This window comes from Rutidosis leptorrhynchoides, chromosome 1 (genome assembly GCF_046630445.1).
Source record: "Rutidosis leptorrhynchoides isolate AG116_Rl617_1_P2 chromosome 1, CSIRO_AGI_Rlap_v1, whole genome shotgun sequence".
NCBI lineage: Eukaryota > Viridiplantae > Streptophyta > Magnoliopsida > Asterales > Asteraceae > Rutidosis > Rutidosis leptorrhynchoides.
The window spans coordinates 154,426,377-154,498,465 of record NC_092333.1 but is presented as its reverse complement, the minus strand read 5'-3'; the positions used below and the strand labels follow the sequence as shown (position 1 = coordinate 154,498,465).

At 34.5% G+C, this 72,089-nt stretch overlaps 2 protein-coding genes across 2 annotated transcripts; both read right to left on the bottom strand.

Annotated features, from left to right (window-relative positions):
* Positions 1-25,846: 25,846 nt before the first annotated feature.
* LOC139866343 (adenylyl-sulfate kinase 3) lies at positions 25,847-28,943 on the bottom strand. Its single transcript, XM_071854563.1, has 7 exons — positions 28,571-28,943; positions 27,838-27,995; positions 27,315-27,464; positions 26,493-26,611; positions 26,317-26,401; positions 26,189-26,235; positions 25,847-26,090 (listed from the first exon to the last, which is right to left on the bottom strand). Exons 2-7 carry the CDS (start codon positions 27,959-27,961, stop codon positions 25,992-25,994), a joined length of 624 nt encoding a protein of 207 aa, XP_071710664.1. The 5' UTR covers positions 27,962-27,995; positions 28,571-28,943; the 3' UTR covers positions 25,847-25,991.
* Positions 28,944-29,566: 623 nt separating this feature from the next.
* On the bottom strand, positions 29,567-30,505 carry LOC139890358 (uncharacterized). The gene is made up of 2 exons (XM_071873249.1): positions 30,203-30,505; positions 29,567-30,103 (listed from the first exon to the last, which is right to left on the bottom strand). Exons 1-2 carry the CDS (start codon positions 30,503-30,505, stop codon positions 29,567-29,569), a joined length of 840 nt encoding a protein of 279 aa, XP_071729350.1.
* Positions 30,506-72,089: the final 41,584 nt, after the last annotated feature.

Below are 72,089 nucleotides of genomic sequence, written 5' to 3'. Positions count from 1 at the left end.
TTTAGAGTGCTTCAAAGCCATCTGCGAACTGATATGGCTTCTGTTTTTTTTTCCAGTTTTAATTACTTTCAAACACCTCCACTTGATTTATAATTCGGATTGGTATTCTGAAAACAACATTTAAATTGTGTTATAATTAGCTTTTGAGTTCTAGTCGATTTAAATTAATATGAGGAAGAAGAACAGTTGATTAAACGGGTTATAATATTTCGGTCTGGGTTTTAAAATGGATAATGGGCAGTAGCTCAATGGTATGGTGATGGTGCGGGTGAGCGAGAGGTCTCGAGTTCGAGCCTAGCGGGTAGCAACTATTTTTTTTAAAGGCCTTATGAGGTAGTCATTTATTATTATTATTATTATTATTATTATTATTATTATTATTATTATTATTATTATTATTATTATTATTATTATTATTATTATTATTATTATTATTAATTTTGTTATTAATATTATTGTTGTTATTAGTTATTGTTATTATTACTAGTATATTAGTTGTTAGTATTATTATTTTTACCAATAAAAGTAGTAATTACCCTTTTAGTACTAGTATCATAATTATAATCACAAGTAGGATTAATATTATTATTATACTACTACGAAAATAATAAGGATGACAATAAAATGATATGAACTCGTTGTGCTTTTGATTTAAGTATAATTATATACACTAAGAGATTAATAAATATGGTTGTGGCTAAAAGAATAAAAATAATAAATATATAGAAATGTTTATGGACATAAGTAAGGTTATAAAAATATTATGATTATGATCACAACCTCGATCATGAGCTTAATTGTGATAATAAGAAACGTAATTATAATTATAAGTATAAATGTAATTATGATGTAGGTATGGTTATTATAAACATTATATTATTATTACTATTATTATTATTATTATTATTATTATTATTATTATTATTATTATTATTATTATTATTATTATTATTATTATTATTAGTATTAGCATTATCACTAATATCATCAGTAGTAAAATTATTATAATTATTATTATTATCAGTATTAGTATAATTAGCAATACCATTATTACTAAAAGTAACATTATTTTCAAACGTGTCATTTTTGTTAAAACTAATGGAATCATTAAAAGAAACATCTTTACTATCGTTATTATTATTAAACTTATTATCATTATTATCATTCTTATAAAATTATTATTTTGTTATCACTAAAACTATCAATATTATCATAAAAAGATATTTTTTTATATAAAAATACACTACGTTACACTTTTATTACTAAAAAGATATTAGCTAAGCTATATAAATTAATAAATAAATATATATTAAACCTTAATATATAGTTTTTATTATTAATGATAATAATAGTTATATAAAACATATAAACTAAATATATTAAAGTTATCTAAATAACATATAGTATAACAAGTATATTATTAATAACAAAAATATATATATAATTGATCGATTACGATTACGTGTATTAATATATCCACAAATGATATAGGTTCGTGAATCCAAGGCCAACCCTATTTTGTTCAGTGTCGTCATATGTATTTTTACTACAAAATACATTAGGTGAGTTTCATTTGCCTTCTTACCCTTTATATTTTTGGGCTGAGAATGCATGCGCAATTTTTATAAATGTTTTACGAAATAGACACAAGTAATTGAAACTACATTTATATGGGTGAATGATCGAAGCCGAATATGCCCCTTTTGCTTGGTAACCTAAGAATTAGTAAACCGATCTACTAATTGACGCGAATCCTAAAGATAGATCTATTGGGCCTAACAAACCCCATCCAAAGTACCGGATGCTTTAGTACTTCGATGTTGTTTTTATCATGTCCGAAGGATTTCCCGGAATGATAGGGGATATTCTTATATGCATCTTGTTAATGTCGGTTACCAGGTGTTCAATCCATATGAATGATTTTTGTCTCTATGCATGGGACGTATTTTTATGAGAAATGGAAATATAAAATCTTGTGGTCTATTAAAATAATGGAAATGATTATTTATGTTAAACTAATGAACTCACCAACCTTTTGGTTGACACTTTAAAGCATGTTTATTCTCAGGTACGAAAGAAATCTTCCGCTGTGCATTTGCTCATTTTAGAAATATTACTTGGAGTCATTCATGGCATATTTCAAAAGACGTTGCATTTGAGTCATCGAGTTCATCAAGATTATTATTAAGTCAAATATAGTTGGATATATTATGAAATGGTATACATGCTGTCAACTTTCGTTGTAAAGAAAGATTGTCTTTTAAAATCGAATGCAATGTTTGTAAAATGTATCATATAGAGGTCATGAACCTCGTGATGAAATCAACTATTGTGAATAGTTTATAATCGATATGGACTTCGTCCAGATGGATTAGGACGGGTTATGAAAGTTGGTATCAGAGCGGTGGTCTTAGCGAACCAGGTCTTGCATTAGTGTGTCTAACTGATAGATGTTAGGATGCATTAGTGAGTCTGGACTTCGACCGTGTCTGCATGTCAAAAGTTTTGCTTATCATTTAGTGTCGGAAATCATCTGCTTATCATCCTTAGGAAATTACCTACTTATCATTCTTAGTCTACACACATCTTATTGCAATGATTGCATGAATAGTGTATAGACCAAATTCGCATCTTAGAGTATCTGCTAATTCATATCTTAGCATATCTGTTATTGTTACCTTTGCCTGACAGCTTCCGTAGACTCCTCCGTAACTTATGGGATTTTTAGTATTATATATGCGTATGTAAATTATGTATTGCAGGGTACTAATCTACATCTTATAATCTATTTCTTATCGAAAATACTTCATTTAATCGTACGAGATGAATCCCTCCACCAGTTCGAGTCTCTCAGATTTCGATAGCTATTCCGATAGTGATTCCGACAGCTATTTCGATATGGATATCCACCTGAGCTCTGAAAACAGTATAACCAGAATGGATCAACCAACCAGCCATCTTCAATTCATCCGATGGGTTCTAGTCGACTTAATCAATGGAGACGCGAAGAAGGCGATCCTTTTCACCAACCGAATTTACCTCTTGGCGATGAACCTGGAGCACTTACCAGCGAACCAGTCCGAAACACCCTTTCCACCCTCATTTCCCGAATACCTCACCACGAGTAAATTCTATCTAAAATTCTAAACCTTATTCATCCACTCGTTCCGACCGACAATCATCCCGAAATAATAGAAGAAGTCAACGAACTTCGCGCTCGAGTAATCAATTTGGAGAATATGGTGCAAAATTTACCAGCTTCGGCAACATCACCGGCACCAACAGTACCATCAATAACAGCACCAGTACCATCAACAATCCATGCCTCAACATCTACATTATTTATCTTCATTCAACATGGCGATTGTGTAATCTCAAATGTTTTAGAGATTATATATTCTTGTTCAAACGGTAAATCAAATGAGTTTAATATCATATTGACTCATTAAATTCATGATTACATCTGAAGAAAATATATATGTAAGTATATTTTCATAAAGATTGTAAATAAAAAAAATTTCTTCGTACAAACTGTTAATGGTGAAAATATTTTAACGGGTAGGTAATACCCGAGGAATATTTAGACTTCACATTAATAAGTTACACTGTACATTCTTCGAATCTGATTCAACAAGTCATTTACTATCCTACTTACATCTACCGATATACGAATCCATTCACCACAGAATAACAATTTTCATTCAATTTCATATTTGGATTTTGATTTATCAGAATCCAACAAGTGGCATAATGAAGAACACATTTGACGAAATAAAAATTTGATAGAAACAAACAAATTAACTACGAAAAATTTTGTTAAGAATTCACGCTAACAAAAATCTTAGCTAACCGTTCCTAGCTAACTGTTAATTCTTATTACATTTTAATTATCGCAATTTAATTCTCGCAATTTTATTTATTGTCATTTAATTTCTGTTATTTACTTTACGCACTTTATTTATCGTCATTTAATTCCTGCTATTTATTTTACGCACTTTAAATATCGGGACACGTATACAAGGTTTTGACATATCATATCGATGCATCTATATATATTATTTGGAATAACCATAGACACTCTATATGCAGTAATGATCGAGTTCTCTATACAGGGTTGAGGTTGATTCTACAATAATATATATAGTTTGAGTTGTGATCGAGTCTGAGACGTATACGGGTCACGACACGTAGTAATTAATTCGAATATAATATATTAAACTATATATGAATTACTGGACTGTTAACTGTGGACTATCGACTGTAGACTAATAGCATTGGACAATTAAAAAGAATTAAAATATTGATTATAACATATGAAACTAAACAATTCTTCAAGTTTGCCACTTGATTTCATCTTAAACCTCATTTGCATCCTAACGATTACAATCTGCGTTCAAACCTTTCATGATTCTTGAAAACACCTCAATCGAGAGGATGAACCAACCTCACTTCACCTACGGAAGAAAAGATTGATACATATAGTTATACACCTGAAAACACTCAGAACCTGAGTAAACGTTTAAACCGTATCTGTGCTAGCTCTTTTGGCATTGTTATTACAGAAAATAACATTGCAATTCTTTTTCAAAGTAGCGAATTTTGTCACAGCTCCATCAAGTCAACTTCGACTTTTCGTTCGAAACAACCTTATTATAACCTTGACATATATGCGTGCTCTTTTATTGTTACCGGGGAACCTTTCATATTCCACCATATTACCATCAGCGTTTAATCATCTATAAACACAATTCTCCTGAAAACCACCTCGAATTGATAACCGATGATTCAGATATCGTAGCACTAAATGCAGAGGAAACAGAAATACGGTAGATGGTCTAAACGGCCAAAAGTTTGATGATAAAGAAAGGAGTGTTAGGAACGCTCGATAGAAAATTTGGTACTGAAAAACAAATTGAGCGAACTATGAAGGAGACCAAGGACAAATACAGAGACCAAACTCTATATTCAAAGAATTCATGTAATTCTGGATCCAATGAAATCTTCAGCAAATATCTTGCTCCGAAGTCATGTTAAATCTTGTAGAAAAATTTTCTTCATCAACTTTCGAACTTAGAAATTCCAGAATATCATCATAAATATCTTTGATATTTCTGAGGATATTTTCATAAATATTCTTGTTCGATATTATTTATCTCTTCGCGTTATCTGTGTTACATCATAAAGGAAACTATTTTAGTTTCTAAATTCTGAAACCTTCGAGTTTAAATTATGAATGTTATTGAAGTAGTGTTGGAAATTGATGCATGAGTTAGTATAATATAATGACACTTGATCAACGTGATTATATTACAGTAAGTCATGCTGAGTTTCTAAATGGAATGTGATGATTCACAAATCATAACGTCATCATGTGCCATGTTACACGACTCTTACATTCTGTCTAATCTATAAACATATCAAGAACATATTTTTCTTGATAGTCCTATTTTTCCTTGAATTCTGGTAATTTGACAAGTCAAATTGTGCTATTACCGTTTCTTTCTTAGGACATTAACAATGTTCATTCTGAAACTTATATCTACGAATTCTGGACCATTACAAGAGATGCCCAATCGCAAGAAGAAGAAACGAAGGGACAAAGCTCCGAAATAGAAATTGGAGTATAAATCGCAGCAAATAGGGGGGAGTATTAACTTGGGATGACAATGATTATAGAAAACAGAAGCAAGGACTTCGAAGTATAAGGGAAGATATAAAGCTCGATAACAACACATAAACTACAAACCGTGTATATCAATGTTTACCGCAATATAAAGACACGGGAGAATTAAAAACACTATAACCCCAAGGGCGAAGTAGAAGAAAACAGATTCCTCCGGTGGAAGTTGGAAAAGGAGAATGATTGTTGTGATAGTAAGGATAAGGACAAGGATCAGAACTGGATTAAGCATTTTCAAAAATCTTTTGAATTTGGAATTGAGTATAAAAGTGGTGAAAACTAATGGAACGGAAAAGGTAAATTTATAATGGAAATATCAGACGTAGTAATCGGGACAGATCGTCGCATTTAATTAAAGAGATCATAATTTCCTTAAATCTCGAAGAATCAGATCTTATAGATTTCGAAGATCTTCTTTAATCCCTTGAATTCCGGAATTCAACCCTGGCTACGTCAAAAGCTAAGACGCATCTTATTTTTCTAAATTCAATCATGACTAGTCAAAAGATATGATGAAACATGTCTTTCTCATTTCACTATTTAGTGATAGCTTCACTCGTACTCTTCGAGTAATCGAATTATCTTATGTATATTACTCAACAGTAATAAAACTCTATTTATCAGCTCAAATTCTTCACGAAAACATTTTAATGTTAGCTATGACGACCACGATCAAATTTTGGGACGAAATTTCTTTAACGGGTAGGTACTGTGATGACCCGGGAATTTCCGACCAAATTTAAACTTAATCTTTATATGTTTCCGACACGATAAGCAAAGTCTGTAATGTTGAGTCTCGAAAACTTTGAAAATAGGTTCATATATTCAATTACCATTCGACCATTACCGACGATTCACGAACAATTAAGTTACAAATAAATATATATAGATACATAAATAAGTGTGTGTATATATATATATAAGTATATATATCTATATATATATAAATATAAACAAAAATATATATAATAGTTTGAATTAATAAAATACAATATAATTATTTGAACTGAAAATGTCAAAGTAATATATAGAATAATCAAACTGCTATTAAAATGAACATACATATATATATATATATATATATATATATATATATATATATATATATATATATATATATATATATATATTGTGTAAATATGATTTGTTATGAATAATTGATGATCATTTATATATTGAAATATATATATACAGAGGCGGAGCTAGTAGGGTAGCTTAGGGGTGTTGAGCATCCCCTAAGTGCAATCATATCTTTAATATTTAATTATTTGTTTATGTTGAATTTTTTGATGGGGAATGAAGATATCAAATTAGGGTTTTCAGTACTTACAGGTAAAAAATTGGGGAAGGGGTAGATAACTAATGAACTCGATGCATCTTTGAAAATGGTCATTGAACATGTATGACCCTTGAAGTTCTATTAATTTATGTTTTACCCCTTATACTTTGCACTACCTTTTTAATAAAGTGTTAAATTTAAAGTTAAATACGTAGTATCAAATATAGAATTAAAAATACATATTAAATATAAGAACTAACAGAACACTTAGGTATAAATACTCATTTCTCTGTTATTCTATGATGGCTATGACTATTTTTTTTTTCATTTTTATAGTAATGTTAAATGTTATGATGCTCAATAAGAAAATAGATTGACTTACAGCATAACTTTATCCAATTTTAAAAGACTTTAACAAAACTTATGTTTCGAAATCGGAGGATCATTGCAATCTCTATGAAATCTTAGACATTTTTCACATTATTTTGGTGAATCTCAATTTTTGTATAAGCCACCCCTAACTCGAAATCCTGGTTCCGCCCCTGTATATATATATATATATATATATATATATATATATATATATATATATATATGAAAGGTATAAATATTAAACTTTCAATAAAGGTTATATAATATGATCATTATATATTATGTAGTTAAACAACAAATAATAAATTAAAACATAATGGTTATATTATTATTAAGAGTACTTTCATTATTATTATTATTATATATTAATATTAATATTAGTAGTAGTAATATTATTACTTTCAATATAAAATATATAGGTAGGAATTTTAATACATGTGTATCATTATTATCAATATATATAATACATATATATGAAATTTTATACAATTGATTTGTCATATAATTACTATTGTTATTAGTATTATTAGTATCTTATTAGATATTATTGTTATTACCTATTATTAAGAAACATTATTATTATTATAAATTATCAATATTATCATTATAAAAATAATACAAATAGTTATTATTATCAATAATAATGTTATTCTCATCAGTTTTATTAGTATTATTATCATTGATATTTATTATTATTATTATTAATGTTAGTACTATTATTAATAATTATTAATATAATTATTAATTATTAATATAAATTATATATATATAAATTAATAATGAACCAATTCTGTTAGACATTGCTATCAATATTCCCTTTTGGTTTTCTCTGTATTTGTTTCCGTCTCCTCTAATTACATGTCGAAATCAATGACACAAAAACAAACAAAAGCAGTTGAAGAATTGATTGAGCTTTTTATTTTTTTTATTTTCTTTTGTACCTGCTGATTCCCTCTATCGAACTCAGTTACCATAAAACCATCGAATCCCTCTGTAGAAGATTGATAAAACCGTACCAATCAACTACAACAAGAACAAAATTTGGTTACCAATCATTCTCATATTTTTTTTTCTTTTTATTTCCCTTCTGCTTCAATTATTTCTATCCATTATATTTTTTTTCGAGTGAACAATTCAGGATATCAAGCAATCGAATTTTAACCTTCCACTACCATTATCATTTACACAACATTCATCTATGTGAATTTTTTTTCTAAAACTAAACCCAATTATAAACACCCAAACAGTCGGTACCTCTATTTCTATTTTATTTTTCAAAAATCACAAATTCGAAAGAAATTGCAAAAAGTATAAATGCCCATCTGTTAGGAATCCCATATACAAACTATCTGCAAATTCTTAAAACCCAATTTCCAATATCGTGTTCTAATTTTCGAGTCAAACATTTAAAATTAAAAGTCAAAGCTGCCTGTTCTTCGCGAAATTCGTTTTCATATTGATGTTTCAAATTCAATTAAGTATACAGAGAGTTTCTAAAAGGGTTTTGTAACAAATTTCATGAAGACATTAGTGTAGTGACCCGAACTTTTCCATGTTTATATATATTAATTGAGATTGATATTTACATGATTAAATATTTCCAACATGTTAAGCAATCAAACTTGTTAAGACTTGATTAATTGAAATAGGTTTCCTATAGACAATTGACCACCCAAGTTGACCGGTGATTCACGAACGTTAAAACTTGTAAAAACTATATGATAACATATATATGAATATATATATACAGTTAACATGATATTATGATAAGTAAACATATCATTAAGTATATTAACAATGAACTACATATGTAAAAAATAAGACTACTAACTTAATGATTTTTAAACGAGACATATATGTAACGATTATCGTTGTAAAGACATTTAATGTATATATATATATCATATTAAGAGATATTCATACATGATAATATCATGATAATATAATAATTTAAAATCTCATTTGATATTATAAACATTGGGTTAACAACATTTAACAAGATCGTTAACCTAAAGGTTTCAAAACAACACTTACATGTAACGACTAACGATGACTTAACGACTCAGTTAAAATGTATATACATGTAGTGTTTTAATATTTATTTATACACTTTTGAAAGACTTCCATACACCTATCAAAATACTTCTACTTAACAAAAATGCTTACAATTACATCCTCGTTCAGTTTCATCAACAATTCTACTCGTATGCACCCGTATTCGTAATCGTACAATACACAGCTTTTAGATGTATGTACTATTGGTATATACACTCCAATGATCAGCTCTTAGTAGCCCATGTGAGTCACCTAACATATGTGGGAACCATCATTTGGCAACTAGCATGAAATATCTCATAAAATTACAAAAATATGAGTAATCATTCATGACTTATTTACATGAAAACAAAATTACATATCCTTTATATCTAATCCATACACCAACGACCAAAAACACCTACAAACACTTTCATTCTTCAATTTTCTTCATCTAATTGATCTCTCTCAAGTTCTATCTTCAAGTTCTAAGTGTTCTTCATAAATTCTACAAGTTCTAGTTACATAAAATCAAGAATACTTTCAAGTTTGCTAGCTCACTTCCAATCTTGTAAGGTGATCATCCAACCTCAAGAAATCTTTGTTTCTTACAGTAGGTTATCATTCTAATACAAGGTAATAATCATATTCAAACTTTGGTTCAATTTCTATAACTATAACAATCTTATTTCAAGTGATGATCTTACTTGAACTTGTTTTCGTGTCATGATTCTGCTTCAAGAACTTCGAGCCATCCAAGGATCCGTTGAAGCTAGATCCATTTTTCTCTTTTCCAGTAGGTTTATCTAAGGAACTTAAGGTAGTAATAATGCTCATAACATCATTCGATTCATACATATAAAGCTATCTTATTCGAAGGTTTAAACTTGTAATCACTAGAACATAGTTTAGTTAATTCTAAACTTGTTCGCAAACAAAAGTTAATCCTTCTAAATTGACTTTTAAAATCAACTAAACACATGTTATATATCTATATGATATGCTAACTTAATGATTTAAAACCTGGAAACACGAAAAACACTGTAAAACCGAATTTACGCCGTCGTAGTAACACCGCAGGCTGTTTTGGGTTAGTTAATTAAAAACTATGATAAACTTTGATTTAAAAGTTGTTCTTCTGGGAAAATGATTTTTCTTATGAACATGAAACTATATCCAAAAATCATGGTTAAACTCAAAGTGTAAGTATATTTTCTAAAATGGTCATCTAGACGTCGTTCTTTCGACTAAAATGACTACCTTTACAAAAACGACTTGTAACTTATATTTATGACTATAAACCTATACTTTTTCTGTGTATATTCATAAAATAGAGTTCAATATGAAACCATAGCAATTTGATTCACTCAAAACGGATTTAAAATGAAGAAGTTATGGGTAAAACAAGATTGGATAATTTTTCTCATTTTAGCTACGTGAAAATTGGTAACAAATCTATTCCAACCATAACTTAATCAACTTGTATTGTATATTATGTAATCTTGAGATACCATAGATACGTATACAATGTTTCGACCTATCATGTCGACACATCTATATATATTTCGGAACAACCATAGACACTCTATATGTGAATGTTGGAGTTAGCTATACAGGGTTGAGGTTGATTCCAAAATATATATAGTTTGAGTTGTGATCAATACTGAGATATGTATACACTGGGTCGTGGATTGATTCAAGATAATATATATCGATTTATTTCTGTACATCTAACTGTGGACAACTAGTTGTAGGTTACTAACGAGGACAGCTGACTTAATAAACTTAAAACATCAAAATGTATTAAAAGTGTTGTAAATCTATTTTGAACATACTTTGATATATATGAACATATTTTTTATAGGTTCGTGAATCGACCAGTGGCCAAGTCTTACTTCCCGACGAAGTAAAAATCTGTAAAAGTGAGTTATAGTCCCACTTTTAAAATCTAATATTTTTGGGATGAGAATACATGCAGGTTTTTTAAATGATTTACAAAATAGACACAAGTACGTGAAACTACATTCTATGGTTGAATTATCGAAATCGAATATGCCCCTTTTTATTAAGTCTGGTAATCTAAGAATTAGGGAACAGACACCCTAATTGACGCGAATCCTAAAGATAGATCTATTGGGCCTAGCAAACCCCATCCAAAGTACCGGATGCTTTAGTACTTCGAAATTTATATCATATCCGAAGGGTATCCCGGAATGATGGGGATATTCTTATATATGCATCTTGTTAATGTCGATTACCAGGTGTTCACCATATAAATAATTTTTATCTCTATGTATGGGATGTATATTGAAATATGAAATCTTGTGGTCTATTATTATGATTTGATAATATATAGGTTAAACCTATAGCTCACCAACATTTTTGTTGACGTTTTAAGCATGTTTATTCTCAGGTGATTATTAAGAGCTTCCGCTGTCGCATACTTAAATAAGGACGAGATTTGGAGTCCATGCTTGTATGATATTGTGTAAAAACTGCATTCAAGAAACTTATTTTGTTGTAACATATTTGTATTGTAAACCATTATGTAATGGTCGTGTGTAAACAGGATATTTTAGATTATCATTATTTGATAATCTACGTAAAGCTTTTTAAACCTTTATTGATGAAATAAAGGTTATGGTTTGTTTTAAAATGAATGCAGTCTTTGAAAAATGTCTCATATAGAGGTCAAAACCTCGCAACGAAATCAATTAATATGGAACGTTTTTAATCAATAAGAACGGGACATTTCAGTTGGTATCCGAGCGTTGGTCTTAGAGAACCAGAATTTTGCATTAGTGTGTCTTATCGAGTTTGTTAGGATGCATTAGTGAGTCTGGACTTCGACCGTGTTTACTTGAAAAATGATTGCTTAACAAATTTTGTTGGAAACTATATATTTTTAACATGTGAATATTATGTGATATATTAATCTCTTAACGCATTTGATATTATGTGATAGATGTCTACCTCTAGAACAAGTCCCATTGGCTCACCTAATAATAATGAAGAGTCAAATGTAAATTGGAATGATTCATGGACTGATTCACAAGTTCCCGAAGAGGAACCGGAAGAAGAGTCGGAACCGGAAGAAGAATCGGAACCGGAAGAAGAATCGGAACCGGATGAAGAAATAGAACCGGTGGGGGAAATAATAAAACGGTTAAGTAAAAGAAAATCCTCAACCAACCGACCAAGGTTAATTATGGTCAATTGTGTTTCCGCCAAGAAAGCAAAATATTGGGAGGATTACTAATTCTCCGATGAATCGGATTCCGACGAGAATTCCGATGATGTTATAGAAATTACCCCAACTGAATTTAAAAAGGCAAAAGAAAATAATAAGGGAAAGGGCATAAAAATAGAGAAATCTAATTCCAACCCCGATGAACTTTATATGTATCGTCAACCCCCGAAGTCCTTAAGTTGTAACAATGACCCGGGAACCTCTAAACCACCAGGTTTTTCTAAACCAATGTGGAAAACGACGGCTCGTATTAGGGGAACATCATATATCCCTAGAAACTTGGCAAAACGAACCAAAACCGAAGAAGAAGAAACGAGCGAGTCGGAATAAGATAGTTGTATTCGTGTGGTGTAATATATGTAATATAGTGTGCTTATGCTTTATGATATATGTAAAAATTGCTTGTATTAATAAGTATTTTTTTTATGAATCTAACTCTTGTCTATTTTACAGTATAAAAACACAAAATGGATAGACAACCCAATATTTTAAGAGACCTACCCGGAGACATAATTGATGAAATCTTGTCTAGAGTCGGTCAGAATTCTTCGGCACAACTATTTAAGGCGAGATCAGTTTGTAAGACATTCGAAGAACGTTCCAAGAATGCCTTGGTTTATAAAAGGCTTTCGTTCGAAAGATGGGGGATATCACATTGGTAAATCCATAAGTTACGATGTGTTTACTTTGACGCATATATTGCGGGGAACCCAAATGCTATTTTACGCAATGGGTTAAGAAATTATTTTGACTCAATATATCCGAATATTGGACTTCGTGATTTAGAAAAAGCGGCTAACATGCAACATAAAGAAGCATGTTATGCTTACGGATTAGTAATGTTCGCTTCTCACCAAAGTGAGAACAAGAACATCGGGCTACAACTATTAAACAAAACATTCCCACAAGTGACGGAGTCGGTAATTGGGGTAAGAAATGAGATTTTTAGATTGTTACGGGACTGTTGGACATTACGTAACCCTCGTCCCTTTGACGACGTTACAACACGCTGTCTTATCAACGGCCATAACGGTTATGTTCCACAAGACCAAGGATGGGAAGTAGTCCTAGTAAAACCAGAATGCATGACTTGTTTCTGGACGTATGAATTACGTGTCTTTATTGCCTTTGCTGAACGACTTGTGTACTAGCTAGAATTATCTTCACAACCATCTTGTATCAAATTTATTGTGTGCTATATTTCATGCTATATGTAAAATAAGCGGTATTGTAAGTTTGTAAAATATTGTGTAAAAGTTTGAACGCGAAATATTATTATAATCAGTTTTTCATATAGAATTGTAGTAGTTGAATTGTATATTAGCTACTAAGTATGAACTTAACGGGTAGGTACTACCCGAATTTAAACTTCTAAAACGCTAATATGAAGAAAAAGCTTTTATAAATGAGTTCATATTATGCTACGAAATACTATTAACTACTCTTAATATTCTGTATGATTAACTTGTTCCATTTGACTATTTTGAAGGAAATGGCACCGACTACTCGACACACCGTGAATATGAATGAAGAGGAATTCCGTACTTTTCTAGCTTCAAACATAGCTGCAGTACAGACTGCGCTACATACCAACAATAACCTTGGATCTAGCAGTACAGGAAATCGTGTAGGATGCACCTACAAAGAATTCACTGCCTGCAAACCTTTGGAATTTGATGGAACCGAAGGACCGATCGGATTGAAACGGTGGACCGAGAAGGTGGAATCGGTGTTTGGCATAAGTAAGTGTACTGAAGAGGACAAAGTGAAGTACGCTGCGCATACCTTCACAGGTTCTGCGTTAACATGGTGGAATACCTATCTAGAACATGTGGGACAAGACGATGCGTACGCACTACCGTGGTCAGCATTCAAGCACTTGATGAACGAGAAGTACCGTCCCAGAACCGAGGTCAATAAGCTCAAGACAGAACTTAGAGGGTTACGAACCCAAGGATTTGATATTACCACGTACGTAAGACGATTCACAGAATTGTGCCTATTGTGTCCGGGAGCGTTCGAAGATGAGGAAGAGAAGATCGACGCGTTTGTGAAAGGATTACCGGAAAGAATCCAAGAAGATATAAGTTCACACGAGCCCGCCTCCATACAACAGGCATGTAGAATGGCTCACAAACTAGTGAACCAGATTGAAGAAAGAATTAAAGAACAGACTGCTGAAGAGGCCAATGTGAAGCAAGTCAAAAGAAAGTGGTAGGAAAACGGTGATAAGAATCACCAATACAACAACAACAGCAATTACAACAATAATCGCAACAATTATCCCAACAATCGCAACATCAATCACAACTACAACAAACGGCCCAACAACAACAACAACAACAACAACAACAACAACAACAACAACAACAACAACAACAACAACAACAGCAACTACAACAATCATCTCAACAACAATAATAACCGCAACAACAACAACAATCAGAAGCAGCTATGCCAAAGGTGTGAAAAGTATCACTCGGGGTTCTGCAACAACAACGCGGCGAAGTGTGAGGTCTACGGACCAGGGGTTAATAGAACGAAAGGAACAAATGGTGTCGGAACGAGTAATGGCGGAGCAAATAGCGTCAGAGCAAGTTATGCCAATGTAGTTTGTTATAAATGTGGAAAACCGGGCCACATTATTAGAAATTGCCCGAACCAGGAGAACACGAATGGACAAGGCCGCGGAAGAGTTTTCAATATTAATGCGGCAGAGGCACAGGAAGACCCGGAGCTTGTTACGGGTACGTTTCTTATTGACAATAAATCTGCTTACGTTTTATTTGATTCGGGTGCGGATAGAAGCTATATGAGTAGAGATTTTTGTGCTAAATTAAGTTGTCCATTGACGCCTTTGGATAGTAAATTTTTACTCGAATTAGCAAATGGTAAATTAATTTCAGCAGATAATATATGTCGGAATCGAGAAATTAAACTGGTTAGCGAAACATTTAAGATTGATTTGATACCAGTAGAGTTAGGGAGTTTTGATGTGATAATCGGTATGGACTGGTTGAAAGAAGTGAAAGCAGAGATCGTTTGATACAAAAATGCAATTCGCATTATACGAGAAAAAGGAAAACCCTTAATGGTGTACGGAGAAAAGGGCAACACGAAGCTACATCTTATTAGTAATTTGAAGGCACAAAAACTAATAAGAAAAGGTTACTATGCTGTTCTAGCACACGTCGAGAAAGTACAAACTGAAGAAAAGAGCATCAATAATGTTCCCGTTGCAAAAGAATTTCCCGATGTATTTCCGAAAGAATTACCGGGATTACCCCCACATCGATCCGTTGAATTTCAAATAGATCTTGTACCAGGAGCTGCACCAATAGCTCGTGCTCCTTACAGACTCGCACCCAGCGAGATGAAAGAACTGCAAAGCCAATTACAAGAACTTTTAGAGCGTGGTTTCATTCGACCAAGCACATCACCGTGGGGAGCTCCTGTTTTGTTTGTCAAGAAGAAAGATGGTACATTCAGGTTGTGTATCGACTACCGAGAGTTGAACAAACTTACCATCAAGAACCGCTACCCACTACCGAGAATCGATGACTTATTTGATCAACTACAAGGCTCGTCTGTTTATTCAAAGATTGACTTACGTTTCGGGTATCATCAAATGCAGGTGAAAGAAGATGATATTCCAAAGACTGCTTTCAGAACACGTTACGGTCATTACGAGTTTATGGTCATGCTATTTGGATTAACTAATGCACCAGCTGTGTTCATGGACCTTATGAACCGAGTGTGTGGACCATACCTTGACAAGTTTGTCATTGTTTTCATTGATGACATACTTATTTACTCAAAGAATGACCAAGAACACGGTGAACATTTGAGAAAGGTGTTATAAGTATTGAGGAAGGAAGAATTGTACGCTAAGTTTTCAAAGTGTGCATTTTGGTTGGAAGAAGTTCAATTCCTCGGTCACATAGTGAACAAAGAAGGTATTAAGGTGGATCCGGCAAAGATAGAAGCTGTTGAAAAGTGGGAAACCCCGAAAACTCTGAAACACATAAGCCAGTTTTTAGGACTAGCTGGTTACTACAGAAGGTTCATCCAAGACTTTTCCAGAATAGCAAAACCCTTGACTGCATTAACGCATAAAGGGAAGAAATTTGAATGGAATGATGAACAAGAGAAATCGTTTCAGTTATTGAAGAAAAAGCTAACTACGGCACCTATATTGTCATTGCCTGAAGGGAATGATGATTTTGTGATTTATTGTGATGCATCAAAGCAAGGTCTCGGTTGTGTATTAATGCAACGAACGAAGGTGATTGCTTATGCGTCTAGACAATTGAAGATTCACGAACAAAATTATACGACGCATGATTTGGAATTAGGCGCGGTTGTTTTTGCATTAAATACTTTGAGGCACTACTTATATGGGGTCAAAAGTATTATATATACCGACCACAAAAGTCTTCAACACATATTTAATCAGAAACAACTGAATATGAGGCAGCATAGGTGGATTGAATTGTTGAATGATTACCACTTTGAGATTCGTTACCACCCGGGGAAGGCAAATGTGGTAGCCGATGCCTTGAGCAGGAAGGACAGAGAACCCATTCGAGTAAAATCTATGAATATAATGATTCATAATAACCTTACTACTCAAATAAAGGAGGCGCAACAATGAGTTTTAAAAGAGGGAAATTTAAAGGATGAAATACCTAAAGGATCGGAGAAGCATCTTAATATTTGGGAAGACGGAACCCGGTATAGGGCTGAAAGGATTTAGGTACCAAAATTTGGAGATATGAGAGAAATGGTACTTAGAGAAGCTCATAAAACCAGATACTCAATACATCCTGGAACGGGGAAGATGTACAAGGATCTCAAGAAACATTTTTGGTGGCCGGGTATGAAAGCCGATATTGCTAAATACGTAGGAGAATGTTTGACGTGTTCTAAGGTCAAAGATGAGCATCAGAAACCATCAGGTCTACTTCAACAACCCGAAATCTCGGAATGGAAATGGGGAAACATTACCATGGATTTCATCACTAAATTGCCAAGGACTGCAAGTGGTTTTGATACTATTTGGGTAATAGTTGATCGTCTCACCAAATCAGCACACTTCCTATCAATAAGAGAAGATGACAAGATGGAGAAGTTAGCACGATTGTATTTGAAGGAAGTCGTCTCCAGACATGGAATACCAATCTCTATTATCTCTGATAGGGATGGCAGATTTATTTCAAGATTCTGGCAGACATTACAGCAAGCATTAGGAACTCGTCTAGACATGAGTACTGCCTATCATCCACAAACTGATGGGCAGAGCGAAAGGACGATACAAACTCTTGAAGACATGCTACGAGCATGTGTTATTGATTTCAGAAACAGTTGGGATCGACATCTACCGTTAGCAGAATTTTCCTACAACAACAGCTACCATTCAAGCATTGAGATGGCTCCATTTGAAGCACTTTATAGTAGAAGGTGCAGGTCTCCAATTTGTTGGAGTGAAGTGGGGGATAGACAGATTACGGGTTCAGAGATAATACAAGAAACTACTGAGAAGATCATCCAAATTCAACAACGGTTGAAAACCGCCTAAAGTTGACAAAAGAGCTACGCCGACATTAAAAGAAAAGATATAGAATTTGAAATTGGAGAGATGGTCATGCTTAAGGTTGCACCTTGGAAAGGTGTTGTTCGATTTGGTAAACGAGGGAAATTAAATCCAAGGTATATTGGACCATTCAAGATTATTGATCGTGTCGGACCAGTAGCTTACCTACTTGAGTTACCTGAACAACTCGCGGCTGTGCATAACACTTTCCACGTCTCGAATTTGAAGAAATGTTTTGCTAAAGCAGATCTCACTATTCTGTTAGATGAAATCCAAATCAACGAAAAACTTCAATTCATCGAAGAACCCGTCGAAATAATGGATCGTGAGGTTAAAAGACTTAAGCAAAACAACATACCAATTGTTAAGGTTTGATGGAATGCTCGTAGAGGACCTGAGTTCACCTGGGAGCGTGAAGATCAGATGAAGAAGAAATACCCGCATCTATTTCCAGAAGATTCATCAACACCTTCAACAGCTTAAAATTTCGGGACGAAATTTATTTAACGGGTAGGTACTGTAGTGACCCGAACTTTTCCATGTTTATATATATTAATTGAGATTGATATTTACATGATTAAATATTTCCAACATGTTAAGCAATCAAACTTGTTAAGACTTGATTAATTGAAATAGGTTTCATATAGACAATTGACCACCCAAGTTGACCGGTGATTCACGAACGTTAAAACTTGTAAAAACTATATGATGACATATATATGGATATATATATATATATATATATATATATATATATATATATATATATATATATATATATATATATATATATATATATATATATATATATAGTTAACATGATATTATGATAAGTAAACATATCATTAAGTATATTAACAATGAACTACATATGTAAAAAACAAGACTACTAACTTAATGATTTTTAAACGAGACAGACATATATGTAACGATTATCGTTGTAAAGACATTTAATGTATATATATCATATTAAGAGATATTCATACATGATAATATCATGATAATATAATAATTTAAAATCTCATTTGATATTATAAACATTGGGTTAACAACATTTAACAAGATCGTTAACCTAAAGGTTTCAAAACAACACTTACATGTAACGACTAACGATGACTTAACGACTCAGTTAAAATGTATATGCATGTAGTGTTTTAATATGTATTTATACACTTTTTAAAGACTTCCATACACTTATCAAAATATTTCTACTTAACAAAAATGCTTACAATTACATCCTCGTTCAGTTTCATCAACAATTCTACTCGTATGCACCCGTATTCGTACTCGTACAATACACAGCTTTTAGATGTATGTACTATTGGTATATACACTCCAATGATCAGCTCTTAGCAGCCCATGTGAGTCACCTAACACATGTGGGAACCATCATTTGGCAACTAGCATGAAATATCTCATAAAATTACAAAAATATGAGTAATCATTCATGACTTATTTACATGAAAACAAAATTACATATTCTTTATATCTAATCCATACCCCAACGACCAAAAACACCTACAAACACTTTCATTCTTCAATTTTCTTCATCTAATTGATCTCTCTCAAGTTCTATCTTCAAGTTCTAAGTGTTCTTCATAAATTCTACAAGTTCTAGTTACATAAAATCAAGAATACTTTCAAGTTTGCTAGCTCACTTCCAATCTTGTAAGGTGATCATCCAACCTCAAGAAATCTTTGTTTCTTACAGTAGGTTATCATTCTAATACAAGGTAATAATCATATTCAAACTTTGGTTCAATTTCTATAACTATAACAATCTTATTTCAAGTGATGATCTTACTTGAACTTGTTTTCGTGTCATGATTCTGCTTCAAGAACTTCGAGCCATCCAAGGATCCGTTGAAGCTAGATCCATTTTTCTCTTTTCTAGTAGGTTTATCCAAGGAACTTAAGGTAGTAATGATGTTCATAACATCATTCGATTCATACATATAAAGCTATCTTATTCGAAGGTTTAAACTTGTAATCACTAGAACATAGTTTAGTTAATTCTAAACTTGTTCGCAAACAAAAGTTAATCCTTCTAACTTGACTTTTAAAATCAACTAAACACATGTTCTATATCTATATGATATGCTAACTTAATGATTTAAAACCTGGAAACACGAAAAACACTGTAAAACCTAATTTACGCCGTCGTAGTAACACCGCGGGCTGTTTTGGGTTAGTTAATTAAAAACTATGATAAACTTTGATTTAAAAGTTGTTCTTCTGGGAAAATGATTTTTCTTATGAACATGAAACTATATCCAAAAATCATGGTTAAACTCAAAGTGTAAGTATGTTTTCTAAAATGGTCATCTAGACGTCGTTCTTTCGACTGAAATGACTACCTTTAAAAAAATGACTTGTAACTTATATTTCCGACTATAAACCTATACTTTTTCTGTTTAGATTCATAAAATAGAGTTCAATATGAAACCATAGCAATTTGATTCACTCAAAACGGATTTAAAATGAAGAAGTTATGGGTAAAACAAGATTGGATAATTTTTCTCATTTTAGCTACGTGAAAATTGGTAACAAATCTATTCCAACCATAACTTAATCAACTTGTATTGTATATTATGTAATCTTGAGATACCATAGACACGTATACAACCTATCATGTCGACACATCTATATATATTTCGGAACAACCATAGACACTCTATATGTGAATGTTGGAGTTAGCTATACAGGGTTGAGGTTGATTCCAAAATATATATAGTTTGAGTTGTGATCAATACTGAGATATGTATACACTGGGTCGTGGATTGATTCAAGATAATATATATCGATTTATTTCTGTACATCTAACTGTGGACAACTAGTTGTAGGTTACTAACGAGGACAGCTGACTTAATAAACTTAAAACATCAAAATGTATTAAAAGTGTTGTAAATATATTTTGAACATACTTTGATATATATGAACATATTTGTTATAGGTTCGTGAATCGACCAGTGGCCAAGTCTTACTTCTCGACGAAGTAAAAATCTGTGAAAGTGAGTTATAGTCCCACTTTTAAAATCTAATATTTTTGGGATGAGAATACATGCAGGTTTTTTTAAATGATTTACAAAATAGATAAAAGTACGTGAAACTACATTCTATGGTTGAATTATCGAAATCGAATATGCCCCTTTTTATTAAGTCTGGTAATCTAAGAATTAGGGAACAGACACCCTAATTGACGCGAATCCTAAAGATAGATCTATTGGGCCTAACAAACCCCATCCAAAGTACCGGATGCTTTAGTACTTCGAAATTTATATCATATCCGAAGGGTGTCCCGGAATGATGGGGATATTCTTATATATGCATCTTGTTAATGTCGATTATCAGGTGTTCACCATATGAATAATTTTTATCTCTATGTATGGGATGTATATTGAAATATGAAATCTTGTGGTCTATTATTATGATTTGATAATATATAGGTTAAACCTATAGCTCAACAACATTTTTGTTGACGTTTTAAGCATGTTTATTCTCAGATGATTATTAAGAGCTTCCGCTGTCGCATACTTAAATAAGGACGAGATTTGGAGTCCATGCTTGTATGATATTGTGTAAAAACTGCATTCAAGAAACTTATTTTGTTGTAACATATTTGTATTGTAAACCATTATGTAATGGTCGTGTGTAAACAGGATATTTTAGATTATCATTATTTGATAATCTACGTAAAGCTTTTTAAACCTTTATTGATGAAATAAAGGTTATGGTTTGTTTTAAAATGAATGCAGTTTTTGAAAAATGTCTCATATAGAGGTCAAAACCTCGCAACAAAATCAATTAATATGGAACATTTTTAATCAATAAGAACGGGACATTTCAATTAGGGTCTCAAAAGGAACCAATATCAAAAATCGATTTAGAGTGCTTCAAAGCCATCTGCGAACTGATATGGCTTCTGTTTTTTTTTCCGGTTTTAATTACTTTCAAACACCTCCACTTGATTTATGATTCGGATTGGTATTCTGAAAACAACATTTAATTTGTGTTATAATTAGCTTTTGAGTTCTAGTCGATTTAAATTAATATGAGGAAGAAGAACAGTTGATTAAACGGGTTATAATATTTCGGTCTGGGTTTTAAAATGGATAATGGGCAGCAGCTCAATGGTAGGGTGATGGTGCGGGTGAGCGAGAGGTCTCGAGTTCGAGCCTAGCGGGTAGCAACTATTTTTTTTAAAGGCCTTATGAGGTAGTCATTTATTATTATTATTATTATTATTATTATTATTATTATTATTATTATTATTATTATTATTATTATTATTATTATTATTATTAATTTTGTTGTTAATATTATTGTTGTTATTAGTTATTGTTATTATTACTAGTATATTAGTTGTTAGCATTATTATTTTTACCAATAAAAGTAGTAATTACCCTTTTAGTACTAGTATCATAATTATAATCACAAGTAGGATTAATATTATTATTATACTACTACGAAAATAATAAGGATGACAATAAAATGATATGAACTCGTTGTGCTTTTGATTTAAATATAATTATATACACTAAGAGATTAATAAATATGGTTGTGGTTAAAAGAATAAAAATAATAAATATATAGAAATGTTTATGGGCATAAGTAAGGTTATAAAAATATTATGATTATGATCACAACCTCGATCATGAGCTTAATGGTGATAATAAGAAACGTAATTATAATTATAAGTATAAATGTAATTATGATTTAGGTATGGTTATTATAAACATTATATTATTATTATTATTATTATTATTATTATTATTATTATTATTATTATTATTATTATTATTATTATTATTATTATTATTATCACTAATATCATCAGTAGTAAAATTATTATAATTATTATTATTATCAGTATTAGTATAATTAGCAATACCATTATATACCTATATCTAAAAGGTAAAGTGGAAATGAATAGTGCTATTTATTTTCCACTTTTCGCAAACTTAACCCCTTAACTTTCATTAAAATACAAATCGAACCCCCCACTTTATACGTATATTTTTTTCCAAATTTCACAAGCTTAACCCCCTAACTTTTATTAAAATACAAATCGAACCCCACTTTACTAACTTTTTTTTTTTACTAACATTCAATTTTCACAAACTTAACCCCCTAACTTTTATTAAAATACAAATCGAACCTCCACTTTATACGTAAAGTTTTTTCAAATTTCACAAACTTAACCCACTAACTTTTATTAAAATACAAATCGAACCCCCACTTTACTAACTTTTTTTTTTTAAATAAAACCCGAACGCTAAAAGAAGCAACTTTCACAAAAGGTACAACCCTTCAATGTTATGTCGAAAAAAATTCTTTTTTACAAAATAGATCAAGACTTTTTTTTAACTCGCATTCAAAACGGAGCCCCCGGCGCGAAGCGAGGGCTCCACAACTAGTTATTACTAAAAGTAACATTATTTTCAAACCTGTCGTTTTTGTTAAAACTAATGGAATCATTAAAAGAAACATCTTTACTATCGTTATTATTATTAAACTTATTATCATTATTATCATTCTTATAAAATTATTATTTTGTTATCACTAAAACTATCAATATTATCATAAAAAGATATTTTTCTATATAAAAATACACTACGTTAAACTTTTATTACTAAAAAGATATTAGCTAAGCTATATAAATTAATATATAAATATATATTAAACCTTAATATATAGTTTTTATTATTAATGATAAGTAATAGTTATATAAAACATATAAACTAAATATATTAAAGTTATCTAAATAACATATAGTATAACAAGTATATTATTAATAACAAAAATATATATATATAATTGATCGATTACGATTACGTGTATTAATATATCCACAAATGATATAGGTTCGTGAATCCAAGGCCAACCCTGTTTTGTTCAGTGTCGTCATATGTATTTTTACTACAAAATACATTAGGTGAGTTTCATTTGCCTTTTACCCTTTATATTTTTGGGCTGAGAATGCATGCGCAATTTTTATAAATGTTTTACGAAATAGACACAAGTAATTGAAACTACATTTATATGGGTGAATGATCGAAGCCGAATATGCCCCTTTTGCTTGGTAACATAAGAATTAGTAAACCGATCTACTAATTGACGCGAATCCTAAAGATAGATCTATTGGGCCTAACAAACCCCATCCAAAGTACCGGATGCTTTAGTACTTCGATATTGTTTTTATCATGTCCGAAGGATTTCCCGGAATGATAGGGGATATTCTTATATGCATCTTGTTAATGTCGGTTACCAGGTGTTCAATCCATATGAATGATTTTTGTCTCTATGCATGGGACGTATTTTTATGAGAAATGGAAATATAAAATCTTGTGGTCTATTAAAATGATGAAAATGATTATTTATGTTAAACTAATGAACTCACCAACCTTTTGGTTGACACTTTAAAGCATGTTTATTCTCAGGTACGAAAGAAATCTTCCGCTGTGCATTTGCTCATTTTAGAAATATTACTTGGAGTCATTCATGGCATATTTCAAAAGACGTTGCATTCGAGTCATCGAGTTCATCAAGATTATTATTAAGTCAAATATAGTTGGATATATTATGAAATGGTATACATGCCGTCAACTTTCGTTGTAAAGAAAGATTGTCTTTTAAAATCGAATGCAATGTTTGTAAAATGTATCATATAGAGGTCATGAACCTCGCGATGAAATCAACTATTGTGAATCGTTTATAATCGATATGGACTTCGTCCAGATGGATTAGGACGGGTTATGAAATTATAGGGTTTAGAAATTTAGGGTTTAGGGTTTAGATTTAGGATTTAGATTGAGTTTTTAACACGAACGGTTTAGAGTTTAGGGTTTGGGGTTTAGGGTTTGGTGTTTTGGGTTTATGGAATAAACCCAAAACACCAAATCCTAAACCCTAAACCCTAAACTCTAAATCGGGCTAAATTTTATTTCACAAAACATGAAAAAATAAAATAAAAAATAACGTTCATATTCTTCACGAACAATATTATCTTGAATGTTATTTTTGTCGATCGTTTTCCCGCCTAAATAATAACATTCATCACGAAGTGTCTCTTCTAAATGTTCATATTTTCGTGTGATCTTGATGCCGGAAAAAAAAATTCCAAAAAAAAACGAAATGTTTTTTTTTTTTTTGCTTCCGCGCTTCCCCCCGGTTGGTTACTTCCCCATTGATCCTGCCCCTATATATATATATATATATATATATATATATATATATATATATATATATATATATATATATATATATAGGAGAGGATCCAGTGAGAACTTTTTTAGTGCGAGAACTCTAGGAACTCTAAAATACACTGAAATTCGAACCGACACCGAGAAGCGGAACCGGTTCCGAAAAAACCGGACAAAAAAATCAAGTTTTTTTTTTGTCCGGATCCGGTTTGTGCACCTCTAGATTCGAGTTGAATTGTAGATAAGAAGCTTATGTAAATTATCGATAAAACCGAGTTCAAGTGACAAAATTTCGTAGCGAAATGGCAATTGAGTGTTCACATAGAATTGTTACATGCTTAGATAACCCATCTAGCCCGCCCATTTCGCCATCTCAACCTATTGAGCCTGATTTTTAGATATGGTAGATCCTAAAGACAAACATAGAATATGCATTCGGCTAATTTTGTACTGAACTCAATACTTGTACTCTACTTTCTACATGAAGTTCAGAGAATGAAATTCCATTCATTCATCTTAAAAAAAAAAAAAAAAAAAAGTTAGAGAGAGAAATCACAAGTTTTAAATGTTGATCACTGCTTTCAAGCATGAAGAAACCCATTTTGATCCAAGTAAGAAACTACTTGCAAAGCCATATCACATGGTGTCGGACAAATTCCATTCTTCTGTTCAATCTTGATCTGTAATAAAAACAAGCTGAGTCTGACTTATAGGTGATGTACGCACATACATAATATATATACGAGAAAACAGGGCTTGAAAATGATATATAATGTACCTCACAGTTCAGAGGCTCTTCATAAGGATCATCAAGTCCAGTAAAGCCTGCAGTGCCTTAAATGTTATATACTCTTTGTTAACAAAGAGTAACTGATTATTAGGGTTTATAAGAGGTAACGAATGGACCTTTGATCTTTCCAGCTCGTGCAAGCTTGTAAAGGCCTTTAGGATCTCTTCCTTCACAGACTTCAAGAGGCATGTTCATAAACACCTGCAAGTATATATCAATAAATTATGTTTCTTTTTTTTCGGACAAACGCAAACACGTTCAGAGAAAACGCGGACGCAAAAAGGAGCATTGCCTCAATAAAATTTGCATCTGTCAACATTGCACGGCATGCATCACGATCCTTTCTATAAGGAGATATCAGGCTGGCTATACAGATTAAGCCAGCATCTGCAAACAGCTTTGCCACTTCTCCTAATATGATTATAAACAACTTTTAGTCAGATTAACAACAGTCTTAATACAGAAAGAGCTTAATAAATATGAATCTAAAACTTAATTAATAGTAACCATGATAGAAAAGGAAGAAGTGAAAGCAGTCTTTATAATGCAGATCAGATAATAGTAACTGATTGTTTAGAATTTTCATACGGGCAACTAACAGTTTTTTAAGGTTTAATGGGGTGGTTACATACTTTGGAAGTGATTATGTGATAGTAAACAATTAAAAATCAGATAATCAGCAGCAAAAAAGCAAGCTTTAAAGATTTTAGTTGTGCTTTGCTGATTGAGGTCATAATGATTAGACGCTTTAGTGTTTGTCAAGCTCTGATTATTTAAAAAAATTACTCACAAGGATATTACTCATAAGGATGATATTAGAAGACATTGTTGTTAAAGCAATAAAAAAAAATATTTAGGATACTTTAAACTTTAAAGCCTCTCAGATTAGGTTGGATGAAAGGGTAAATCTGTAAACTTTATTAATTAGTATGAAAGTGATTATCCAAACTTAATTATCTTACCCCCAACTAACCAAAATCACTATTGGTTTATTCAAACTTTTAAAACTGGTTACTGAAGTCACACTAATCATTAGTTACAGAACACAAATCCAAACGAGTGGACAGTCTTGAAATTGGAATGAAACTGAATCATTTTGGAGGAAGATACATACCAACACGACGAATGTTTTCAGTTCTATCCTCGGGTGAAAACCCAAGATTTTTATTTAATCCGTGCCTAACATTGTCACCATCAAGAACGTAGGAGAGTTTTCCCCTGGAGTGTAGTTCTCTATTTAGTGAGCATGCAAGGGTACTTTTGCCTGCAAATACCATTAAAAATCTGTCAATAGATCATTTGTGACATCAAGAATGCACAACATGGGCATTACAGTAGCGATTTCAACCCATTTACATATAAGTAGGCTAGTTTTAGTTAATAAGCTGAATGATGTAACTAAGAACACTTGTCAAATGGTTGGCTTATATTATTGATGTTATACTTTTTGTAGCAACGTATAGCATAATTCATAAATTACTTTGTGCGTCAACCCAACCTGGCCCGTTTTGACAAGCGTTAATAAGTTACCTAATTTAAACCCTTACCCAACTGCTCGTTTTGAACAGAGGCAAACACAGCAAGTAGTACATCTGACTCACCCTGTAAAACAAAAAATTGAATGATTAAGTGCAAACCTGACCCACTGAGACCTGTGATCCATACAACGCACCCCTGTTGGTTAATCATTTTTTGCCGTTCAGCCTTACCAACTGCACAATCGTGCCAGAAAAGGTTTGCTGGGTTACCCATTGTAGACATCACATATCACTTTACAATTCTCCCTCTTTGAAACCTAAAATGCATTTGATAATAAATAATTAAATAATTCCTTTTATTACATTCTTAATTTGTGATCAACATCTAATTGCTACTGTACTATCAAAATTACGTTCATTGCTTTAATTATTATATGTATCCATCGACTTTTTCATGAGGTTAGCAGTATTTTAGCCAACTTGGCGACCAAAGGAAATTAGATACATACAATAGTAGATACATACAATATTCACTTTTCAAAATAAGATCATTTATTAGCATTTAGGATATAGGTTTAGGTGAAATTTAATATATCTGCAGATCCTTAAACTAAGAGCAAAAATGGTACCTCAACCATCTATATGAATGCTTTTAACAGAATACAAACATTTATGACACTAATAAGCAGTTTGATCAAGTTGCAATGTAATTACCTCACACATCAATTTTCAATCAGCTATTTACCTTCATTAACTCGATATACTATTAACAAAAATCTAGGGTTTAACAACAAAATAACCGTATAATGTTACAAAAGTCACTAGTTGAAAGCCAAATTGCTTATGCAAATTAGGAGAGAGAAACATAATTGAAAGGAATCAATAACAGTACCTGCGGAATGAATGACGTGATTATGAAGAACCGCAGAGTTTGAATGTGAAGTGGTGGTTGATTAAGTAGGTTTTTAATGCAATCGGTGAATGAATTTGGACGTTATTGCAGGTATTATTAATATTAATTTATGATTGAATTGAATTGAATTGAATTGGTTGCGAGTGCGGTGTTGCTTGGAATCCAAATGAGTGTGAATTCTGTTTTTGTTTACTACAATAGAGTACTAGGGAAATTTTGATACCTTCACTATTTTATGTTTATTGGTTTTTGCAGCTCATGCTCATGATTAAGCGTCCCGTTTCGTAATTTCCGCCCATGTACACATAGATTCATTTTTAAGTCATTAAACAGATTTTAACGGACGTTAATTGTATTGATAAACGGGTTAAGTTTTCTTATGTTGCGGGAAGATCAATATCAATAGATAGGGTTTTTGTAGCGCATGACTCCGTATAGTACTCATTAAAGTACGTGATATTTGTTGATAATTCAGTATTGAATGCTGAATCATTCAGCATTTGGCACGTTTTTTCTTTCCTCTGAATAACAATTGTTGATGAATAATTTAATATTCAGTGTTAAACAATTCGAAGCTGAAATTCATACTCGAGGTGATCACGGATACCCTACTATAATGTTTGAAGCCTTTGACTCGTATTATAATTGAATTTGGCATGGTTATTTTAGCGAGCTCAAACAACGACATAAATGTTTTAAACACTAGTGGCTTGTTCAACTAAATCCAGGACTAAACGCTCCCAACAGTTACACTTTTCTTCCATATTTTTTTAATTATTTTTTAATTTTTTCTAAACAATATTTATTTAAATAAAACTAAACTTTTATTAAAAATTAAAAACATTACACTAATTAAAATTAAAAATTATATTGAAATTTGAAGAATAAATTACATTAAAATTTAAAAAACTACTCTTCGCCTTGTTCTTGAACGTGGACTTCTTCTTCGTCATCGAAAATGTGTGAAGCTCCTGTCTATGCTTGATTGTTTGGATTAATTTTCGGATCATGTCGAATTCGATAATTATGTGAAAGATTATACACGTGTTTTATAAGCATATTTCGTAGTAGTCGATGAATGCCCACATCTCTCAATTTCGCGTCCAACCGCATATGCGCCTCGACTCTTTCTTGGAATGTTCCTCTCGCACGTCGAATCGGACGATAATTCTCCTCGAACCCACAAAATGCACGACCGTTGTCCTCGGTTATCATATTATTTAATATGATACATGTTAACATAATCCTTCTAATTTTGCGGATGTAATACGGTCTTGCTGGATGTTGAACAATGGTCCATCGACCTTGTAGTACTCCAAATTCTCGTTCAATATCTTTTCTTGCAGATGCTTGGTACTTTGAGAATTTTGCTTCTTTCGGGTCAATCGGATTTTTGAACGACTTCATTAATGTTGCCCATTCCGGATAAGGTTCATCCGCCAAATTATAACCCTTAGTAAACGTACACCCGTTAACTGTAAACATACATGGTGGAGCTTCACCGGCTAATAACTCGGTAAACAAATCAGATTGATTAAGTACGTTGATATCATTATTTGAACCCGCAGGTCCAAAATAAGTGTGTCAAAACCATCCATCGTACGAGGCTACCGCTTCAAGCATAATTGACGGGTAATCATGATCACCTTGTGTATAATGACCCTTCCACCATTGTGGACAATTTCTCCATCTCCAATGCATACAATCGAGAATTCTTAAAATCCCTGAAAAACCATGTATTTGAGCATGTTTAACGGTCAAACGTTGCAAATCTTGTGCAGTTGGTTTCTCAAATATTCGGTTAGCGTACAGATGAAAAACGCATTTGCAATAATTGTTTAAACAATCTGAAACAACCCAATCAGTATTCAACCGGATAATTTTTTTTTTTAATATAAACCAATAACGCGCCATTCAATAAATCGGAAGATGTAAACCATTACATAATCCCATTTAAACTTACAACGTTTTTAATGTTTACAAAAGGCACGAAGGCCATTAATCAATTGTAATACAAGTTCGACCCATAGATGATAGTTTTAAACCAAACGACACTCGAGCATGGTTTGGGGCTAAACTACCCAAAACACTAGATCAACTTTCAAAAGCTTCATCTAAAGCATCCCTGATAGTGCTCCAAATGAACATATATTTAGTAGCAATATCCTCCCAATATGTAAATTATTTAGTTGTAATTGTCCTATTGTAAGTTGTAATCGTTATTATTAAATAAGTGTGAAGATAAAAGGCGAAAACGACGATTTGAAGACGCAAATGACCAAAAAGCTCAAATGTACAAGATACAAATCCAAGTGGTTCAATTTATTGATGAGAAACGTCTAAAAATGACAAAAGTACAAGTTGCGGAACGCAAAGTACAAGATATTAAATTATACGAAAGGACGTTCAAAAATCCGGAACCGGGACCTGAGCCAACTATCAACGCCCGACGCAACGGACCAAAAATTATGAGTCTACTATGCACAAGAATATAATATAATATATATATAATTATATAAAATTATATATATTATATTATATAATTAAATATAACGTCGACAAGCTAGGAAACAAAGCAATTGGGCATGGCCAGACTGGCCATGCGATCGCATGAGATTAACACTGAGAACCCATGCGATCGCATGGGCCTCAGGATCAGACCACATCTATAAAAGGCAACGAGTTTTGGCCATAAAAAAAATATATATATACATAATAATAATAATACTCTGTAATATATAATAAATATATATATATATATATATATATATATATATATATATATATATATATATATATATATAGTATAGGTTAGTTTTATATTAGATTAGTTTGGGTTATGTAAAGGTTATTTTACGGGTTTTTGAAGTTGAAATTCTGTCCGTGTAATACTACGCGATAAATACTCAATGTAAGTTATGTTCTCCTTTTTAAATTAATGTCTCGTAACTAAGTTATTATTATGCTTATTTGAGCCGAAGTAATTATGATGTTGGGCTAAATATTAAAGATGGGGTTATTGGGCTTTGTACCATAATTGGGGTTTGGACAAAAGAACGACACTTGTGGAAATTAGACTATGGGTTATTAATGGGATTTATATTAACTAAATGATACCTCATTAAATTAATATAGAGATTTACAATTTGACGTAGATATAAATAACCACATACGCTCGATCGGACACGATGGGCGGGATATCTATAAATACTAATAATTGTTCATTTGACCGGACACGGGGATGGATTAATAGTCAATGGACTCATTAAAACAGGGGTAGATTACATTCAAGGGTAATTGGTGTAATTGTTAATAAAGTATTAAAATCTTGGATTACACACAGTCGATAACCTGGTGTATTCATTAAACAAAGTATTAAGACCTTGTTACAGTTCGAATCCCCAGTTAGTTGAAATATTTGACTTCGGGCATAAGGTTAAATTTGCCGAGCATTTTATAATTATGATCGATGAACTATTGTGGACAAAAACCAGATAGGTTTCAAATACATCCAGGACAAAGGACAATTAACCCATGGGCATAAAATTAAAATCAACACGTCAACCATCATGGTTACGGAAGTTTAAATAAGCATAATATATTTTATTTCATATTTCATTGTACTTTTATTTACTCGCTATTTTATTTAACGTCATTTATTTAAACGGTAAACCCCCTTTTATATATTATCAATATAATATATTTTGTACAAATATAATTGTTTAAAAATATAGTGTGCAATAAGCCCGCTCCCTGTGGAACGAACCGGACTTACTAAAAACTATACTACTCTACGATTAGGTACACTGCCTATAGTGTTGTAGCAAGGTTTAGGTATATCCCATTCTATAAATAAATAAATATCTTGTGTAAAATTGTATCGTATTTAATAGTATTTCCTGGTAAAATTTAATAGTATTTTATATACACCTCGCGAAACATCAAGTTTTTGGCGCCGCTGCCGGGGAACTCGGCGAAACGCTATATTTTTAATATATATTTGTATACATATATTTATATATCATTTTTAGAAAAACAATAAAAAAAAAAAAAAACCTGGAACCCAGACCCATGCGATCGCATGAGCCGGGTGTTGTAAAGCCATGCGATCGCATGGCCTGATCTGACACGCTAGAAACCCTATTTCAGCATTTATTACGGGGTATTATTTATTATTATTATTATTTAGGGTTATTTATAATAATATTTAGTTTTAGTTTTAATTTAATTTGTAATTTAAGTTTTAATTAGTTTTATAATTATAAAAAAATTAATACTTTTATAAAATATATAATATAAAAATAATATTTTTATAAAATTTATATTTTTATCATTTTAATTACAATTTGTATTTTTATAGTTTATTCGTAATATTTGTATTTTTATCGTTCGTAATTAGTTTTAAGACTAGTATTTTGCCGTAGCTTATTTTATATTTCTAGATTTTTAGGTTTTGCCGTAAAATCAATTAAGTGCCTTTTCTTTAGATTAAGATTTAGGTGCTTTAGAATTTTGCGACGCTGTTTATAAATTTTAGTACCTTTTAAGTTTCGACGTTTTTCTTCCTTATTTTTATTTTTCGACGTTTTTCGACGCGCTTCTTTTTCTTTCTTATTTCTCGACGATCTAGTTTTTAGGACATAGAATTTTCTATTTCTTCTCTAAAATTTCAAAAACGAAAAAATTATTTTAAGCGGTTAAATTGATAGACATCCAAATTTTCTGGTTCGTAGTAATAGTTGGATTTGTTAGTGGCTGAGTTGTGAGCTTCCGATTTAAAGGGTTCTGGCTCCCTGCTGCATCTATTGGCTATTCGAAACGTGGGCAAAATCAGAAAAGTCTATTAATTTGATAACTTATATAATTTTTATTTTTATAACTAATAGGATAATTAAGTAAATGCACCACATTGAAGCTAAAATTTGGAAAAAAAAAAGCGCATTATGGAAAATCTCGAGAATATTTTGGAAACTCTTTATGACATCCGAAATCAATTTAATCAACACTCTCAAACGGGTGTTGATGACAATTCGTTCGGTCAATCTTGGATCACGAATGACGAAACAATAACTGGTTGTGAAATCTGTGGAGATTATCATTCAACATGGGAATGTTATTATTATGTTCCTATGGAAAATTACGCACCCATGGAACCTGAATGGAATGATTATGAGGAATACAATTCAAATTGGGATTATTCCCAAGAATATTTCCAAACTCAACATGTAACAACCCAAACCATACCGCGTATAAAACCCCGTTAAATTTCATGACAAAATTTTTTTTTGCTGTTGGCTGAGTTGCGCGGCGCGCTAACAGGTTGCGCGGCGCGCAGAACCTGTCTGGCAGCCCGCTGTCCGGTTTTCCTTGAAATGTGAAAATGTTTGACCCGTTCCCGACGTTTTTAGCCAAAACGCTTTTAACCATGAATTCATACATATAAAACTAACACGTTTAATTAATAAAATTAAGTTTACGAAGCGGGTCCCACAACGACCCATTTTACCACCTTAAGTACCGAAATACAATATTTGACCAAAAGACTTTTAATACAGCAAAGCCGAGCATGGCGATTGGGGATACGCTACCCAATCCTAAATGATCCAAAAGCAAGTCACTAAAGCAACTATAAACGTCTTCTAGTCCTCGCGCTTACCCGAGCCACCATATCCGCATGCGATCTATAAAAAGAGTCAACAACGAGAGGGTAAGCTAATGCTTAGTGAATGATAACATACTACATACATATATATGTATAAAATGAATACGCCACACAAACAAATACCGCATACCGGGGCATCCAAGTATAAAGCATCTACACTAAGCATACCGTACGATCTAAGCAACGAGCTAAAGATACAACACAAATAAGAGTCCACCAACGACAAAGTGAACATCGCCAAATAGCTACACCCGGAGGGTTAGCTACAACACAACAACACATTAATATATAAACAATAATAATAATACACAAGGTTAACCCCTTAACCTCAAACACACGAACATTGGCCGAACAACCCGAGCCTTGTGAATTCGCACAACCCGAAATTCACTTCTCAACCATAAGATGACCGAACAACCCGAGTCATCATGAATCCGCACTACCCGAGATTCATTACCTCCAATAAGGTGACCGAACAACCCGAGTCACCATGAATCCGCACTATCCGAGATTCATTTCTCATTACTAAAGCCCACGGTCACGGGATTATAAAATTCACTACATCGGGGTCATCCACAACACAACCATATCAACCCTTCGCCATTAGGGTTATAACAACCAAATCACAACCAAGTGTGATAACGTGCACACAAACGTGTACTTCGCCAAAGGTGGTCAACCAAGACGCACAAACGTGCCAATTGGACTCATACACAAGTCCTTCAAATCCACCTATATGTGAAGTGAGCTCTATAACCGAGAATCACTTCACCCGACCCGCACCCATCCTACACATACATATGCATATAGGATATTATCACTCACCTTGAAGTCTTGAAGAAAGCTTCCAAGTAAACCGCAACTCGCCAATGGAAAATACCTATTCCATTATCACAAATACCACAACACAATTAGATTGGATTCACAAATTAACCCAATTCGTCACTTAGTGCCATTTCGACCCAAATGCACTTCCAAGCACAAACCGTACCCAAACCAACCAATAATCACTAACACAAGTGAGAATGGTCATAATATGCCAATTAAACCCGAACTCAAGTGTTAAACACGTGTCATACCCATTTTGACACTTAAACCCTAATTTTGACCCATAAAGGCCAAAATCTCATCCTTTACAAGTTTTGACACCAAAACACATTTAACTCGGTTCTATACTTCAACTTAATCCATTTTAAGTTTATAAACCTCATTAAATCGCCAATCGGGTCATAGTCACCACCAAACCCTAATTTGACCCAAAGTCAAAGTTAGTCAACCAAACAACCTCCAATGGGTTCCAATACTTCCATAATCGCTAACTAAAGTGATTAAACTAAATTTCAAGTTCTAAACATGGCCAATTTGTTCACCAACCCAAAATCCACCAACAATTAACAATAAACCCGATTACTAGCATCACTAAACCCATTTCATCACCTAAAAGGGTATTACAACAAATTAACTCAAAACCCTAACTTGAACACCAAATTAAATAAATGAAATTCGGAGTTTGAGCTTACCAATACTATCACCGCGTAGCCGAGAACGAAAGGAACAACTTTAAAACCCGAGACTTTGATCGATTCGAGCTTCTTCTTCCCCAAAACCTCAAATCTCTCTCTAGACCTCTCTCTCTCTCTAAGAATGGATGAGGATGATGAATGGATGTGAAATGATCCAAAGTTGGATCTAAACCAACTGATAATGCCCACAAATCCGGCCCCATGTGAAATTACCCAAATACCCTTCATTTAAAATAAATAAAACAAGATAGGTTCTGTCAGCGCGTTTGCGCGGCGCGCGGCCTCTTTGCGCGGCGCGCAGATTGACAGATTCAGCTCTTTTCCAATTTTAATATATATAAATATTCAACGAAGCCCGATCTCATATGCCTTTAATAAACAAGTATACAAAATAAATATTCGGGTCTTACAACTCTCCCCCACTTAAACTCGATCACGTCCTCGTGATCCTCATCATTTAACCAAACAGACCTCACCCTACGGTCCTCGACATAAGTCTCAATCCGACTTCCTAAGCAATTCTTTCCAACGAATCGCCTTCCACAACTAAATCATCACCCGCGACTTCTCAAGTCCACAATCCGAGCACTAAAACCATGCTCCTACCCTAACATCGGGAAAACTCAACTAATCTCGTACCGGGATGTCAATCCCTTAGCATACTAATACCGAGTACAACTCTAAAAGCAACCAAGTCTCAACCTAAGGTCAACAACCCGAAACGATGAAACCGAACCAAACGAATCCTTACGGATATCACCTAATCATTAAACATCCCTTGTAGTGCGCAATACGACCAATACGCAACTACCGTAACAATACAATCCAACGGTTAGAAACCGATAGCGCCCAAAACGGCTATGGGAACGCAAATCCCAAGGGGTACGAAATCATCTATCGTCACACCCGTAACAAACATGTGAGCGAAATACGGCTATCGCACCACTAATCATACCACATAGTCCTCACGACCCCACCATCGACGCATAAAACGACCGATAGTTCCCACAACATGGTCCTCACGACCCCACCATTGGTGTATCAAACAACCAATAGATTACAACTCAACATGGCCGAAACAACCCGAGCCAAAACACATATGGAGGATGGTCGAAACAACCCGAACCTTAGTGAATTCGCACAACCCGAAATCCACCAACCCAATCCATATATCTCACAACGAAATGACCGCACAACCCGAGTCATCGTGAATACGCGCAAACCGATATTCACTACCTCCGCCACATAGTATAACCGAGGATGGCCGTACAACCCGAGCCTTAGTGAATCCGAACCACCCGACATTCACTACCTCAAACTATGAGCCCAACCAACAGGGACAATCGTACTACCCGAAATATTGTGAATACGAACAACCCGATATTCACGTCCCACAACACAACTCTCTTGATGAAGTCAGCGGACCCCGAAGGTCATGCTCCACCAATCTCAATACCGGATGAAGTCAGCGGACCCGAAGATCATGCTTCACCGATCTCAACACCACGCTCATGACGAAGTTAGCGGACCCTAAAGATCATGCTCCATCAATCACGTACTCCCATGATGAAGTCAGCGGACCCTAAAGATCATGCTCCATCACGTAACCATACTATAATGAAGTCAGCGGACCCGAAAGTCATGCTTCATTAATCCACAATACTACGATGAAGTCAGCGGACCCCGAAGGTCATGCTTCATCAACCACATACCATAATCGAGCAAGAACCACCTATATCAAACATAGGTACCGAACAAGAATTCTCCAAAAGAGAACCCGACACACACCTTCCTTAACCGAAGGATTTCACCTTGCTCACCAAACACGTCCATTATCTCTCAACGAGATTTACCACATTACCACCTCGGTGGTAATTCCAATCTAAACCATAAGTACAATTTATCCGAAATCGTACTCTACCACAAATCGACCAAAACTAGGTCTCGACAAAGTGTCCGGATCTACCAAAAGCATCATCCGAAATATCACACTAAAACTTCCTCGTGCGGGAGTGCGACTCCCCCACTTGGAACCACGTTCCTATCTCACAACTCGTACAACCGTACAATGCTACCAAAGGTAGACTTTACCGACGATTGGGTACACACGACCCATCACTACACCTTGCTCCAACCTTGAGCATACAAAGGATTTCAATCAATCCTTAAACACTTCGAACGAAAAGTGTAGCACGATTACACAAACCATACCCTCGCAATTATCCAATTGCTTTAGTTTGTCAAGTTTCACTTAGTCACTCATGTACCTAAGGGTTTCTCCCAGGACCCTAAGTACAATGTAACCACAACACAATCGGAGTCGACACCACGCTAGTAGGTATAAAAGAGGCACCTAATGTCGCGTCATAAAGACTCCATTACCAACACACATCGAGATTTTAAACACTCGATCTCAAAGGTTCCAATCACCCGACGAACCCCATGGTTCATCACTTCAACACAGAAGCGAACACGCGCTTAACAATCGAACACCAAATCCATTTCCGTGGCTTGGTAGTAACATTTCCCAAATACTAAGGAATGCTTGGTTACACCAAGTCTTACGCCCTTCGTCCAACAACCAAACATGCAAATTACTATGCAATTAACAAGTCCGAACATATATGCCACGTAAATAAATATTCAAAGACATATTTATTAAAACGAAACATACCTCAACGTCTCCTTGCGGCATTCGCCGCCGCCAACTCGGGACAATCCGGCTTGCGATGTCCCTCTTTATGACAATAGTAGCACATTCCGTCATCACTTCTCGGCATTGTGCATTCCCACAACTTGTGACCCCTAACGCCACAATTGAAACACCTAGGCGCACGAGAATCCACCGCGCCCTTTACCACATTACTCGTACTCGCACTCGGACCCTTAGTCCTCTTACTCGGAGCACCATAAGAAATAACCCTTCTCTCACTTGAAGGTTCGGCCTTTTTCAATCGCGTATAAGACTCGAAACCTCTAGCCACCGCAAATAACTCCGCAAACGACTTCGCATAACCCCGGCTAATTTTGCTTTTCAAGTCATCGCTCAAAGTTCGATAGAAATCCTCCATCAACAAACGATCGTTCCCCAAATATTCCGGGCAAAAACGAGCCTTCGACATAAAAGTCGTCTTTAAAGTATTCAAGTCCATAGAACCCTGTTGCAAATTTCGCAACTCACAACGCAATTCCGATAAATCGGCTGAAGTTCGGAACTCCTCGAAGAATTCCTCCTTAAATTCGTCCCATGATAATGCCATAAACGTCTCACCACCGACAAGATCAATCTTGCCATCCAACCAATCCTTCGCCCTACCTCGCAACAAACTAGTAGCGAGTCTCGTCTTTTTCTCGGGTGGGCATTCCATAGTACGAAAACACCCTTCGACATCCGAAACCCAAGTCGTACTCACCAAAGGATCCGGTTTCCCATCATACATAGGGGGTTTAGTCCTCATGAAGCTCTTAAGACAACGCTCCATTTCACCCCTATTTTGGAATTCGGAATACTTCCCATCCATTTCTTCTCGAAACGCTCTCATTTGCTCCGCAACGGCGGCCGCAACTCTAGCGTTAAATTCCGTGTCGTTCATCTCGGTCTCGTTTCGCGTCGTCATTCTAAAGAATGCAAAACGATTAGTCCACGCACGTATGAAACGACACGCACAACACCACCCCATCTTGCTAAACACTCGTCGTACATCACTCGTTAGACACGATTTGCACCCGTAATAAGGTCTGCAAGTTCTTATTACGCACGCACGCCGCATCGACTCGTTAGTACAACGACCGCCTCGCTCGATGATAATAACCAAACACAAACAAAATTCTACGCGATAGAAGCACACGCGAGAATTACACCACAACACAAATAATATATTAATAATATCCGCATTACTAATATAAACGTTAGTCGACCTATAAACAAGGCACTAACTAAACCCGTTCCTGACCCGTAATCCTACAAGTCCCGCAACAAATTACGCGCACACAAAAGTCTAAGTCTAGGCACTTATCTCAAGTCACCTAAATCCCTTAGACCATGCTCTGATACCACTTGTAACAACCCAAACCATACCGCGTATAAAACCCCGTTAAATTTCATGACAAATTTTTTTTTTGCTGTTGGCTGAGTTGCGCGGCGCGCCAACAGGTTGCGCGGCGCGCAGAACCTGTCTGGCAGCCCGCTGTCCGGTTTTCCTTGAAATGTGAAAATGTTTGACCCGTTCCCGACGTTTTTAGCCAAAACGCTTTTAGCCATGAATTCATACATATAAAACTAACACGTTTAATTAATAAAATTAAGTTTACGAAGCGGGTCCCACAACGACCCATTTTACCACCTTAAGTACCGAAATACAATATTTGACCAAAAGACTTTTAATACAACAAAGCCGAGCATGGCGATTGGGGATACGCTACCCAATCCTAAATGATCCAAAAGCAAGTCACTAAAGCAACTATGCACGTCTTCTAGTCCTCGCGCTTACCCGAGCCACCATATCCGCATGCGATCTATAAAAAGAGTCAACAACGAGAGGGTAAGCTAATGCTTAGTGAATGATAACATACTACATACATATATATGTATAAAATGAATACGCCACACAAACAAATACCGCATACCGGGGCATCCAAGTATAAAGCATCTACACTAAGCATACCGTACGATCTAAGCAACGAGCTAAAGATACAGCACAAATAAGAGTCCACCAACGACAAAGTGAACATCGCCAAATTGCTACACCCGGAGGGTTAGCTACAACACAACAACACATTAATATATAAACAATAATAATAATACACAAGGTTAACCCCTTAACCTCAAACACACGAACATTGGCCGAACAACCCGAGCCTTGTGAATTCGCACAACCCGAAATTCACTTCTCAACCATAAGATGACCGAACAACCCGAGTCATCATGAATCCGCACTACCCGAGATTCATTACCTCCAATAAGGTGACCGAACAACCCGAGTCACCATGAATCCGCACTATCCGAGATTCATTTCTCATTACTAAAGCCCACGGTCACGGGATTATAAAATTCACTACATCGGGGTCATCCACAACACAACCATATCAACCCTTCGCCATTAGGGTTATAACAACCAAATCACAACCAAGTGTGATAACGTGCACACAAACGTATACTTCGCCAAAGGTGGTCAACCAAGACGCAAAAACGTGCCAATTGGACTCATACACAAGTCCTTCAAATCCACCTATATGTGAAGTGAGCTCTATAACCGAGAATCACTTCACCCGACCCGCACCCATCCTACACATACATATGCATATAGGATATTATCACTCACCTTGAAGTCTTGAAGAAAGCTTCCAAGTAAACCGCAACTCGCCAATGGAAAATACCTATTCCATTATCACAAATACCACAACACAATTAGATTGGATTCACAAATTAACCCAATTCGTCACTTAGTGCCATTTCGACCCAAATGCACTTCCAAGCACAAACCGTACCCAAACCAACCAATAATCACTAACACAAGTGAGAATGGTCATAATATGCCAATTAAACCCGAACTCAAGTGTTAAACACGTGTCATACCCATTTTGACACTTAAACCCTAATTTTGACCCATAAAGGCCAAAATCTCATCCTTTACAAGTTTTGACACCAAAACACATTTAACTCGGTTCTATACTTCAACTTAATCCATTTTAAGTTTATAAACCTCATTAAATCGCCAATCGGGTCATAGTCACCACCAAACCCTAATTTGACCCAAAGTCAAAGTTAGTCAACCAAACAACCTCCAATGGGTTCCAATACTTCCATAATCGCTAACTAAAGTGATTAAACTAAATTTCAAGTTCTAAACATGGCCAATTTGTTCACCAACCCAAAATCCACCAACAATTAACAATAAACCCGATTACTAGCATCACTAAACCCATTTCATCACCTAAAAGGGTATTACAACAAATTAACTCAAAACCCTAACTTGAACATCAAATTAAATAAATGAAATTCGGAGTTTGAGCTTACCAATACTATCACCGCGTAGCCGAGAATGAAAGGAACAACTTTAAAACCCGAGACTTTGATCGATTCGAGCTTCTTCTTCCCCAAAACCTCAAATCTCTCTCTAGACCTCTCTCTCTCTCTAAGAATGGATGAGGATGATGAATGGATGTGAAATGATCCAAAGTTGGATCTAAACCAACTGATAATGCCCACAAATCCGGCCCCATGTGAAATTACCCAAATACCCTTCATTTAAAATAAATAAAACAAGATAGGTTCTGTCAGCGCGTTTGCGCGGCGCGCGGCCTCTTTGCGCGGCGCGCAGATTGACAGATTCAGCTCTTTTCCAATTTTAATATATATAAATATTCAACGAAGCCCGATCTCATATGCCTTTAATAAACAAGTATACAAAATAAATATTCGGGTCTTACACAACAACCAGAAGACGAGGAAAATTATGTGTCTGAAAATTCTTTAGATTATATGAAAATCAAACTCGAAGAACTTGATGCTCAAAATGAACAAATGAGAAAGTTTGTAAATAGGCAAGCTGAAACTCTATCAGACTACACACCTGTTGATCTGAGGAGTCATGTACAAGAAAATCTCATATCATCGAATTTTGTTGAATTCGAGAGCTCCGAAATCACCAACTATCCCGATGATACTTTTTATTCAGCTTTACCAATTTCACAACATATCGACACATTAGCCTCTACCGACGAAATCATCGATCAATCAATGAATGAAGAAGAAGTAAGGGTGACAAATTTGTACTCTTGGGAAAACGATAACGTTGAAAATTTTACCCCCGAGACCAAAGTGGTGGAACCGATAAGTACCGTTAAAGAAGAAGAATCTACTTCGATCCCGGAATTCACTATTCCACAACCTTCCAACCCAATATTCTCAATAGACGAGTCATCTACTGAAGATGAACTACGGGCTGTAATAGATAATGACACCTTGGATTTCACCCAATTGGGTAATAGAGGTGAAACCTTTGATCCCGAGAATAAAAGGAAGAAAATGTTAGGAATTTTCCACCCTATAGTATGTATGTCGGTGTATATCGATCCATTTGACCAAGAACCAGAAAAGAGACATATCCATTTACTAAAAGCTACACTTAAAAAAGAATTAAGTAGTGACGATCGGGTGAGTCTAAACTTTAAACCCATTGATATATTATACACCACCCGAGATGTAAATAACTGGCTCACTATTTTAATTCGTGGAACTTATTCTACCGACTTTACATATCGTCAGCTAAGTGTGGGGAAGTCTAACCCCACTTAACGTTAAATTAGTGGTTCGATTTAGTGCATAACTCGTTAATAAACATGCATAATAAGTAAGGGTAAAAGACGCATTTTCAAATATTAACAAACAGCTCAGAAAATCAGCCGTTTTTGAAGGAGAAAAAAAACATGTGTGATAAAACAAGAAGGGATGAACGATGAGGCGCGCCATCTATCATTCGATGAGCTTTGTAATTACAAACTGGGTATTTTTAATCACTTTTCTACACTAATCACCCTCATGAATTTATAATTATAGTCTGATTTCATGCAAATGAGGGCATTGCATGATCTCAAGTGTGGGGAAGGGTTATAAATTCTCTCGGGTTTGCACTTAGTTTATTTTCTAAATTTTGTGAAAATTTTAAAAATTTTCAACTAAATGAATTCAAAATCATGTTTATACATATTTATGAACGATGAAAACTAGGTGTTAATACCGAAATTATCGTTACCTCGAAAAGGACATAAATTGAGAAACAACTAAAACGCTTGAATTTATTTATTAAGATATAAAAAGACGCATGAAAAAAAGCCAAGTGTGGGGAGAATGTACCAATTTATTCAATTAAAAACTATCTATCACATGTTTCTGTAAAGTTATTGCAGGTGCTTTTGTTTTGGACTAAATTGACAGTTTTACCCGATTTACTGTAATACATTTGAAAGAAAAGATGGATCTGCACGATGAATCAATTCCATCATTAAAAGGAAGTAAAGTCTTCCGAAAAAGAAACGCGCTTCTTGATTTAGGTCAGGAAGTTGTCGTCCAGACCAGCTGTAGGTTGACGAAAAATCTAGAAAAGTCGTCTCTAAAATCAGCAGGAAATCCACGGACCTCAGCATCAAACAGGGTCGCCAAGTGGTCAGATTTATCCTAACCATGAGAAGGATTTATCTCGTACAATGGGGGGGCACCGTGCAAATTAGCTTGATAAGACTAATGAATCAGACCCCCAGAAAGGATAATCTCCTTAAAGATTAAAAATCAGCTTTTAAGACTGATATTACTCTATCCTTGAGATTGACCTTAAAGATTGAGAATTCAAACTCATGGAATTCAATGACATCTAAACTCGAGCTTGAACGAGAAAATATTTTGATCAAAATTACAAACCGATTTGTTTTCTGAAAATCCATTTTTAATGCGTTCATTACCATTGAACGTAAAATCCTAGAAATTCACCTAGAATTCATTAGGTCACCTGAACCAATTCGGGTGTCAACTGTAAGAACGGTGGTTGCATAGCATGGTCGAAGACAGGACCTTGTGCCAGACCGAAAAAAATTATAGGGTGATCTTTACTATTGCTCCTACAAAGGATAGTAATTGCATCCGACACGTTTTAGACCATGAACAAATGCATGTAATTAGACATTGCCTCAACAGTTTCTTGTTCATCGCTTTCCTTTACAACCGGACGGTAGTTTGCCGAAAGGTAATATACGGGACAAGTATACTGGACGTGTTGCTTTCCCAATACAAGGTTAGCAAGTGGGTGACACTAAACCATAAGTTTTGAGCTAAAATTTTCAAATCTGAACCCCACAAAACCCACAAAAACATTTTGCAAACACCGGTGAAGGGGTATTCCGGAAAACTTATCTAGGGTAAAAGCTAGAATGAATTTTCAAAAGATCAAATGTTTTCATAAAGATCCAATTTCCTTAAGGATCTAAATTTTTATAGTCATGTGGGACTGTAAACCACATCGTTACTATCATTGTTTATACCGTCGTATCAAAATCACTAATGTATAAAGTGTGAAGAATAAAGAAGTGATTCGTGTGATTTAATTTCAAGTTTTGTATTGCTTGAGGACAAGCAACGTTCAAGTGTGGGGATATTTGATAGTGCTCCAAATGAACATATATTTAGTAGCAATATCCTCCCAATATGTAAATTATTTAGTTGTAATTGTCCTATTGTAAGTTGTAATCGTTATTATTAAATAAGTGCGAAGATAAAAGGCGAAAACGATGATTTGAAGACGCAAATGACCAATAAGCTCAAATGTACAAGATACAAATCCAAGTGGTTCAATTTATTGATGAGAAACGTCTAAAAATGACAAAAGTACAAGTTGCGGAACGCAAAGTACAAGATATTAAATTATACGAAAGGACGTTCAAAAATCCGGAACCGGGACCTGAGCCAACTATCAACGCCCGACGCAACGGACCAAAAATTATGAGTCTACTATGCACAAGAATATAATATAATATATATATAATTATATAAAATTATATATATTATATTATATAATTAAATATAACGTCGACAAGCTAGGAAACAAAGCAATTGGGCATGGCCAGACTGGCCATGCGATCGCATGAGATTAACACTGAGAACCCATGCGATCGCATGGGCCTCAGGATCAGACCACATCTATAAAAGGCAACGAGTTTTGGCCATAAAAAAAATATATATACATAATAATAATAATACTCTGTAATATATAATAAATATATATATATATATATATATATATATATATATATATATATATATATATATATATATATATATATAGTATAGGTTAGTTTTATATTAGATTAGTTTGGGTTATGTAAAGGTTATTTTACGGGTTTTTGAAGTTGAAATTCTGTCCGTGTAACACTACGCGATAAATACTCAATGTAAGTTATGTTCTCTTTTTTAAATTAATGTCTCGTAACTAAGTTATTATTATGCTTATTTGAGCCGAAGTAATTATGATGTTGGGCTAAATATTAAAGATGGGGTTATTGGGCTTTGTACCATAATTGGGGTTTGGACAAAAGAACGACACTTGTGGAAATTAGACTATGGGTTATTAATGGGATTTATATTAACTAAATGATACCTCATTAAATTAATATAGAGATTTACAATTTGACGTAGATATAAATAACCACATACGCTCGATCGGACACGATGGGCGGGATATCTATAAATACTAATAATTGTTCATTTGACCGGACACGGGGATGGATTAATAGTCAATGGACTCATTAAAACAGGGGTAGATTACATTCAAGGGTAATTGGTGTAATTGTTAACAAAGTATTAAAACCTTGGATTACACACAATCGATAACCTGGTGTATTCATTAAACAAAGTATTAAGACCTTGTTACAGTTCGAATCCCCAGTTAGTTGGAATATTTGACTTCGGGCATAAGGTTAAATTTGCCGAGCATTTTATAATTATGATCGATGAACTATTGTGGACAAAAACCAGATAGGTTTCAAATACATCCAGGACAAAGGACAATTAACCCATGGACATAAAATTAAAATCAACACGTCAACCATCATGGTTACGGAAGTTTAAATAAGCATAATATATTTTATTTCATATTTCATTGTACTTTTATTTACTCGCTATTTTATTTAACGTCATTTATTTATTGTCATTTATTTTTCGCTACTTTAATTATCGTCATTTATATTTTGCATTAGGTTTTAATTGTAACTTAAAATATAAAATCGACAAACCAGTCATTAAATGGTAAACCCCCTTTTATATATTATCAATATAATATATTTTGTACAAATATAATTGTTTAAAAATATAGTGTGCAATAAGCCCGCTCCCTGTGGAACGAACCGGACTTACTAAAAACTATACTACTCTACGATTAGGTACACTGCCTATAGTGTTGTAGCAAGGTTTAGGTATATCCCATTCTATAAATAAATAAATATCTTGTGTAAAATTGTATCGTATTTAATAGTATTTCCTGGTAAAATTTAATAGTATTTTATATACACCTCGCGAAACATCAATCCCCTATCAAAACAAAGCGGGAGGCCCCTAATCCAAACGAACACCCTTACCCTTGTCCACGCCGGAACCTAAAAGAGTAAACAATGAGAGGGTAAGAAAAACGCTTAGTGAATGCAATAATTATACACATACATATATAATATACCTAGTTACAAACACTTACTCACATACCGCATACATGCTAGCAATACAATTAGCATACCATCGCAAGTACAATCTAAAAGTCTCCAATACCTCAACTAGCACAATCAATTGCATATAAATTGACATAATACAATACGCTACAATACAACACACAACCATGGTTAACCATACTCGCGTCATGGTGCTACCGACTCTTTGGTTCACACCATACGCATCGGTTATGACGCTACCGGCTCTTTGGTTCACATCACAACCCGAGTCATACTCGCTATAAGTGCTACCGGCTCTTTGATTGACACTATAATAACTCGTGCCGTAGTGCTACCAGCTCTTTGGTTCACACTACAAAACACGTACTACGATGTTACCGGCTCTTTGGTTCACATCATAGCACAATCGCACATACTATGGCACTACCGGCTCTTTGGTTCATACCATAGTATACAAATAAATACATTATATACATACACATATAATTATTCCACTCACCTTATCGCCTTTGGTGAACTGGGAATCAAGCTCGCAACCTTCAATGATATGCACCTATCACATTATGCATTTAATTAACATACAACTCTAGTAGACTAACCACTAACACTTTTTCCTTAAGCATTTAATGCCCTAAAAGCATTAAATGATTCACATCCACCAAAACCGCCCATTAATGGTTATGACTCGTCATAAATCACTAAAAGCTAGTGATTAGGGTCTACTAACACCTATTAACACAATTTATGGGTATTTCATACCCATCTCACCCAACTAGGTCAACCATTACCCATTTGACCCATTTTAACATTTAGTTTTACAAGTTTTGGTCAAACTTATCCCATTAACAATCTTTCATCATTTTACAAATGTATTAGTGAATAACAACACAATTAACACTTACAATTCCCAATATTCGTGACCAAACCCTAGATTAACACCATTTGGGTTTTCCTTGCATCAATTAACCCAAATTCACCCATTAAGTCCCCAAATGGGTCTTACAAGTCCCAATTGACCAAACCGTAGCCATAAATTAACTAAAACTCAAAACATGGAGATAAGACTTACCAATACTATCAAGTCGTAGCTAGGAATGAGGAGAACAAATTTCCTATTTGCTCCAAAGATCGAATCACAAGTATTCACCTTCGAATCTCACTTTTAATCCAAATGGGTTTTATGTTTTGGAAGAGAAAATGGAAAGAAAAGAGAAAAGAAAATGAATTAAATGAGATAAATGGCTGATATTTAGCCACAAATCTGATCCACACGCGAAAAGAAGAAAATACCGTCGAACCACTCATTTTTAAATCAGAAAAACGAGTCAGCTCACCAGTAGGGTCGCGGCGCGACCCCCTATGCCGCGGCGCGGCATTTAACATAAAATTCGAGCTGTTTAATTTGGTTCCTGGTTCTTGATTCGCGTTATATGTCGCGGTGCGGAGGTGCACGCCGCGGCGCGACCCCACGCCCACTTTTGACCAGCTTTTGGTTTACAAACCCAAATATCATAACCCGACTCGTACACCCCATTTTAGCTTCGCATAAACACTTAAACTACACGTATACATTCATACGCGTTTATATATATATATATATATATACACACACACACACACACACACATATATATATGTCTTGTATATATACATATCAACTAACACTTTAAATCGTTTAATCACATGAGCAAACGAATTATAAACGTTCTAACGATCAAATACGTACCTTAAGACATGTAAGAAGAAAACAGGATGTTACAACTCTCCCACACTTGAATCGGAGCGCGTCCTCGCGATCCAAGCTGCATGACAAGCAGGAAGATACACCAATACAAACTCTTCGGGTTCCCATGTAAACTCGAAACCTTTACTACGACTCCATTGAACTTTAAAAGTTCTCACCTGTGATGACCCGAAAATTTCTGACCAAATTTAAAGTTAATCTTTGTATGATTAACATTTCCGACACGATAAGAAAAGTCTGTAAAACTGAATCTCAAAATTTTTGAACTACTTTCATATATTCAAATACCTTTCAGTTGTTCTTGACAATTCGCGAACAATTATATGTATATATATATAGTATAACTTGAAAATGTAACAATGTATTAATTGTTTGATACCGTACATTAAAATTATTGGTTTAAATATTTATTTGAATATATATGATAAGTTGGAATATTAATTGTATGAATAACTTGCGACGTATATTTTAAAACGTGTTTAAAAATATTGAGAATAGATATTAACTTGGTTATGAAACGTTTGATAAATACTATTATATTAATAAATAACGAGACAATGATTTATAGAAGAAAATGACCAAAACACTCGAAAGATTAAGATATACTTTGAGTGATATAGTTTATGGATAATTTAAGGCCATATTTTGACAAAGGTATGTGTCACGAAACGTAAAATGCAAGTTTTCTAAGTGTACGAAAATGCGTTCGAGAAACCGGTACTGGGACATAAGTCAAGTAACAACGTACGAGCCATCAGAACGAAAATTACAGGTCAACTATGCACATGAATTTAATATAATATATAATTAATTATATAAATTAAATATATTATATATATATATATTTAAATGATATGTCGACAAACAAGAAAACAAAAGTTTGTGAGCTGGATCAGGGGGCCATGCGATCGCATGGCCTTGATGCCCAAAAACCATGCGATCGCATGGGGTCTGAAATCTGGCCACATCTATTTAAACTCGAGCTGTTTCTGTTTCTGATGCAATTCTTTCTCAACCTCAATCGTTCTCTCTATATATATATTTATATTATTATTATTATTATTATTATTATTATTATTATTATTATTATTATTATTATTATTATTATTATTATTATTATTATTATTATTATTATTATTATTATTATTAAGATTAATATTATTATTATTAATCTTATTATTATTATTATTATTATTATTATTATTATTATTATTATTATTATTATTATTATTATTATTATTAAGATTAATATTATTATTAATCTTAATTAGTAGTATTAGTATTATAAATAAAATATTACGACGAGGTTATGAGCGTGTCACTTTCAAAATGGGTTTTCAAGCGGGATAGAGCTAAGGAAATTATGGGTAATGTTCGGGGGTATATTTATGAATCAAAACTAGTGTTTATCATCTCCGTTACGTCTACTTACTTTTCTAAAATATTGAATCACAATATTGATACGTAAGCATTTATATTTTATCTTTTATATACTAATAGTGTATCCATGTCTAGTGCTCGAGTATATATATTTATACAAGCATGTATGCTAAATTTTGTCGTTAAACAGTTTATAATGAATCACGAATTAAATACATATATTACCTGTAAAAGGTATATGATATACATGTTTTTAGAATGCTGGCGAAAAATCAATAACTTTTCATTTAGATATCGAATAGTTTCGATGAACGGATTAAAAGATATGATCAACTGAATTATAATTGACGTTAATTGGAATTGCTTTTGAATCTGCAATTAATATTTAAACAACTTGTTTGTAAGATTGATAAATTGAATTTTTAAATATTACCAACTGAGTAAATGAATCCTTATATAAGGTACGTCTCGTTTTGTTGAACTATTGTCAAAATTGACTTTTTGAAACGACTTTGGATAACTTTTGTATGTCGATCTCGAGCATTAGGATTGTGATACACTATGACCTGACCTAGCTTGATAAACATTTATTGACCAACATATGTTCTCTAGGTTGAGATCTACGGTTATTTGGTAATCCGAGTTTCGGTCACATTTTGGTGAACGACTTTATATGCTGCTAAAGTGAGTTTCATTTGCTCCCTTTTAAAATGCTTTTGAAATCTATATTTTTGGGCTGAGAATACATGCACTTTATTTTAAACGCAATGGATACAAGTACATACTAAATTCTACACCGAGTTTGAACCGAAAATCCCTTAGCTTTGGTAACTAGTAACTGCCGGTTATAAGAACTGGTAGGCGCGAGTAGTAGTATATGAATCCATAGGGCTTGATATCCCCATCCGAGCTAGAGCACTAGCCTTTTAACGGGCGTATGCTATTTGAGAAGCGTATACGTTGGTTTTTGTATATTATTAAGATGATTATACAAAGGGTATAAATTATATATACGTTAAGTTTAGTTACCAGGGTGCTCAATTTCGTAGAATATTTTGATAAACGTTTCTGGATGAAACAACTGAAATCTTGTGATCCATCTTTATGTACAGATTATGCAAAACATTAAAACTATGAACTCACCAACCTTTATGTTGACACTTGTTAGCATGTTTATTCTCAGGTTCCCTAGAAGTCTTCCGCTGTTTGCTTATATGTTAGACAAGCTATGTGCATGGAGTCATACATGGCATATTTTTCAAGGAAACGTTGCATTCACCAAATCATCACCATGTATCTTATTTTGACTGCATTATCAACGGAAGTATTATTGTAAATTATTATATTACGGTGATTGTCTATATGTAAAAATCATCAGATGTCGAAAACCTTTGATTTAAATATTCATTTATGGTGTGCCTTTTCAAAAGAATACAATGTTTACAAAACGTATCATATAGAGGTCAAATACCTCACAATGAAATCGATGAATGACGTGTTCGTCCATATGGATTTGGAGCGATCGTCACAGTTGGTATCATAGCGTTGGTCCTAGCGAACCAGGTCTTGCATGAATGTGTCTAACTGATAGTTGTTAAGATGCATTAGTAAGTCTAGACTTCGACCGTGTCTGCATGTTAAAAGTTTTGCTTATCATTTCTTGTCGGAAATTACATGCTTATCATTCTTAAGTCTAGACATGTTTTCCTGCATTTATTGCATAAATAGTGTATAGACAAAAATTCATATCTTAGCGTATCTGTTACTGTAAACTTTTCCTGATATCTTCCAAAAATTTCTCCGTGATTTATGGAATTTGGTATTATATATACATATGTAAATTATGTATTGAAGAATACCAAACTAAATTCTATAATCTAATTCATATAAAAAAAAATCATCTCCCTAATTATACAAGATGGATCCCGTATCTAGTTCAAATTCCTTAAACTCTGACAGCTATTCTGATATGGATATTCACCTGAATTCCGAAGACAGTGTTACCGGAATGGATCAACCAATTAGCCATCATCTATTCTGGATGAATTGGGGATGGGTTTGTAGCCTACTTAATTATTGGAGACAAGAAGAAGGCGATCCCTTCCAACCACCACATTGCCCTCTTGGCGAAGAACCTGAAGCACTTACCGGCGAACCTGTTCGTAATACCATTTTCTCTCTCATCTCCAGAATATCTCGTCATGATCATATACTCTCTCAAATTCTGGATCTTATTCATCCGCTCGTCCAAACCGCCAATCATCCCGGTGTAGTAGAAAGGTCAACGAGCTTCGCGCTCGGGTTGTGGATTTGGAGAATATGGTGCAAAGATTACAAGCACCAGCAGAATCTCCGGTATCAACAGTACCACCGACAACAACACAAACAGTACCATTACCACCACCAACAACATCCGCACCGCAAGCCTCAACATCACAATATGTACCTTGAACATCAACGTCATACGCATCGTAGTTATCAAGAAATACCAGCAACAATAACAGATGAAGTATTAACTTATTTCCCCTGAAGAAATTTTATGTATATTTAATATATATGAATTTTGAAATCAAAATAAATCTTTTCGTACTAAGCTATTACGTGTGAATCTTAACTAGTAGGTACTACTCGGTTAGTTCATAGTACTAATATGCGATGGTGTACATCCTTCCTTAACAACTTAACCATTGTTAACTACAATCTCTGTTTTAACTTAATGAATTCCATTTCATAATAAACCAAGTGTATTATTCAATTACATAATTGATTTTACATTTTCATTTTCGATGTACTCAAAACTTTCCAGAAAACATCATCTGTGCCTTGTAAGGTTCACAAATCTTCCACAAGCACCAACATCCTTCACTGAGAAATAAGAATAAATAATGAAGTATCGATTACATTAGCGAAATACTCCGCAAAGATTATGTAATCTTTAATGTTTTAGAGATTAATCATTTCTAAGTCAAGTCGAAAATCAAATGAGCTTAATATGATATTAACTCATTAAATCTGTATTAGATTTGAAAAAAAAATATACATACATATATTTTTATAAAGACGGTAATAAAAATTCTTTTGTACAAAGTATTAATTGTGAAATCTTTAACGGGTAGGTACTACTCGAGAAATATTTAAGTTCACAATTAATATGTTACACTTTACATTCTTCAATTTTGATTCAAAAATCATTAACTATACTCACTATCTTCACAATGATACACAATCATTTCATACAAATTCAATCACATATTATGATATCGACGGATCAGAATCCAAGCCATAACTCTGAACCGGTGACATCATTCTTAGATCTCTACATCTTTCAAAGCTATACTTTGACTTCAAAACTATGCAAGATCCTTTAGCATTGTTTTTACCAAAAATAACCTTGCAATTCCTTTTCAAAGTATCCAGTATTATCAACCATTCAACCAGTCAACGACGACCTTTCAGACTTGTAATTTGGCATATACGTTTTCGTTACTGGGGAACCTTTCATGTTCCACCGCATTAGCAGTAAATTTACCAACAACTTCATTGATCTTTGACCTTCCGAAAAATCCTTATACTCATTGAAACTGTATCATGTACTCATCCACATCTTGTAACAATAATTGCCATATCAACTACCAGGAATTAGCAATCAGTATTTCAAATATCGCAGCAATTCTACGTCAACAGTTATATATACATATAATGTCTATCTTCTAGACTTACATACTTCGAATGTGAAGTTTTTGAAAAACATCCCAAACTATGAACTAGTTCTCTGAAATTGGAACAATGCTGATGAAGCAGCAAAAACTGTAAACGACCTTAAAAGTCAAAAGTTTAATGATAAAGAATAGTATGGTGGTAAAGCTGAGAAAAAGAGAAGGTTTGGAACTGGAAAACGGATTGAGCAAAGTATGAAGGAGGCTGTGGATAAATCACAAAGACTGAACCTGCCTTCAAAGAATCTAAATGATTCAGTGTCTACTGAAATCCTTAGTAAATACCTTGCTGTTTACTCTAAAACCTTTGCGGACAATATTCTTCATCATCATCATTATCTTAAATATTCTAAGATATCATCATATCTTTTATTATAAATATCCTCGATATTTCTGAAGATACTTTCATAACCATTCTTATTTGAAATCATTCATCTCTTCGTGCTATCTGTGTTATAACATAAAAGAAACTATTTTAGTTTCTAACATCTGAAAAATTCGAAAAAATTTAATGTTTTGAAGTAGTGTTGGGAACTGAAGCATGAATTAGTATAATATAATGACACTTGATCAACGTGATTATATTACAATAAGTCATGCTGAGTTTCTAATGGAACGTGATAAGGGTTCACAGATTCCACCCTCATCATGTGCCATGTTACACGACTCTTACATTCTAATCTCTAAATATATCAAGAAAATATTTTTCTTGATGATTCGGTTTTTTCCAGATATTCTGGTAATTTGACAAATCAAGATCGTGCCATTACAATTTCTTTCTTAGAACGTTAGTATTGTTTATCCAAAATTTCATACCTACGAATTCTGAACCATTATTCGCTTGACTTAAAGTCGGGAAGAGAAAACGAAAGCATGAAGCTCCGAAATATAAAGGAGAATATAAGCCCGATAACAACCCCGAAATTTACAAACCGTGTATATTAATGCGTATATCAATATAAAGACACGGGAGAATGAAAAACACTATAACCCCAAGGTAACGGTAGAAGAAAGTACTTCCTCTGGTGGTTGATGAAAGAGAAGAATGACAGACATGAAAGTTAGGAGTATATCAAGAATCAGAACTGGATGAAGCATTTCACAATCTTTTGGAAGAATGAAATGAGGAAGAAGATGTAGGAGTGGTGAAAATAATGAAATGAAAGGAGTTAATTTATAAGCGAAATAACAGACAGAGCAATCAAGGCAGGTGACCTCATTTAATTAAAGAAGATCTTAATTTCCTTAAATTCCAAAGAATCAAATCCTATTTAGATGATAAAGACTTTCTATTCCTTAAATTCCGAAAATCAATCATTACTACGTCAAGAGATAAAGACGCATCTCTATTCTCTATTTCACTTTATTACGATAACTTCCCTCATACGCTTCAAGTAATCGGAGTGTTTTATCCATATTATTCAACGGTAATAAAATTCTATTTACCAACTCATATTCGTCATAAAAACATTTTTATTGTTAGCCATGACAACCTCACACAAATTTCGGGACGAATTTTCTTTAACGGGTAGGTACTGTGATGACCCGGAAATTTCTGACCAAATTTAAACTTAATCTTTGTATGATTAACATTTCCGACACGATAAGCAAAGTCTATAAAACTGAATCTCAAAATTTTTGAACTACTTTCATATATTCAAATACCTTTCGGTTGTTCTTGACAATTCGCGAACAATTATATGTATATATATATATATATATATATATATACTATAACTTGAAAATGTAATAATGTATTAATTGTTTGATACCGTACATTAAACTTATTGGTTTAAATATTTATTTGAATATATATGATAAGTTGGAATATTAATTGTATGAATAACTTGCGACGTATATTTTAAAACGTGTTTAAAAATATTGAGAATAGATATTAACTTGGTTATGAAACGTTTGATAAATACTATTATATTAATAAATAACGAGACAATGATTTACAGAAGAAAATGAAAAAAACACTCGAAAGATTAAGATATACTTTGAGTGATATAGTTTATGGATAATTTAAGGCTATATTTTGACAAAGGTACGTGTCACGAAACGTAAAATGCAAGTTTTCTAAGTGTACGAAAATGCGTTCGAGAAACCAGTACCGGGACATAAGTCAAGTAACAACGTATGAGCCATCGGAACGAAAATTACAGGTCAACTATGCACATGAATTTAATATAATATATAATTAATTATATAAATTAAATATATTATATATATATTTAAATAATATGTCGACAAACAAGAAAACAAAAGTTTGTGAGCTGGATCAGAGGGCCATGCGATCGCATGGCCTTGATGCCCAAAAACCATGCGATCGCATGGGGGTCTGAAATCTGGCCACATCTATTTAAACTCGAGCTGTTTCTGTTTCTGATGCAATTTTTCTCAACCTCAATCGTTCTCTATATATATATATATATATTTATATTATTATTATTATTATTATTATTATTATTATTATTATTATTATTATTATTATTATTATTATTATTATTATTATTATTATTATTATTATTATTATTATTAAGATTAATATTATTATTATTAATCTTATTATTATTATTATTATTTTTATTATTATTATTATTATTATTATTAAGATTAATATTATTATTAATCTTAATTAGTAGTATTAGTATTATATATAAAATATTACGACGAGGTTATGAGCGTGTCACTTTCAAAATGGGTTTTCAAGCGGGATAGAGCTAAGGAAATTATGGGTAATGTTCGGGGGTATATTTATGAATCAAACCTAGTGTTTATCATCTCCATTACGTCTACGTACTTTTTTGAAATATTGAATCACAATATTGATACGTAAGCATTTATATTTTATCTTTTATATACTAATAGTGTATCCATGTCTAGTGCTCGAGTATATATATTTATACAAGCTTGTATGCTAAATTTTGTCGTTAAACAGTTTATAATGAATCACGAATTAAATACATATATTACCGGTAAAAGGTATATGATATACATGTTTTTGGAAAGCTGGCGAAAAATCAATAACTTTTCATTTAGATATCGAATAGTTTCGATGAACGGATTAAAAGATATGATCAACTGAAATATAATTGACGTTAATTGGAATTGCTTTTGAATCTGCAATTAATATTTAAACAACTTGTTTGTAAGATTGATAAATTGGATTTTTGAATATTACCAACCGAGTAAATGAATCCTTATATAAGGTACGTCTCGTTTTGTTGAACTATTGTCAAAATTGACTTTTTGAAACGACTTTGGATAACTTTTGTATGTCGATCTCGAGCATTAGGATTGTGATACACTATGACCTGACCTAGCTTGATAAACATTTATTGACCAACATATGTTCTCTAGGTTGAGATCTACGGTTATTTGGTAATCCGAGTTTCGGTCACATTTTGGTGAACGACTTTATATGCTGCTAAAGTGAGTTTCATTTGCTCCCTTTTAAAATGCTTTTGAAATCTATATTTTTAGGCTGAGAATACATGCACTTTATTTTAAACGCAATGGATACAAGTACATACTAAATTCTACACCGAGTTTGAACCGAAAATCCCTTAGCTTTGGTAACTAGTAACTGCCGGTTATAAGAACTGGTGGGCGCGAGTAGTAGTATATGGATCCATAGGGCTTGATATCCCCGTCCGAGCTAGAGCACTAGCCTTTTAACGGAGGTATGCTATTTGAGAAGCGTACACGTTGGTTTACATGTATTATTAAGATGATTATACAAAGGGTATAAATTATATATACGTTAAGTTTAGTTACCAGGGTGCTCAATTTCGTAGAATATTTTGATAAACGTTTCTGGATGAAACAACTGAAATCTTGTGATCCATCTTTATGTACAGATTATGCAAAATATTAAAACTATGAACTCACCAACCTTTGTGTTGACACTTGTTAGCATGTTTATTCTCAGGTTCCCTAGAAGTCTTCCGCTGTTTGCTTATATGTTAGACAAGCTATGTGCATGGAGTCATACATGGCATATTTTTCAAGGAAACGTTGCATTCACCAAATCATCACCATGTATCTTATTTTGACTGCATTATCAACGGAAGTATTATTGTAAATTATTATATTACGGTGATTGTCTATATGTAGAAATCATCATATGTTGAAAACCTTTGATTTAAATATTCATTTATGGTGTGCCTATTCAAAAGAATGCAATGTTTACAAAACGTATCATATAGAGGTCAAATACCTCGCAATGAAATCGATGAATGACGTGTTCGTCCATATGGATTTGGAGCGATCGTCACATCACCTCTTTATTTCTCAACCTCTTTACCTTTTCATCGAGTATAGCAATCGGCTCCTCAACATATTCTAACTTGTTGTTTAGCTCAATTTTGTCTAATGGCACCCATGAAGAATCATCCGCAAGACACTTACGGAGATGGGAAACATGAAATGTATTATGGATCCCCGCAAGCTCTTCGGGTAACTCCAAATGATACGCGACTTCACCAACACGAGCTAAAACCTTAAAAGGACCAATAAACCGAGGAGCTAATTTTTCTCGTTTTAGAAACCGAATAACACCTTTCCATGGCGAAACTTTAAGCATCACCATGTCGCCTTCTTGGAATTCACTCGGTCGCCTTCGTTTGTTGGCATACGACTTTTGTCTACCTTGGGCCTTTTTCAAATGAGCCTGAATCATATCAATTTTGCTATTCGTCTCTAAAACCAAATCGGTACTCCCGATTTCTCTTTGTCCCACTTCACCCCAACATTAGTTCGACACCGACTCCCATAAAGCATCTCATACGGTGGCATTCCAATACTAGCATGATAGCTATTGTTGTATGAGAATTCCACCAAAGGTAAGTGCTCATCCTAACTACCACTGAAATCGATAATACACGCCCGTAACATATCCTCCAAAGTTTGATTCGTACGTTCGGTTTGACCGTCCGTTTGAGGATGGTACGCCGTGCTCAATCAATTGTGTACCCATATCTTCATGAAACTTTTCCCAAAATCGAGATGTGAAACGAGTATCTCGATCCGAAATAATAGATATAGGAACCCCATGCCTTGATATCACTTCCTTGATAAACAACTTAGCCAAAGTCTCTGACGATATCGCTTCCCGAATGGGAAGAAACAAGGCACTTTTCGTCAACCGATCAACTATCTCCCAAACCGAATAGAATTGGGTTTGTGCCGTCTTTGGTAACTTTGTAATGAAATCCATGGTAATGTGCTCTCATTTCCATTTCGGGATTTCTAATGGTTGTAACATACCATACAACTTTTGGTGTTCGGCTTTAACTTGCAAACACGTGACGCATTGTTCAACATACTTAACAACATCACGTTTCATGCCCGACCATCAATACTCTTTTCTCAAATCAAGGTACATTTTCGTCGCGTCCGGATGAATGGAATACTTTGACTTATGTGCTTCATCAAGTAGCACTTGTCAAAAATCTCCCATTCTAGGCACCCACACTCGTCCTTGAAAGGACAACAAACCGTGCGGGCCTAAGGTAATAGACTCCGTTTGCCCCACGATTCGTTCCTCATGTTTGTTGTTAACAAAAGTCTTAATTTGAATCTCACCAAGCTTTACAAGAAAATCGTTAGTAATAATCATGCGTAACAATCCTACTCAAATTGCCGGATGTTGACTCTTTCGACTTAACGCATCCGCGACCACATTCGCCTTACCCGGATGATAAAGTATTTAACAATCGTAGTCATTTACCACATCCATCCATCTACGTTGACGATAATTCAAATCTCGTTGATCAAAAAGATTATTTAAGCTCTTGTGATCCGAATAAATCGTACATTTGACACCGTACAAATAATGGTACCAAATTTTCAACGCATGAACAACCGCCGCCAACTCAAGATCATGAGTCGGATATCTCATTTTGTGTTCCTTTAATTGTCGAGAGGCTTAAGCGATGACCTTATCTCTTTGCATTAGAACACACCCGAGCCCATTTAATGAAGCATCACAAAAAACCGTCATGTCTTCTACACTTTCCGGTAACACTAATACCGGAGCTTGACACAACTACTCTTTTAACAATTGGAAAGCAATTTCTTGCTCGTTTTCCCAATTAAATCTCGCATTCTTTCTCGTCAATTTCGTCAATGGAGGAGCAATCTTAGAAAAGTCTTAGATAAACCGACGATAATAACCAGCCAATCCGAGAAAACTTCGGATTTCCGTAGGCGTAGTCGGTCGTCCCCAACTCTTTACCGTCTCAATATTTCCCGGATCCACTTGAATCCCCTCTTTATTAACAATATGACCAAGGAATTGAAATTCCCTTAGCCAAAATTCACATTTGGAGAGCTTAGCATACAACTTCTCCTTTCGCAATGTCTTCAACACACCTCACAAAGGATGTTCATGTTCCTTCATACTCTTCGAATAGACAAGTATGTCGTCAATGAACACAATTACCGACTTGTTCAACATAGGTTGGCACACTCGGTTCATAAGATCCATGAATGCCGCCGGTGCATTCGTAAGACCAAAAGGCATAACTACAAACTCAAAATGTCCGTAACACATTCGAAAGGCCGTTTTCTCAATATCTTCCTCACGGACCCGCATTTGGTGATAGCCGGACCGTAGGTCAATCTTAGAGAAATACGTTGCGCCTTGGAGTTGGTCAAATAAATCGTCAATCTGAGGCAATGGATAACGATTCTTTATCGTCACTTTATTCAACTCCTGATAATCGATGCACATCCGCATACTACCATCCTTCTTCTTCACGAATAAAACTGGAGCGCCCCATGGAGAAGCACTCGGTCGGATAAAACCTTTCTTAAGTAACTCTTGGGTTTGGTTTAACAATTCTTGCATTTCGGTTGGCTCTAAACGATAAGGAGTTTTAGCAATGGGAGTAGCACCTGGAACCAACTCAATGCGAAATTCAACTTGCCTTTCCGCTGGAACACCCAGCAACTCATCCGGAAAAACGTCTTCGAACTCATTAACCACCGAAATTTCACGAATGGATGGTGGCTCCTCACGAGTATCAACTACATGAGCAATAAAAGCCATACCACCACTACTAAGAAAACGACGTGTGCGTGCAATAGTGCATAATGGCACAAGTCTTCTCCGTTTCTCGCCATGAATAATTAACTCTCCCCCACTAGGGGTCTTCACACGGATAGACTTTTCATGGCATGCGATATCGGCTCTATAACGATCGAGCCAATCCATGCCAACAACAATATCGAATTCACCCAAAGTCATCGGGATAAGATCAATTTTAAACGTTTCGGTACCAAACAAAATATCACAATCATTACAAACGTCAACCCCTAGCACCGTCTTACCATCCGCTATTTCAACTTCTACCGGATGACTTAACTTAGCTAGTAGTTTATCAAGCTTAGACACAAAACGCGGAGACACAAACGATAAATTTGCACCGCTATCAAATAGAATCCTTGCCGGATTAGAGTTAACCATGAAAGTACCTGAGACAACTTCGTTGGATTGCTTGGCCTCATCATGGGTCATTAAGTAATTTTTTCCCCTCGCAGTCCCCGCCGCCTTTTCTAGCTTCTTAACTTGATCATTCCTCAAATTGGGACATTCCGTCCTTCGGTGACCCTCTTTATTACAATTGAAACAAACGATTTTGTTGGAAGATGAGTTCGTACAATCATGGGCCAAGTGCCCTTGTCGCGCACAATTGTAGCACGTGGGTCCAAAACTCTTAGAAGCCCCTTTTTCACACTTCCAACGCTTTCGGTCCCACTTCTACTCTTCTTGTTCGAGTGGCTAGTTGATGTGTAAAATCGCGTATATAAATTATGTTGGAAAATACCGGTTCAAAGATTAATACACACTAATGGGCAGTGTACCCGATCGTGCAATAGTATATAAGTTGGTAATTTCGAAATCGTTCCAAGGACAGTTTAAACGTGAGAACTAAGATTGCAACTAATAAAAATAAACTAAGTTAATCTATAAAAATTGAAAGAACGAGATAATTTGTTTTGTGGCTATTTAACGATTAGCCAAATCAAGGATAGATTAAAAGTAAAAGACAATATTTTTGGGTTTTTAAGTTTATAGAAAATAAATGCAGACTCAACGAAAAGTAAAGATATTTGAATTTAATAGATAAAAGAATGTTCGCCTAGATCTCCTATTCGCAGTGTCGGATGATTTGTTATTAAGCACTAGCTTAACTTATCAATACATGCAACTACAGAGTCAGTTTACCCAGAGTTCTCTTTTAGCAAACACGTCAAACTAGGATTTATTGGCTTAGGGTTCCCTTTCACCAAAGATCTCTTTCGTTCGTGACTTAGTAATTAACTAATTATAAGATTAAGATTCAATTGGTTACGCATTCGCTCCACACAATTCACCCCTATTTTGTTCAATCTATGTTATCCGGTTTACCCCCTTGGTCCAGTAAGCACCCAATTGGTTAAGACAAATCAATTGGAAATTAGTTCACTAAATTGAAACAGAGTTCCCTTTGTTCAAACAAGATCACTAATCAAGCCTAGTAACAATAAGCAAATCCCATAAGAATGGTTCATAATCAAAACTCATAACTATCATGCATTAATCAAATTAAACATTAAAGTATCATCCAAACACATACGAATATTCAATCTTGACAAACATTAAAGTGCTTAGCCAACAATCATGGCTAAAACCAAAATCACAAATAAATAATTAAAAGTATTCATTATGATGATAAGAATTAAACCTAATGAAAATTGTGTTCTTGAATGATAAACGGACCGAGACGCGTTTCCGGAATGATTGAGGTGTTAGAATGATCTTGGGATTCCCCAAAAATCACCCTTTTTCGTCAAAAAGCTGCTGGAATTCGTCTGAATGCAAGAATGATTAATTAGGGTAAAAATTAGGGCTTTAAATAGGTAAATTCTGAACCCGGCTGAAGGTGGAGCGGCGCTCCACATATTGAGCGGCGCTCCATTAGGCTAAAACTTGATCTGTTAAATTCCAAAACCCCTCGAAAATAATTTTCCTGCCTACTGGAGCGGCGCTCCACCTTTCTGAGCGGCGCTCCAGGCCCATTTTTGCTGAATCCGGACTGAAAACTCAATAAATTCATCCAAACTCGAATCGAACCAATCTCTTTCACCCGTTTCCATAGAAAATCACTAAAATCATCAAATAACTTCAAATTTCATCTTCTTGGTCTTAGAACTCGAACTTTCATAACACTTATCGAAATAACACCAAATCGTATCCAAAAGGACCAAAATGTGCCCGATATCGCTAAGAAAAATGCGTATTAAATATGCGATATCAAACAACCCCACACTAGAGTTTTGCTTGTCATCAAGCAATTAAACTCGAAAATAATCTTCTAACATAAAGTAACATCTTCAAAAGTATGTAGAACTAAACGAACAACCAACAAACCATCATCTAGCATGGGCACGATTTTGGAGTAAATATCACTCATACCTCCCACTTGCATTCCCCGAAATTAACTTCCCAATCCTCAAGCAATTAAATATGAACAAAGTAGCTAAATATAGTCTTGAATAGCGTACCAAATAAAATGAGGCAAAGAATCTCGAACCATAATGTAAGTCTTCAAAGGAACCGGGAATCAAGTGGGAGCCAAACATCAAAGATATGACAATCGAACGCATGTGCCAAAAAAAAATGCACGGGCTACCCCGCAATTGGTCAAGCCAATGCCTCCCACAGTACCTAACATCGTGAGATGTCAGTAAAAAAATAATGTACTTAGGAGGATACACATTACGTCCAGATATCATCGAAAATCATGAGGTGATCATCTAATCCGTTAAGTCAATCATAAAGATTGAAGTTCATCAACCTTAAAAGCTGATATCTTACCTTTCCGGAGGTTATCCAACTGGGGATCTGATCAATCACAGATTTGTGTATCCTGGTGCGCTCCCCATTTGACGAGACAGATCTCCCTCATCGAGATAAGTCTGACTACCAGTTTCCCTGTTTGATGTTGAGGCCTGGTAGATTTCCAGTCGATTTTAGCAATGACGTTTCAAGATTTTTCGTCACCCTACAACTGGTCTGGACTACGACTTCTGAAATAAATCAGCAAGTGTGTCGATTTGGAGACTTTACTCCTAGGGTTATATAAAGTGGTCGGGTGCAACATTGTCCTTGTTAGGAGAAACAATGAGGATCGCCCTATTAAAGTTTTCGATCTAGCACATGGCCCGGTTTTGACCACACGATACAATCGTCGTTCATACGGTTGACACTCGCCTTGGTGCAAATGACCTACGATTGAATTCTTAAAGAATTCGTAGGATTTCACATTCAATGGTAATGAACGTGGTTGGAATTAATTCCAAGTTGCCTACTTCCCACATGACAAGCTTTTCTGCTTGTTTTAAGAAAGGTAAGAAGTAGATACTACCCTTCCAATAAATCCCAAAAACCTTTGGGTGCCATAGCTTTTGGCTATGGGTTGTGTTGTCTAAGCAAACACAAGCACGTAGCTATTGTTCCTAAAAAGGACAACACTGGTGAAGCTCAAGGCTCCTCTTCCCACAGTATCACACCATTAGATGATGTAATAATAAAATGGTATAGTTTCAGAAGTCTGCTATACCAAGTAACCAAAAGTTTTTGATCTGGCACGTGATTCGGTCACAATCACGCTATGCAATCACCGCTCTCTCACGGTTTACACCCGTTTTGGTACAGGTGACCAACTATTGAGTTTCCAGAACTCGTAGGATTTCATGTCTAAAAAATGAACATGTGGAACAATTTTGGCTTCTTTGAAATCACGAAATACGCCATAAAATACCAAGCCAAATCAAAACCAATTTTCATAACCAAGGTTTTGGCCGAATTTTCAATTGTTTTTCTACTTTTTTTTTATTTTTAAACTAACTTTTCTGTATTTTTTTATTTTTATTTTAATTTTTTAATTTTTTTACGACCAAAACCCGTGAAACGTCAAGTCTTTTTTAGATCAAAACTAATATGATGATGATTCCATTAACAACCAACCCGAGAGATTTTACATCCCTCACCCCACACTTGAGATCAAGTAATGTCCCCATCACTTGAGATCAAAAATAGATTAAAATCGAAAGGGTTATGTGAGAAAGAAAATATAAAAACTTATCGAGCTTAACCACTGATCGCGGAATGCCAGTGACAGATGGCGTTGACCTGACTGCCAGCATAAGAACATTGTCCATTCCCGATCATCACACCAATATCATCAATCATGTAGTTTTGCTGAATTTAATGCCAGACTTGAAAAATCGTTTCACCAACAAACCTAAGAAAAGAAAAATAAAGAACTACATAACAGGACAAGGTGGCACCACCCGATGCCTAAATGCCTTACCCCCAAAATAAGTTTTCAAATTACATAAGCAGAATACATAATTATCCAAATATAGACCAACGAAAAGGAAATAGTTTTAAACAAATTACAACAAAAACATGCGCAACGACCCATCATTCCCTCGGCCACAAGTCTCTGAAAGGGTCCCAATCCACACCATAAGTGTCCAGGCAAGCCTGATACGGGTCATACGAGGGATCCGGCCTCGGGGGAGTAACGGCTGTATAATCAGGAATGGTAGTCTGCGTCGGAATGTAAGCTTCCGGAATCTGACGCATCTGTCTCTGAATTTGCCTCTGATGCATCTCCCACTGATTGTGAGCCCGAATCCCCCTCACATCATACTCGACCCTATCAACTCGCTCACCCAAACGACCAACCTCCATTCCGAACTGTCCCAACGCTGTGTTAATCGCACCATAACTATTCTGGTGCCAAACCCTCATATCCTCATTATGCCTGCGTTGCTCCTCCAGTATCCTCTGATTATGCTCAACCTGAGCATTATACGCTGACCGACTATCCCGATACACCAAATGCATCCCATCTACACTGTTAACCAGAGAATCCCAACTCTATTCATTAAGTGCCCACGTACCCGGTACGTTTGCACTCGAACTGCCTGCTTCATAAGTGGATCGACTACCACCACGCTCGCAACCACATCCAGCACCATCACCATCACCATCACCAGGTCATTGTTGTTCATCCTCCCATAAAACCCAACCTGTTGGACTTCTTCTGATAAATTCAGCTTTTGAGAAAGATAGAATATTAGTGGGCATCGCCTCAACCCCCAACATATTACACTTATTAGTCGGGACTGAAAATGCCCGAGCAAACCTAGTCACCAAATGCCCACCTAACAATGGGCGTTCTGTGCGTTTATCCGTTCCAATCTCTTGTAACCACACTCCTATCATACAAGGGACATCAATTCGCTCTCTCAATTTAATCTGCTGTAGAATCCAAAGATCCCTTCGCTGAACCTTATTCGCATTTCCTCTAGCCATGAACATATGAGCAATCATCTTGAAAATCATTCGATCCCCCGGAAGTCGAAACATTGACTGAAAACTTCTACTAGAACTAAAAGCACCCACGTCAACTTTCGCCACAGTCGGCCAATACTCACTCTCACTAAAGGCTTCTTGCCCGAACACTTTGCATTGAATCAAAAACCACTTTAAATCATTGTCATTCAACTTGGGATATGTAACGTCCTCCCAATAGGGTCTGGAAGGAACGTCACTATTATCAAAACATACCAACATATTATAATAAACGAGAACAATACTAAATGATGAATTTAACTTTAATGAGTACGCAGCGGAAAATGAAATGTCGTTACAATGACAGGAATAACAATATCATAAATGTTCACATGCAGAAGTAATAAATGCGATATCTCTTGATCCTATGTCCAAGTAGCATCACATAAGCAGTAAGTATAAGAGCTTGAATCAAACAGCACCTGAGACAAAACATGCTAAAGTGTCAACCAAAAAGGTTGAGTGAAGTTCATAGGTTTAACAAAAAGTTTGTCGTTGTTTTAGACCACAAGATTTAGTTTGTAAAGTTGATCTCCCACAGGATCAAAAAGTTATGCCAATGCGTGATATTTAGACTAAACGTTCAAGTTTGCCCCATGACAAGTTGTGTCTGTCCTTGTCGGTTTAATTTCATTATTAAGTAATACAATGACTTGGTCAAATGTATCGGGGACGTTACTCCCGATAGGCCTACCCCTAATAATTAAGCATGCCGCAGCAATTAAAAATATCACTGTAGGGACTTAGTCGGACATAGCCTGGTATAGCATAGTTTAACAGTTTGGTACTTGTGTCTAAAGTGTAAAATTAAAAACAGCATGTGTCTCACCCCAAGTAAAAGTAAGTAAATTTGCTAGCAATTAAAGAGGGGCTATGAATTCACCTTAGTAAGTAGAGAGAGTTATTCCTCGGAATAAAGAGTTGAACGAGTGAGCAGAAAAGTCAACCTATTGACATTTAAGAGTAGTTAAGTGTTTTGCCCATGTTTAAGTTTAAGTATGTGTTTGTTTTACTAAGTTTCTATTCCTAGTAAGTTACTATTTTTATAAAATTTCCATTTTTAGAAAGTTTCTTATTTTACTAAGTCTCTATGACTAGAATGTTTCTACTTTTATCAGTGTTTTCCATTTTAGGATACTTGCCGTATTAGATAAGCTTCCAATCACCCCTTTCCCTTCGAATGGCTAATTTAGATCTAGGGGCTTGAGCCATAGGACCCTTTAAATCGGAAATCCAAACCCTCTGCCTAGAATCTCATAGAAACCATTCGTCAAGAAAGTTCGAAGATCTATACATCTCTAATACATATCCCAAAATGTTTTTATGTTACAATATAAGTAGTATGTTATAGGTGCTAGTAATAGTAATAGTGTATACATGTTATTTATTTTATTTTTAATTGCATATAATTTATAACATTATTTACATGTTTCGGTAAAAATAATAACCGAAGTAAAAAGTAAAAAGTAAAAAGTAAAAAGTAAAAAGTAAAAAGTAAAAAGTAAAAAAAATAAAAAGTAAGAAAAGAATACTTACTAGTAGTAATTCTTCAAAGAGAGAATGAGAGAAATTTTGGTGTGAGTTTGAATGAGAAATGAGGGGTATTTATACTTGAAAAAATTAGGTAAAAAGAATAAAATAATTAAAAGAAAAAGAAATATTTTAATTCTTAATGAGATTTTAAAATTAAAAAGTATTAAATGTTAGGTCATGGGATAATGCACAAAATAAAATAATAAAAGTAGTTTTTCCATTACAATTTTTAATTAAAAAGTAATTTATTTATTTATTTATTTATTTATTTTTTTTCATTTATTTTAAGGATTTTTTTATATAAATAAACAAATTGATTTAATGCTTTTCCAAGAATATTTTATTTTATTTTATTTTTATTTTTTTTTTATTTAATTAATAAATACAAATTTTGCATAAAAATAATAAATAATTCGGTATTTTGTATTTTTAATAATAATTATGATTTTAATTATTAAACTATAGTTTTAGTAAGTTTGTAAATATTATTACATTTATATATAATTGGATTTATTATATAGTTAAATATATAATACATTAACTAAATAATAAAAGTGATAGAAAGTTTATATACTTAGTTAAATTATGTCAAATTATATAAATTAATAATATATTATTTATTTAAGCGTACAGTGTTGACTAAAAATTACTATTCGGTCAATATTTAATTGTATATAACAACCCTTAATACATATAGTCAGACATATAACCCTAGGATTAATTCAGTAATTTAGAAGTCGAAAAGTGAGGGTTGTTACAGTACCTCCCCGTTAATAAAAACTTCGTCCCGAAGTTTTAGGTAGACTTCTCAGATGCATCAGCGGTTGAGAAGAGATGAGGATATTTCTGTTTCATTTGGTCTTCACGTTCCCAGGTATACTCGGGGCCACGTTGTGAATTCTAACGGATCTTAACAATAGGTATGGTGCTTTGTTTTAAGCGTTTAGCAGATCAGTCCATGACTTCTACGGGTTCCTCTATGAAGTGCATTTTATCATCAATGCGAATGTCATCTAAAGGAATAACAAGAGTGTCATCAGCGAGACACTTTTTTAGATTCGAGACATGAAATACGTCGTGTACGCTGCTAAGTTCAGCAGGTAATTCTAATCGATAAGCCACGGGTCCGATTCTTTCAGTAATCTTGAAGGGTCCAACAAAACGCGGACTTAGTTTGCTTCGTTTACCAAAACGAACGACGCCTTTCCAAGGGGATACTTTCAACATGACTTTGTCACCAACTTAGAATTCCAAATCTTTTCGACCTTTATTAGCATAGCTCTTCTGTCGGCTACGGGCAGTTTCAATTCGTTTCTTAATCTGAACTATCTTTTCGGTTGTCTCGTGTATGATTTCAGGACCAGTTAACTGTCTGTCCTCTAATTCATCCCAGCACAGTGGGGATCTACATTTTTGTCCGTATAAGGCCTCAAAAGGTGCAGCCTTAATACTTGAGTGGTAACTATTATTGTAAGAGAATTCAACCAAAGGCAAATGTCTATCCCAGCCTTTGCCGAAGTCGATAACACAAGCGCGAAGCATATCTTCCAATGTTTGAATGGTTCGTTCACTTTGACCATCGGTTTGCGGATGATAAGCAGTACTCATGTCGAGTTGAGTTCCAAGAGCAGTTTGTAAGGATTTCCATAATCTGGAAGTGAATCTACTGTCGCGATCGGATATGATTGATATAGGAACACCATGACGAGAGACAATTTCTTTGATATACAGTTGTGACAATCTCTCCATCTTGTCGGTCTCCTTGATCGGTAAGAAATGAGCAGATTTAGTAAGACGATCTACTATGACCCATATTGTATCATTGCCACTAGAAGTCTTGGGCAATTTAGTAATAAAGTCCATAGCGATACATTCCCACTTCCACTGCGGAATATCGGGTTGTGTCAACAGACCAGAAGGCTTTTGATGTTCAGTCTTGACTTTCAAACAAGTGAGACACTTACTAACATAAGTAGCAATGTCGGCTTTCATATTAGGCCACCAGTAGAATTCCTTCACATCGTGGTACATCTTACTAGAACCCGGATGAATAGAATACCTAGTCTTATGCGCTTCATCCAAGACTAGTTCACGGAGATTACCGAAGCGAGGAACCCAAATTCTTTTGCCAAAGTACCGTGTACCATTAGCTTTCACTTGGAGTTGGTTCTCGAAACCGATAGGTCCTTCACCTTCGATAAGTGTTGGTTTAATAGCTTCCAGTTGAGCTTCGCAGATTCGTGATATAAGATTTGATTTGATTTTCAGGTTTTAGGCACGAACACGTTTAACATCGTCTTTTCGACTGAGGGCATCGGCAACTACGTTTGCCTTGCCAGGATGATATTCCATCTTACAGTCATAATCGTTCAATAACTCGAGCCATCGGCTTTGCCTCATATTCAGCTGTTTTTGATCAAAGATGTGTCGAAGACTTTTATGGTCAGTGTACACCGTAAACTGGGTACCATATAGATAATGTCTCCATATCTTTAGTGCAAATACCACGGCACCTAACTTAAGGTCATGTGTGGTATAGTTCTCCTCGTGTTTCTTCAACTGTCTAGATGCGTAGGCAACAACCTTTTCACGTTGCATTACAACACAACCAAATCCTTGCTTTGAGGCATCGCAGTAAACAACAAAATCGTCAGTACCTTCAGGTAAAGATAGAATCGGGGCTGTGGTCAACTTCTCTTTCAGAATCTTGAAAGCAGATTCCTGTTCTTCGGACCACTCAAACTTTTTCCCTTTTTGAGTTAGCTTCGTAAGAGGTTTGGCAAGAAAGGAAAAATCCTTTATGAATCTCCGATAATAACCGGCAAGTCCCAAAAATTGACGAATATGCTTCGCAGTCTTTGGTATCTCCCAGTTCTGGATAGCGGTAATCTTAGCTGGATCGACATGTATTCCATTACTATCAACAACGTGTCCGAGGAATTGTACGCTTTTGAGCCAAAACTCGCACTTAGAAAACTTAGCGTAGATTTGTTCCTTTCGTAAGAGTTCAAGAATTACACGCAGATGTTGCTCATGTTCCTTCTCACTCTTGGAGTAGATCAAAATGTCATCAATGAAAACAATGACAAATTTATCGAGATAAGGTTTGCAGACACGGTTCATGAGATCCATGAAAACGGCAGGAGCATTGGTCAAACCAAAAGGCATGACACGGAATTCATAGTGCCCATAACGAGTGCGAAAAGCAGTCTTAGGAATATCAGATTCCTTGACTCTAAGTTGGTGATATCCGGACCTCAAATCAATCTTTAAATAAACAATTGACCCTTGAAGTTGGTCGAATAGATCATCAATACGTGGCAACGGATAACGGTTCTTGATAGTAAGCTTGTTAAGTTCGCGATAATCAATGCACATCCTTAACGTACCATCCTTATTTTTAACAAATAGAATAGGAGCTCCCCATGGGGACGAGCTTGGACGAATGAAACCTTTATCCAATAGTTCTTGGAGCTGGTTGGAAAGTTCCTTCATTTTGGAAGGTGCTAAACGGTATGGTGCTTTAGCAATAGGAGCAGCACCGGGAGCTAAATCAATTTGAAATTCAACTTGTCGAGGAGGTGGAAGACCTGGAAGATCTTCGGGAAATACATCGGGAAAGTCTTTAACCACTGGTACATCTTCAATACACTTCACTTTCGATTCGATCATCTTAACGTGGGCTAGAATAGCTGGATAACCTTTCATAAGGTGTTTGCGGGTTTTAATACAGGAGATAATATTGAGATTGGAACCACTCTTTTCACCTTGGATGATAAGAGTCTCTCTATTTCCCAATGGAACATGAATGGTTTTATCGTAACACATGATGGCAGCTCTCAATGGATGTAACCAGTCCATTCCAACTACAATGTCAAAACTTCCGAGCTCGACCGGCAAAAGGTCTATCTTAAATTCTTTATCGGCTAAGATTAGGTTGCAGTTTTTATAGATTTTATCGACTTGCATGACCTTTCCATTGGCTACTTCTACTAATCTTTTAGTTTCTAAGGGTTGAGGCTTTTCAGCAAATAGGGTACAAAAATCACTAGACACGTAACTTCTGTCGGCACCAGTATCGAATAAAATAGTTGCATAGAAATTATTGACAAGATACGTACCCGTGATAACTTCATCTTCATCTCGGGCTTCAGCAGCAGTAATAACAAACGCACGACCCTTCGCAGCAGTAGCATTAGCTCCAGTAGCGGGATTATCTTTCTTCTTAGGACAATTCGGACTAATGTGTCCCTTCTCTCCACAAGTATAGCATGTAGGAGGAGTTTGGCCGGAACAATAGCCTTATCCTTCGGAGGA

Bases quoted from the DNA above. Each gene is read 5' to 3' on its own strand.
- LOC139866343 (XM_071854563.1), bottom strand. From the start codon at position 27,961: ATGTCTACAATGGGTAACCCAGCAAACCTTTTCTGGCACGATTGTGCA. The intron at 27,465-27,837 runs GTTTGCACTTAA...TGGTATTTGCAG, and splicing joins CACAGGTCTCAGTGGGTCAG to GCAAAAGTACCCTTGCATGC. The intron at 26,612-27,314 runs GTATGTATCTTC...TAATCATATTAG, and splicing joins TGAAAACATTCGTCGTGTTG to GAGAAGTGGCAAAGCTGTTT.
- LOC139890358 (XM_071873249.1), bottom strand. From the start codon at position 30,505: ATGGCGCGTTATTGGTTTATATTAAAAAAAAAAATTATCCGGTTGAAT. The intron at 30,104-30,202 runs GTAGCCTCGTAC...TTGTTTACCGAG, and splicing joins CGTCAATTATGCTTGAAGCG to TTATTAGCCGGTGAAGCTCC.